We start from the raw sequence: 60,731 nt of genomic DNA on the forward strand, positions 1-60,731 counted from the left end.
TCACATCTGACTACAGATAGTTGATTTGTAATTTAACAGCTCTTTGTGTTTATTAATGTTTCTTCAATCTTTTTTAAGCACTTCATGGAAAAACAGTTTAAAATAAATAATGTTTTTGCTAATTGCCTCTTCAGATACGATCCTGCAGTGAAACAGTCATTTACATTAATTAAACATTTCTTCAGTTACTGATAAACATCAAACCAGTGAACTCATCATCTGGCTCAGCTCGTCTGAAAACCGGAACATCTGGGTCACATTTTGTGTTTTGGTTAAAAAAAAATAAACCACCTTTCAGAACCGAACACTGAAGCTGAGAGTTCTGGTCCAGAAGAACCCGGTGTGGTACTGTTACCGGTCCTGTCGATGTAAACATCTTAAATCTGCGTTAATTTAACTCTTACCTGTCAAAACGCTCATCCGTCACTCAGCTCATTGTCAAATCCGTTGCCATGGTTTCCCGTTTCCCGCTCACATATTCATTCCGTCCTCGTGCGGCGGATCGATCCGGTACCGACGGTCTCGTGCGGGAGCGGCGGGGATGTGTGTGTGTGTGTGTGTGTGCTCCAACCGCCACCCCGCGCGCCCCCGCCCCTCGCCGTGAAGCGGCCGCGTGCTGCTGCTGTTGCTGACGTAGACGCCACGTGACGTGTCAGTCCTGATGTGGAGATGATGGCTGAGCAGAGGGGGCAGGTGAGGGGGCGTGGCCAGGGGGTCAATCCCGCGTAAGTAATCGAGTAACAGTTACTATGACATCACTGTGAAAATACTCTGTGTACCAATAGACTGTAATCTGAAGAGTAACTAGTAACTACAGCTGACACACATGTAGTGGAGTAAAAGTACAATATTTGCCTCTGGAGTACAAGTACACTCAAGTAAAGTACAAATACTTTAAGTTAATGTAGTGTTGTAAAAAGTCATACTCTATATGGTGTTAAAATATTACTTTGAAGTTAAAGTCTCCCATATGAAGAGTACTCGAGTACAAGTCTTAAAGTATCTGACATTAAATGTACTTAAGTATCAAAAGAACAAGTAAAAGTAAATGTTACATATGTTAACATGTATTTTTATGATGATCAGAATCAGGGTTTTTTAAATATATTCATGTTTTTTATCCAATTTCCATAATAATTGTTTTAATTTACTTTGGCTGTGATGCAGCATGTAATCTGTAAAGTAACTAAAGTTATCAGATACATGTAGTGGAGTAAAAAGTACAATGTGTGTCTCCTCCATGGAGAGAGGAAGTATAAAGTGGCAGGAAATGGAAATACTCAAGTACAAGTACCTCAAAACTGTATTTACAGTACAGTACTTGAGTAAATGTACTTAGTTACATGTCACCACTTCATCAGGTGAAAACTGCCTTATAAGAGTTGCAGTGCTGACTCGTGACCACTGGAGGGCGCCAACAGCCTGTAGAGAGTTTGACAGCTGTGTGCTCATGTACAGTGATGGAATGTAACTGAGTACATTTACTCAAGTACTGTACTTAAGTTCAAATTTTAAGGCAGCCTTCTTGTATTTTACTTGAGTATTTCCATTTTCTGTTACTTCAAACTTCCACTTGTCTACAGTTTAGAGGTAAATATTGTACTTTTTACTCCACTACATGTATTTGATTAGTTTAGGTACTAGTAACTTTACAGATTACATGCTGCATCAGAGCCAAAGTAGGATTTTTTTAATTAATTGATTTATATATCATTTACTTGTACTTTTGATACTTAAGTACATTTAACATCATATACTACTTTTACTCGAGTACTCTTCATATGGGAGACTTTAACTTTTACCAGTCATATTTTAACAGCATAACTTTGTTTGTTTTACAACAATAATAGTCCTGCTACTATTACTTATCAGTGATGTAATGTAACTAACTACATTTACTTAAATACAATTTTGACCTACTTGTACTTTACTTGAGTATTTACATTTTCTGTTACTTTATACTTCCTCCTACTTTAAACATTGTACTTTTTACTCCACTAACATGTATTTGATTAATTTAGTTACTAGTTACTTTACAGATTACATGCTGCATCAGAGCCAGGGGAGTGTATTTTATGAGTAAATGTATTTTATCATCAGATAAAACTCTGATCATCAGTCACATGTAGGTTTGTATTATGTACTCGTACTCGAGATACTCGATTACATTTCCTGTCAGACACTTGTTGATGATGTTGTCATGTGAGAATAGAGCTGCTGTTACCATGGCAACACGACCTTGAACAAACTCATGGGTCCACTTGTTGCCTGGCAACAGCAGCCTGTTGATGAGGGGAGCAGGAAGTGCTCAGTGATGATGAAGGTGATGAAGCTGAGGGACAGACTGACGCCATGTTGTTTGTTTGTTTGCTTGTTTGTTTATTGACTCCATGCACAACGAGGGAACATTAACGTGCACAGCCATGTGTGCTACTCAGAGTCAGCTCACACCGAGCTGCTGTGTTCATCTGTACACTGCAGACACCAGGACACGTATCCCACAATGCATCTGTGTGCCGGTCATAGAAAAGTGACATCATTGCACATCGACGGCCGTAGAAATGTGGCTCCTCTACAAATATACACACTCTGATAGAAACAAGGCCGAGCATAGAAAAATAGAGATATGATACAAACATAGAAATGTGACATAAAAAGATCTGAGTCAACAGAAGCACGACATTCTGACGTCACCACGCACGTTCGTCACTGTCACGTCCTCATGCAGAAAGTCTGAAACATTATTTTACATCCTTCAGGTTGACGGACTGCTCCTTTAAAGTCCACAGCTGCTCACGTGACCGCAGACAGCCAATCAGAGTCCAGAGCGGCTGCTCTTCATCTCCGCCTCCTCTTCCTCAGCTCCCACCGCACCGTCGCTGCGCATGCGCCCTGAGAGGAGCCACGGCGGGACTTTAAAGTCCTCTCTAAACACCTTCAGTGTGACGTCACATTAAACGTCTCTCCGACGTTTCCGGTTGACGGTTCAAATCCTGAACTTAACTGGTCTCCACAGCAGCCTCAGCGGCCAATCAGCGCCGCCGCTCACACGCCGGGCGCGTTCAGGGCCAGAGAGTAGGCGGCCATCATCTGTGCGCGCAGCTGCTGCTTCACGTGCACGCGCCCGTGCCTCTTCCTCTCGTCGCTGCGCGCGAAGCGCTTCCCACACACATCGCAGGAGAAGGGCTTCTCCCCGGTGTGCGTGCGCGTGTGCGTGGTCAGGTGGTCGCTGCGGCTGAAGCTGCGCGCGCAGATGGTGCACTGGAAGGGCTTCTGTCCCGTGTGGATGCGCACGTGCCTGTTGAGCTCGTCGGAGCGCGAGAAGCGGCGCTCGCAGCCCTGCACGCTGCACGGGAACGGCTTCAGCTTCGGCCCGCTCCTCGCGGGAGCTCTCCTGCCCCCGCGAGACACCTTAGGAGCGCCTGTCGCGTGCACGTTGCTGATGTTGACTATCGGGAACGCGCCCTGCAGGAGGGAGGAGAGCAGGTGCGCGTCCAGGGTGGAGGGGAGGGTGGAGGGGGGGAAGAGAGGGCTGCTCCCGCTCTGCACGAGCTCCGTCTTCACTACCGGCCTGCTGATGACGTAGCTGCCGGGGTCTCCCCCGGTGCCCGGGGCCGCCAGGCTCTTCAGCCAGTCCTCCAGCCCCAGGGGCTCCTGCTTCACCTCACAGCCGGCCTTCAGCTCGCTCTGGCCGGCCTCGGAGCTCAGCAGAGAGTCGATGAACTCCGCCACATCCACCTGTTGCTCCAGAGCGGACAGCGGGAGGAGAGAGTCGGCGCTGGCCAGGAACAGAGCATCGTTCCCGGCCACTGAAGAGTGTCCACACCCGCTGCCGCAGCTGGAGCTCACAAACTCGCTCTTCACCACCACCGGCTGACACACCGCGGCGGGAGGCAGCTGCTGGGCCGCGGCCAGAGGAGGAGGGAGGCTGGAGTCAGCAGCCGGAGCGAAGAGCGGGGCTGAGGTGGAGGCTGCAGCCGGGGAGGGCGCTGCAGGGGCCGGGCTGGACTCCCGCAGGGAGCCGGTGTCGCCCTGCTGCTCCATCTCGGTGCAGATCCCGACGATCTCCGTGATCATGTTGAGGATCGCGTCCGCGGTGCTGCTGAGCCCCGCGGCGGCGGCAGGGACCGGCTCCGGCTCGGTGAAGAAGCTGCCGGTGTAGCCGAGTGAGGGAGAGAGCGTGTCCGAGGAGCAGTCACTGAAGTCGGAGAAGAAGTCTGAGTCAGAGGCGTCAGTGCCCGGAGAGAAGACTGAGGAGGAGGAGGAGGAGGAGGAGGAGGTGTTATTGTTGTTGCATAATGCCTCAGCTGCACTCACACAGTCAACATGATCCAGTTATCAGTGATAATCAGTGTATTTACACATGAATCAATAAACAGTATCGATCAGCTGTTCTTGTTGTTGTTCTTACCTTGACAGAAAGGTGATCCTACGTCACTGTCGGCTCCGTCGCTGGGGCTCGAGCCCACACTGTCCACCCAGGCGCTGCACGCGTCCTCAAACTCAGACATGAAGCTGTCGTCGCGCTCCAGAAGCATTGCGTGAAGTGTTGCGGGTGTTTCGGGGATTCCCCTCGCGCTGTCAGGTTATAGTCCCGTTATTAATCCGTGAGCTCGCGCTGCGGTCCGTTAGTCCGCTCGGTGATGCTGTGGATGCTGGGCTCCCTCCGCGCGCTGCCCGTTTTATACTCTCCGTCTCCTAGGTAACTCCCGGCCCGGCCTTATTGGTCTGCACCGGCGCGAGGGATTCCCCCCGCCGCGAGCTTCGTAGCAGCCCAAACATGGGCTGCATCCGGCTGTGACGGCGGGTATCCCCATACCATAAAAGGACAGGCGGGAGAGCGACGTCGAGCCGAGAGGAGAGCGGGGTTTCCTTCACTGCGGCAACCGAGAGATTATACAACCAGCCCGGGTTCACACAGGACGGAGAGCTGCGCTGCTCCAGATCCCATTCACAAAAACACCAACTTTACTCCTCTTCATCACCGCTCGGCAGGTTTTAACGTACATCTACAAGTCGAGATATTTTCTGAAACTTTAGATGCCGATCTACAATTCGGCAAAAATAACAACACACATATTAACACATATAATAATACAGCTAACCTGCCATGGCAGAGGGCTGGCCTCTGTGAAAGCCTGTCTGAAACACTCATAGGGCCTGAAAACGATCAGATCTGCATGTTTTTGTGCATTAACACCTGTTTGATTCGAGGTTTTGTCTTCATCAAATGTTGCTTTTGCAGGATGAAAGACGAGACTGTCATGGCTGACTTACACAACAGCAGATCGGTCCTCACACTGAGCTCATGAGCCTCAGCGTGGACCCGCTGTGGTCCTGCTCTGATGGTTTCTGTGCAGAAACAGACGCCGAGGCTCGTGTTTGTGTCGCACTCTCAGCTTCAGCACCACGGACAGCGCTGCAGTGCTGCAGAGAGGGCGAGAGACATAAGGAGAGAGCAGAGACACAGAGAGAGAGAGATTATTACATGTTACTGGCCCACATGTGACATCCTGCACATCAATGTTCAGCTGCTGTCGCCATGGAGACGGGAGATGTTATATAAAAAGGAGCAGAAATAGACGCTGCTCGTTTCTTCAGCTTTTACATGTGTAACCGTCTGTTTGGACACAGAAAGTAACCGAGTACATTTACTCAGACAGGCTCCTGTGCTGAAGTACGAATGTTTGGATAATAGAGTTTCCTGCTTCGTTTGACTGCACAGTGTGATGATACACACTAATGAAACATCAGCGCTCACACAGTCTGTCTTCCTCCAGGAAAAGGACGGGAACATTTCTATTATACACTAAATCAAACTTCCCAAACTGAAGATGACGCCGCCCCATTCGGAAAATCTTCTGCGGCGCCACTCAAACTTTTAATCTCGACTGTGTTCCCGTCATTGACACGATGTACATGATCAAGATGTGTGGAATAAATGTGTCCTCCTGGCAGGACAACAAGAACACAGACCAGCAACTCGTAATGTAACTACCATGTTTTATCAGCACTGATTACTTTTTAACTTTAAACATTTAATGTCGATTTCAAAGTCAAACTCTCGGCCCACGCTTTGGGAATCACTGGACTGGACGATTGAATAAATCACATTTTGTCTCGTGTTGTGTTCGCAGCAGCAGAGCCAACGATAAGTTACCAGTTTACTCTCACTTGTAATGTGTTCCCAGTGGTAGAGGAGGTAGAATATACAATATAATTAATAGAATATAAGAATAGAGCACTTTACTCAGGATCAGTCAGACGTCTGCACGGAGCCCAAAAGACAATGAACGACCACCCAGCTGCAGTCTGTTCACCCGCTGCCACGTGGCAGGAGATCCAGACTGCAGCTCCGCTCCTCGACTGTCAGACTCCTGAACACATCCTCTACACACACCATGAGAAACATCTTTTCTTTTGTAGCATAAAGGGACTAAAACTTGCATTTCCTTGTACAACCCTGTGTTGTAAAATGACAAATACATTCGGTCACCATCCCAAAGCGTCAGTTATTGAAGTGGGAGACCCAAAAATCACATTTTCTTACAAATGGGACCTTTAAGTATCAAAAGTACAAGAAAAACTAAACTGATTCATATATTTCCATGTGTGTACATACTGTATACTACGGGTCGACTGATTATCGTCCTGGCCAATTTTTAGTTCAGATATTCAGTATTTCTAACTTCGACACAAAACCGTGAAAAAGATCAGTATTTGATACCACAGAGGGAAATCACCACAGCACTGAGGACATGAAATATAATGAACAGAATAAGGCTTGTGGACGGTGTCACAGCAGCATCTAACTTTATTTACTGGTGGAGGATTAAATATCATCAGGTCTGCAGGTGTTTGGTCACAGACTGACCTGAAGTTGACCTGATGGTGGCGCTACATGAAAAGTCATCAGTTATTTCAGCTGCATCAATATTTCCATCCACAGAGCAAAAGCAACATGTTGAAGGTTATCAGTCGATAACAGCTGAAAGATGACGCTGATTTAAAAACTCCACACAAACAAATAAACAACAAGAAGAAACACAAGACTTCAGAGGTTTTCCTCTTAACTTCAAGACACAAGTGTTCTTGAGCAGCATCTAGTGGCCGGTGGAGGAACTGCAGCTTCTAGTCTGTCAGCATTAACAGTTGTTTATTCATATTTTGCTCGGCCTGGACGAGGACATCATCCTCAGCGGCCAAGTTCAGGTGCTTCTGACGCACCCGGACGGACAGAAATAACCATGTGACCAATCAGACGACCGGGCTGTCGACGTGACGACCGAGAGCCCTCGCACATGAGCGTGAGCGAGGACCATCAGGACGCAAGGATGATGGAAGTATGTGAGCGTGCGAGGTAAGAGACACTGTTGCCATGGCGCCGAGCTGCCTTCTGTTCCCTCCACCTGTTAGAAACCACACACACACACACACACACACACACACACACACACACACACACACACGCACACACACAGCTACTTTAGTGTGTGTGTCGTCAGGATCTGTGGCCTTCAGTGTCTGTCGTCTCCAGACTGACTCACTGGCGGTCAGCTGTTTACAGGAGTCCTGCAGCTCGTCAGACTCGTTGATGCATCAGAGCCGAAAATATCCTCTTTTCTATTGCACACATTCTTCTCTGTCAAACCCTGCTGCCTACGTTACCCACAATGCACCTGCAGACAGCTCGATGCTGGCAGCAGAGGTCTGCTCAGATCACTTCTTCTGACTCCTCACCAACACATTTGTTTCAGTCACTCGAGGCAGTTTGTCAGACTGACAGACGCTCCAGGATGTTTAGCTGAAGAACATCAGTGGAAGATCTTCACAACATCTGGAGACACGCTGAGGATGAGTGAAGTTAATGTCAAACACACAAAATCCTCTGATGTCCACTAGATGCTGCTCAAGAGCACCGACTTTAATGAAAACTTCTTCAAACTAAATGTTTGTGGACTATGAAAGTTGGAGGAGACATCAACATGGAGGGAGGAGATGATGACTTGATGAACTGTTCCTTTAAGCAGAAGGGAGCTGATGACCCTGATGATGTCACAGTGATGTCATTGAGGGGTCGTCTCTGATCCTGGAGACCGACAGAGAAACACTCAGCGTCAGGGCGGCCGTCTCCTTTAAGGTTGCCATGGCAGCCGGTGACATGCAGCCTGATAACATCAAGGCTGGTCGACCAAGATAAACACACACACACACGGTCAGGGTGAGGACACACACACACACCAGCAGTAACAACACACACACACCTGACCTCCGACCTCTCCAAGGCCTCCGTGTGTCTGAGGGATTAAAACCAGGCGGCTCGGCCTCCGTCTGCACTTCACCAGCACCATGTTCACTCACCTCCTCTCCTCTCTGCCTGCCCTGCTCTCTCCTCTCCCTCCAGCCTTCCTCCTCCTCCTCTTCATCGTCGCAGCAGTCGTCTTCTTCCTGATCAAACCCCGGTCCGGTCCTGGATCCAGACCTCGGTCCTCCATCCCCTGCCTGCCCCGGCTCCCGGTCCTGGGCAGCCTGCCCTGGCTGGGAGGAGGCCTCCCTCCTCACCTCCTCTTCAGCCAGCTGGCCCACAGGTGAGAACCGAGCCTCCTCCAGGGTTTCATGGTTCTGATCCTGGAGGAGGAGGAGAGCGGACGGGAAGCTCCTGAAGGTCCGATCATGTGCCCGAGCTCGTTAATGTTAGAGGTCCAAACTGTTTGTAACAACTCAACATTACTTGTTTTTATTTGAGGAACTTGTAAATGATTTGAAAAACTTCTTTATGTCTACAAGAACTTTTTATGGTTCAGAAGAACTTAAATGTTTTGAAAAACTTGTGATGGTTTTGAAGAAGTTGTTAATGTCTGGAAGAACTTTTTATTAATTTGATTTTGTTTTTGTTTGTTTTCTTGAGGAACTTTTTAATATTTGAAATAACTTCTCAGTGTTTAGAAAAACTCGTTAATGTTGTAAATACTTGTCCTAAAGAAGTAAAGGACTAAGAATCAGAAGTATTCTTGTAGTTTCTGTCTGATGACGTCTTTTACTTGCTTCCTGTACGAACAACGTAAATGCTGCTGTTAAACAGTGAGTGCATGGTTCATCTGTCTGAGCTGGACCCTGCTGTGTCTCAGGTACGGGCCTCTGTTCGCTCTGTTCCTCGGGCCTCACTACACTGTGGTGATTAACGACCATCAACACGCCAGAGAGGTCCTCCTGCAGAGGGGGCGGGACTTCGCTGGACGGCCGAGCATGGTGAGATACTGAGCGTCTTCTCTGGCAGCACCATGTCTCTGTGAGGAGAAACTGTATGTGACCACGTTTATCTGCAGGTGACGACCGACCTGCTGACCAGAGGAGGTAAAGACATCGCCTTTTCAGACTACTCTCCTCTCTGGAAGTCGCACCGCCGCCTCGTCCACAACTCCTTCACTCTGTTCGGAGAGGGAAGCAGCCGACTGCAGGACATCGGTACTGATCCAATCAATCACACCAACACCAGACAAACCAACACTTGTAACTGGTCACACTCACAGGTGCTGGTTCTGGTTCTGGTCCTTCACGCTCCTCAGATTACTGAACCTATTTACAGTTATTGATGAACAAATATACATAAATACGCAGCACAGCTCTTGAACCTGCGTCAGAGTGACTGAAGCATCAAAGACGTAAACACAGAGTCCACCTCTCCTCATCCAGCTGTTCTGCCCTGTCGGATCAGAACCGCCAAACTAAAACAATTAATGTGAAACATTTATCATCCAGTACATCAGAGCTGACAGCTGATAGAGGAAAATATATCTGTGTGGACAAGTTATTGATTCAAGCTCATGAATTATAAAATCTAGACGGTTGAAGACGACATTGATCCACAGTATTAATACCTCTGAATAATTAACACGACAGACTGAACGACCTGTCTGGAGACGCTGTATCGTCTACAGTGATATGAAATATGATTGAAGCAGATGATTAATGATGACTTGCAAACCACTAATGTCTAGTTTCCCTTCATTTAGACTTTAAAGGCAGATAAAACAGATTAAAGGTGGAAATTAAGTCAAAAAATCTAAATGTACAACTTGATTAAGTGTTGATAAAACCTCTCAACACCTTCAGCAGATCATTAATGGATCACTTACCCTTAAATTTAACTTAGCTTTGGTTTTTACCTTTTTGTAATGAATGGACAGATTCATGGAGAACACCTGGATCTGATGGTGGGCTGTGTTTTGTTTTTTAAATTAGGGAGTTTAAATGTTGTTTTAATGGATTCTTGTTTCATAGAGATATGAAACCTGAACTTAGGAGTCAGTGTGTGTGTGTGTGTGTGTGCGTGTGTGTGTGTGTGTGCTTACCTGAGCAGGTTGAAGCTCGTTTTCATCCTGGACTTTATATTTTCACCTGAGTTCAGACAGGAAGTGTCAGTTTTCTTTTCTGACTGTGAACAAACTTTAACACAGGCTGTTCTTTCAGCAGCTGAGCACAGGCCGCCATTTTGAGTCGAATCTCCGGCTGGGGGCGGGGCTTAAACTGCAAGGTGAACTGGTGGGCGTGTCCAACCGAAACAGTTTTTTATTTCCACTTAAAAAAAACAAAAAACTTTATGTATAAAAAACGAACAGTAACTTTAATAAAAACATGTTCAACTGCAGAGAAAAGTTTGAAAACGTTGCAGGTTGATGTGAATGTTTTTATGTGAACTAAATGATTTCTGTTACAGGAGGATCTTCTTGAAGTGACACATGAAATATAAATTAAATGACGTCACATTAACATTAACCTGATGACCACCAATTATTATCATCATCATAAACTATAAATATATATATATATTTACAGAACAAAAGGACAAAAAATAGCTTAAATTATGGATTTATTTAGTTGTTAAAGAAACTACAGTCTTTGCAATATATATTATTATACTTATTATCAAATCATCATTCATTTCCATGTAAACAGTTCATTTACATACATACAAAAAACAAATAAATTGCTTGATTATTTATTTTGCGACAAAATTTGTTTCTAGAATTACACTTTTTCAGAAATATTAAAAAACAATTGAAAACACTTTTTTTTTTTAAACAACTAATTAAATAAATTGTCTGATTTTATTAAGACATTATAAAGAGGTGAAGGTTGAATACAAAATAGAATAAATAAAAAGAAATGTAACACTTAATACAATCACACTGTAGCAGACATGAAATGTAACCAAGTACATTTACAAATTCAAAGTATTCGTACTTGTATTTCCAATAATAATTCTACTCTAGAGGCAAATATTGTACTTTTAATTCCACTACAGCAGTCTGACAGCTTTAGTTACTCACAGTGATGCAATGTAATCAAGTACTTTCACTCAAGTACTGTATCTCAGTACAGTTTTGAGGTACATCATATGTATATAATTTACTTTTACTGTACTTTTGATATTTAAGTACAGTTAATATCAATTAGTTTAAGACCTTTACTCGAGTACTCTTCATATGAGAGACTTTCACTCTTACCAAAGTAATATTTTGACATCACATCTTACTTAAAAGTAATAATAATAATAATAATAATAATAATAATAATAAGATGTGAAACACTTTGCAGACCATGAAGCTGAATGAATTACGTTCACTGAAGTTAAATAAAGACTCTCTCTTCAGTTCTGTCCTCGGTGGACAGTCTGTGCGTCGAGCTGCTGTCCGCTGGTGGGCGTGGCTTCGACCCATCTCCCGCGGTGACCTGGGCCGTCACCAACGTCGTGTGCATGCTGGTGTTCAGTGCCACCTATCGCCACGGTGATGCCGAGCTGCAGGAGGTGATGCGTTACAATGACGGCATCGTGCAGACGATTACCCGAGGAGGACTGGTGGACATTTACCCCTGGATGAAGGTACAACTACCCTGAACCTCATCTGAAGCCTCCACACAAGATGTCCTCACTGTCTAAAATATCTCTACGGTTGATCTACCCTCAGGTGTTTCCTAACAAGTGTCTCAGTGAACTGAAGGAGTGTATCACCGTTAGAGATCGACTGCTGTCACACAAACTGGAGGAGCACAAGGTAACGAAGGAGCAGAGGTGAACTTGTCTGGTGTTCATTCTTTCAGACCTTCAGGAGAAATAAACACCTGGAGTCACATCAGATTCTGTAATCCTGCTGACAAACAGACCAACAAACTATCACAAAACGTGATTATGCACATCTTAAATCAAAGTCTGGACTTTAATAAACCCAGAACCGGTACGATAAGTTCCTCACAGAAATCTGTACCTCTTCTGTGATCCAGGCATCGCTGAGTGATGGTGACCCCCGTGACCTCCTTGATGCCTTGCTCAAGGGCCAGATGGACAGGGGGCGGGGTCAAAAGTCTTCTGGGTCGGAGGATGAGAAGATAACAGACGATCATGTCCTGATGACAGCAGCCGAGGCCTTTGGAGCCGGAGTGGAGACGACGTCCACCACGTTGCTGTGGATCCTGGCCTACCTGCTGCACCACCCGGAGGTGAAGTCGTGACCAATCTGCTCTTTTTTTATTTTTTAACATTAAAATCATATTTCTTGTTTCTAAACGATCATGGTGACGTGTTGGTGGTCACTGTGCCCCGCCCCCCTGCAGGTGCAGGAGCGCGTGCAGAAGGAGCTGGACGAGCAGGTGGGCAGCGAGCGGCAGGTGTGTGTGTCCGACCGCGGCCGGCTGCCGTACCTGGACTGTGTCATCAACGAGGGCATGAGGATCCGACCGGTCAGCCCGGTGCTGATCCCGCACACCGCCATGACCGACAGCAGGTAGACCATATACTCAATTTGCTGATTAACTAGCAGCTGTTTTGGTAATCAACTAGTTGTTTTGTTGTTGTCATGTTTGTGATTATCTGTTGGACTATTGGTAGGATAAAACAACAATTATAGACAAAACGATGAATCAATACATATTCATCTACATATTTCCAAATCCCCTCTCTTGCAGTGTTGGAGGTCACTCTGTCGGTCGTGGGACTCGTGTTCTGGTCAACATGTGGTCGATTCACCACGACCCCCGACACTGGGACAAACCCGACCTGTTCAACCCAGGTAAAACACAACCACCTTGTGAGAAATGTCTAACTTTCATTGGAGCACCCGAACACACCACTTCCATGTTTTCCCGCCTTCGCAGACCGTTTCCTTGACGACCAGGGCCGGCGGGTCACACCCTCCTGCTTCCTGCCATTCGGGGCGGGACCTCGAGTCTGCGTTGGCGAATCGTTGGCCAGGCTGGAGCTGTTTCTCTTCTTGTCCTCTCTGCTTCAGCGAATGAGTTTCAGGCTGCCGGACGGGGCCGCTCCGCCAAACCTGCAGGGGCGGCTGGGTGTGGTCTTACAGCCATTACCTTATAAGGTCATTGTCACTCCGAGGGCGGGGTGGGAGGGCAGCGCAAAATGAAACATAGCAAAGTTCAATGAAAAGCGTTATGAACATTAAACTGAGATTTTTGTTGTCTTGCAAAAATCTTTTAAAATTAAATTCCTCTTATGAAAATTAAATAAAGAAATGAATAATCTCCTCTCTTGTTTGTCACAACAATGATTAATATTTGTAACTTGCAATGTTAGCTAGCAGCGCTAAATAGCAGCCTTTCCCAAACAAATAAAGAAAACATAGTTCTTCGTAGCTATAAATATATTTAAAATGACCATGAAAACAAATAAGAAGCTTCGTTTTGCAAGAATTCCTTTCAGTGAAGGTAAAATATGTAGCTAACCGTGACGCGGATAGTTAAAGAAAGTTAGCTAAAAATCTTTTGGATTCAGCATAGAAAATGTAAGGGAAAAACAGATCATTATTAAAGGTTTTTGCAAAAAGCTAATGCTAGGCTGACCCATGGCTCCACTGCTCCAACTTCATCCTTATGTGGCTTCATGCTAATGCTATGCTAGCTTATTGTGTAAAATGAATAAAAGATGATAAACTTCATGTTATTGTTCTTTTTTTTCCTAAATTGAAATAATAATAAACACTCTTTATTAAAAATGAATTACGATTGTTTTGACAAAAAATTGAAGTGTAGTTTTTTAAATCAATAAATAATGTTTAATCTCCTGTTATAGTGTTTTGTTTTCATTATGAGCATCAGGTCTGTTTTATGAACGGAGACAGACGGGAGGTAGATTTGACAGTTTTTATTCAGTATATCTTCACACACTTTTAGAACAGGCTGGTTTAGTTAGGTCACACACATACATCCACACATACACACCCACTATTAATTTAGTCATACTAATAATTAGCATTGTTATCATCATAATATTAAGGGACTTTAAAGACTAATCTCTTCTCTGCTTCCTCCGACTCCTCCGACAGAAACCTCATGCAAACAGGAAGCAGAGAAGAGATGAAAACATTCTTTAGACGGAGGGAGGGGCTCCTACGATAGAAGCAACATACGGACGTTTTAGTAAATTAAATTACTTTGTCAAACACCACAGGTGAAGCTGGTCAAAGAGCCAAAATGGAAAACATTTAATGAGGCCAAAATCCAGCGGTGTCTAAAACTTTGACCTGTCAGTTTGAAACTCTTCTATCAGAGAGGACTATTTTTTTTAATGCTTTCGTCCACAGAAATTTGATGAAAATCTTGCCCTGGTTAACTCAACGGATTTTCAACAAAATGAGATAAAGACAGGGTTTCCAAACATTACACAAGCCCTGACGTCAGCCTCATGTTCAGGGAGATCGTCCAAGCTTTTATCAATCGTTGGGCCAAAGACTTTACCTCCAAAAACCCTCACAGCACCAGGAGTACCGACGTCTCAAGTTTCTGGAATTGAACCCTCAACCCTGCCAGCGCTGTACTCATGATCATTCCTGAATGATTGGATAACTGGTCAAACAAGATACTAACTTGTCAAACAAGATATTAACTTGTTGAACAAGATACCAACTTGTCAAACAAGATATTAACTTGCCGAACAAGATACTAAATCAACGTAAAAATTCCATGAGTTCTTTCTCTGATAACAAGTGTTTTCAATCTGGTTTTACTTAAAAACTACCAAAACAACACCAAGATGGCCACCATTCATGTCGACCCTTCAACAGTGTCAACACTCTCCTGGTTCTGTGAGGAAAGTTGGATAAAATCCTCAATGAAAAGGCAAATGTCACACTAAAACCAGCTGTTTCCCTACACAAGGCTGACCTCAGAGCTGCAGAGCCTTTGGGAGCCTGAGCTACAGACAAATTTAAGACAACAATTTTCCAGTCATTCTGGTTGAAAGTCCACACCCACACAGAGCGAGAACAGCTCTATCTAATGCTAAGTAGTAACAGTTGTCAAGTAGAAATGGCACTCTGTAACCATGGAGATATATAACCTTATTAGTTCAGGTAAACAAAAAACACCACCAACCACAACATCAACGGCTTGGTATCACCCTTGAGCTTTCTCCAGGAGGTCCTTCAGCCTCTATAAGCCTCAGTCCACAGGCACGAATCTGGCCTGGGTTCCATCTAACAAACTTCTTTCTGAGACAAATCAAAGACGCCATCGAAGAATCTGCTTTAGCTCTACGAAGTCCACATCTAATCAAAACCAGATTCCTTTATCTGTGAATTTATCCACAGAGGTTTAAAAAACAGAAGATTGGATCATTTGTATCCATCCACATGTGAATCCAATCTTGTGTATGTGGTTTCCAAACTGACTTACGGCAGTCCAGAAAACATCCAGCTGTCAGTCTGAGTTTGACATAGAAACTGTCCGCTCTGTTGCTGCCTCTGCGGTCAAGTTTCACGTCCTTTCCGTGGCAGGACATTGCTTTTGTCGTGATGAGGTCCAACATAGCTTTGTCCATCACGGGTATCCATGTGGGTACCTTTGTCCGCAAAGTCATACCCATCGTTCTTTGCAACAAATGGGTAGTGAAGTACATGAAGTCCGTGTTGTAATGCAGCATGGACACAGGGTTTAAAGATCAGTCAACCAGACTCAGGGTCTGTCCATCGAAGAAGGCTGAGTTGATGATGTTCGTGACAGATGACCAGTTCTCTACTCAAAGCATCACTTTCCTCCAACATAATATTGCCTCAAACTCCCGTGTCTTTAAAATATCACATTTAAACATTTCCACTTAGAAGAATTCTGGTTCTGGTACAACTTGATGTCACTACACACTCTTCGTCTCATTGGTTAAAACGTCAGACTTGACTCTCTGTTGTCTTTTCCAACACACTCTGGTGTCACACATTTGTGAGACTTTCTAATGTTCTTTGTGGGAGCAGGTGTTTGAAAGACACTCGAACCGATTCATAAATCAATTTTTTGGTCAATCATATTAACTTTTCGAACAAGACATTAACTTGATGATGACAAGTTCTCATCGACATGTTTCTCCACTGACACACTTAAAAAGTATTGCAAATGTGTGATGGCAAACCTCTGTGAAGTGTGTTGGAAATTAATTGTCTCTTCAACACTGCACCAGAACTTACATTCACTGCTGTTGTTGGGTAAAAATGTCAAATCTCCATCAAGAAAAACCCTTGCTGATGCATTTTGAGTTTGTCCAGAAAGCCTTTCATTGGTTGAAAGGGCGTAGAAATTGCCGAACCAGCATGGTCCAAATTAAAACATGACACAGCGCCACCTAAACTGGAGTAACTTAAGTTTTTACCCAACAACGACAATGCATTTCTTTGCATCAACACTTTTTTGGGGGGTATTTACACACAGACTTTTGCTGATGAAAAATATTGCTCTTCACTAATGTCAGATTTTAAGTTGATTTGAAATCCACCAGCATGGATTTATTATTGACAAAATATACTCTACCTTTATGTATTTCTGTCACAAAATATCAATATCAAGGCTGTCTATCAATCTGACTGTACGAAACATCGATAAGTTACAACGATGGCCTCAAAATAAACTTAAATAACTTGTTCTCTGATTCTTTAACATGATTGAGGTGGTTGTCATTTTAAGACCTTGAAATATCTTGACTTTTTTGGTGACTTTTGTAGGATGACGTACGTATAGTCCATCAATTCTTAAGTTCAGAATGATAAAATAAAACGAAGGGAGAAATGCAGTGTGTGAAAGGAAACATTTCAGAGTTCGGACGAGGACTGAATGTTAATTGTGTGGTGTCTACGACGTATTGTTGTATCTGACCTCAAATTGAGAGAAAGAGTCAAAGAAGGGAATGATGACGTGTTCCCGTCTCTGTTCTGTTTGCTGCTTTGTTTCCGTCTAAAAGTGCCCATTGTTTATTTCTGTTTATGCAAAAGCTTTTTTTTTCTGTTGAAAGGCTGACGCACAGAAAACCGACTGATCCATCAACACTGAAACCTTCCATACAGGATCAAGTTGCCATGAAGACATCAAACCTGAAAAACTGTCTCTCCCATTTCATAGACAACCCACCTTATTCCGCTCTCCTGACAGACTTCTTCATCAAAATGTCCCCACTAATGAATGAATCAGTCTTGCCTCTGTCAGTCAGAGTGAATCATCCTCCCACATTAGTCTCTGTTCGTCTCCAAAACAGCCAATTTGTCCCCGGCACGTTTCCAAATCTTCGTCATCACCCAGGACGACCAGGGTGTCTTCAGCTAAATGTTCAACTATTTAAAGTTGTTGTTCTGTTGTTGGTGAAAATGTCAGCGCTGTCAGGGGTGTAGTAATGACGGAAAGGGGAAGATTCCTATGTTTGCGAGGGTTAGCGTCATTGCTCAAGATGGTTGGTTGCATGGATGGACTGTGGAGGGACATACAGCATTATATCCATTAAATTAATGTTGAATTACCTTAAACGGTGTTTAAGTTGATGTGATGCATTTTTGTTTTGCTATATCAGAGTATTCAGAGACTCCAGGTTGAAATCATAACTTGGAAGTTAATGTAAATGTTATCTACATGTTGATAAACTGATAGTTACCCTAAATATGACATAAAAGCTGCGTTAGCTGTGTAGACACCTAACTGCATTTGCATTGGTCAACAGAACAACAACAGTGAATGTTTATATGGCCAAATTGTTTCTTATTTTGACTGGGAGCTCATCATGTCCGCACTGACTTTGTGTTCAGAAAATGCAGCTTGTTAGCTAATTAGCCATAGCATCTGTTTAGCCCACCACCACTGTACAATTGTTAAAATCTGATTGGAATAATAGCAAACAGACAGTAGCAAGTGGAAGCTAGCATTTGCACCTATTAAATGGCTAAATAAGGCCATGTCTACATGATAACAGTCTTGCTAAAATCTGAAAGGTTTTCCTTTTAAAAAAGTTTCACGTTCAGACGACAATGTTTTGAAGACAATCCCCAATTTACAATTTCAATCATCTTTTGGTGGCAATAACCAGCTGAGAAAAATAGCAGTGTACAAGGGAAAGACACCTAAGAATCATTATACTACGAGGAAGGATAGATACAAACAATGCAGGTTTCAAGGAGTCCTCCCACATTTAGGCGAGAATGGCCAAAGCTGAAGCCGCAGTGGCAAAGATTTCTTGACTGAGGCACCAGTTCACATTATTTTGGGGACGCAAGCTAAAACTTAGACAGTTTACTGTGTCACGTCAACCTCTGCAAAAAAATTTACCTTGTTAGATGATTCACTCCGACTGAGAACATTACTGCACAGACACATTACAACAAGTTACAACTCTCTAGTGAGACATGATGGTGGATTGCATTCTTTGTGTAAACTTCTATTGGGATTTAAATGGGAAGCAGATGTCCTAACAAGCTGACAACAGTTCTGTCGTGTAGTAGTTGTTCAATTTTATCAACCATGGATGCAATCTGAGGAAATGTCTCTTAAAAAAACACCAGTACTCACCAAGCAGAAACTTCTAGACCCGGTTGCCTAAAATTCCAACTGACAGTTATAGAGACGATGTTGCAATGAGCTCATGATTCCTGTCTAATCTCGCCCTATTAAATGTCTAATATCTATGCTGGTCTGACTATCAGATGCTGAACACATTTAACAAATGTGACGTAACTCATCTATAGTCACAATCATCTGTGTACAAAACCTCCCCGGTTAAAGAACAATCTCAAAAAACAGTTTTAAGGGTGGATGCCATCATTAACTTCCTATTCACCCTTTGTCTGGGTAATAAATGGTTTGATCCACCACATTCTGTCAATCACACTGTCTCCATGACAATGACCACTTTGCCACCGTCCTCAGACGTTGGCGTAGTGGTGGAGGTGGGGTTACAAAGTGTAAGAGCTTCCCCTGTGGTTATCTGACCTCTGGCAGGACAGTCCACACTGTCATGAAGGCCAGTGTTTACACCTCCTTTCTTATCCTCCTTCCTGTCCTCTTCCTCCTCTTCCTCCTCCTCTTCCTCCTCATCCTCCACCCGACACCTGCACACCTCAATCCCAGAGTCACCGGTAAGTCGTCGATGTCTATACTGGCTCTCATCAGCTCCCATGTCCTCATCTTCATCGTCATCATTGTCCTCCTCCTCCTGCTCGTCCTCGCCATCCTCCCAGCTGGGAGGTACTGGCTCAAAAATATCCACGCAGGGCGAGAAGAGAGTCTGTTTTGGGGGGGACTGAGTTGCACGTGGCGAGGGGGAGAGAGAGGAAGCGTGGCCAGAGGAAGATCCACCTTTGTTGGACTGGTGCAGAGCAGTGAGAGGGTCCAGGAGTAGAGCTGGGGCTGGGAGGGAGATAGATGACAGGACTGGAGGGGAGGGAATGGAGGGAGGAGAGGAAATGGAAGCGGGTGAGAGGGCAGAAGGAGACTGGGAAAGAGTGAAAGAAGATTCAGACTCTATGGTTATGGCTGGGCAGAAGGAAGAGGAAGATGAGGCTGCAGGTGTGGGGAAGGTGAGCACTGGGGGAGGGGTGGACAGTGGAGCTGATCTAGAACCGGAACTAAAACCAGCATGGACATTTGAAGGTAAGGGACTGGTAAGGTCTGACTCTGATGATTGATACACCACCAGAAAAGGACCTGAATCGGCTGGTACTGCAGTAGCCCCCGGGTGTTGGGGCAAGCCTGACCCTGGACTGGTTGGACTCTGACCTGATCCTGGTGAGAGTTCTGGGATCTGGCAATACGGTATTGTCGTTGAAGTAGGTGCTGCATCTGTGGCTAAGGTAAGGATTGGGTGTGTAGGTTTTAGAGTAAGAATGGGGTCAGGTGCACAGTCTGGGACGATAGTGGCTGTAGATTGTGGACTTGGCACTAGGGTAAGGTTTGAAGGTACTGGGTTAGGAGTTTGGGTAAGGGGTGTGGGTATTAGTTCTGGATCTTGAGTAAAGTTTGTAGATATTGCATTTTTATCTTGGGTAAGGTTTGTAGTTACTGGGTCTGGCACGAGGGTAAGGTTTGAGGGTATGTTGTCTGGATCTTGGGTAAGGTTAGTAGGAGCTGCATCTGGAGATTGGGTAAGGTTTGTAGCTACTTGGATTAAGGCTTGGATATGGGTTGAAGGTGCTAGGGTTGAAGCTTGGGTATGGTTTGAAGGTACTGGGGTTGAAGCTTGGGTATGGTTTGATGGTTCTGGAGTTGAAGCTTGGGTATGGTTTGAAGGTTCTGGGGTTGAAGCTTGGGTATGGTTTAAAGGTGCCGGGATTGGCACAAGGCTAGGATTAGGGTACGGGGTGGCAAGACCATCGGAGCCTGTTATCAGGGCCAAAGTTCTTCCAACATTTGGGGATGATATTAAGGTTGGGCTACCAGGAACATTGGCTGTATCAAAAGTTCTTGTAAGATCAAGGGTTTCGGTGGCTGTAGGGCTATCAGAATTGCTAGCAGCGGGGGTAGAAGGGCCTGACATTGAGATGATTTTCGGGGCAGGGGTAGTTTCGGGGCTGTCAGCTGGGCCCTCTATCCTTATTACTTGGATGGAGGGAAGGGTTGTATCAACAAGACTTGGACTGGGGAGTGAACTTGGGCTACAGCTGCTGACTATTGGGGTACAGGATGCTAGGTCGAGCATTTGCTTTACGGGAGATGTAGTTACAACAGGAAGAACCACCTCAGAACCAGGAGAGAGCAGAGGGTGAGGGGAGACCGCTCTGGTAACCACCTGGTTGGGAACCAATGAGTCCGTGGCAATGGATTCCTGTGCGCCAGCAGCATCTTCATCACCGATGTCAATGGCCACTGTGGCAAGCATCCTCTCAGAAACAAAACTTGCCCCATTTACCTCCAAACGGGATGCCGCAGCAGCGATGGTCTCCATGGTGACATCGAGAGTGAGGGGCGCAGCCTCGCTGGGAGTGGTGGCGTGGCTTGTGTCAGTCTCATACGTGACAGGTGCTGATAGGGAGGAGCTACATGGTGAAGAGGGGCAGCAGGAGTCACAGGAGCAACTGGAGCTACAGGAAAGATATGCACTTGTTATTCATCCCAAGTATAAAACATGAGCAGACATTTTTGTTTGTAGTGCATTTCATCCCAAAAAGCACTCATAGTCACTTTACCAGTAGTCTCAGTCGTACTACCCGTAATTATATCAATAGTATGAGCAGAACTAGAAGCAGCAGCAGTGAAAGTTGCTATCTAGCTGATACGAGTACTCCCAATCGTAGGGTTATCATTCTTCACAGCAGTATTACTTGTATACCCAGGATTCCTAAAAATGCATTCAGGGTATTCCCAGCAGTGTTACCAGCATCCCAGTAATGTCATTAGTATTTCCTGAACTCCTAACATTACTTGCAGTACTGTGGCTTCCTTCCCTGTGGTGTTGTGAGTAGTTGCAGTAGCACCCCCACCTGTAGTGTCAGCAGCATTGTTACCTGTTGTCTGAGCTGAGGGAGGACGGACCATCGCTGAGCGGCCGGTGCAGCAGCGGGCCGTGCTGCGTGAGCAGGTGGGGGTCTGCAGCTCGGGGGGGCTGTGGGTAGCGTGGGGTGGTGAACACTGAGCTGTAGGGTGGAGGAGGGGTGGAGGGTTGAGCCGCTACCTCCTCATAGGATGGCAGCTTCAGAGACGCCAGGAAACCTAGAAACACAATATTGATTAGAGCAAAGCAGCTGCTACTTGCTAGTTCAGAAACTCTGCAATAACTAATTTTTCAAACTAACTTTGACATATTCATGTTTGAAGTAAATACGGCAAAAACTGTTGAATTTAAAGACAGATATATCCGTTGGCCGATATTGTTCTTGCACAGATACGAGATATTGTTATCAGCGTATACGTTGTCGAATATACACCGTTTTTTCCTATTATAATACAGAAAAATATATGCTTGGGGTAATTTTTAATAATTAAATTCCTGGTGAAGTGTACTGTTTCAGTGCACTGATGTCATTTTGGACAATCAAGTTTATTCCTGTGTCTGTAACATAATGTTTGTCACAGGTGTTTGATACCCAAATTTGAGGGATTGTTGCACACAATGTGTATATCAGCCGATATATATCGATATTTGCAGTTGTTACTCCCTAGAATCCATATAAGCAAGTTAATTTCCACATCTAGCAGTTATGGAGCAACATTATTATTAATTTGGGGTTGAGTTTGTTTTTTATTTTTTGATGTATTTGTTTATTTGACAGGGACTGTGCACAGCTACTTAGCTGTACCATCGTTAGCTACACACTAATTTACATCCGTAGTCCCTGAGCCAGAGAGAGATAACCTCTTTGTAAAGATAATTATCACTATAACGTAAAAAATAGTTTTCTGCTCAACTACATTTATTGGATATATTTAGTTACTTTGCAGATTTAGATTATACAGTGTGAATTTCCACATATCAGTCTTTCCCTGAAAAAAAAAAAACACAGTTACAAGACAATAAATTCACTATCAACAACAAGCTTTCAAAACATTAAAACACTACAAGTGTTGTCTCCAGCAGCTCCTGAGGGAAATATCTGTCTGTTTAGCTGCTCAACGCTCCACTGAGTTCACCAGCTGGTCTCTAACTGTGTCAGTCTGCTTTTTGCTGCTCAGCAGCTAGTGTACAGTCGCTTTTTACAGTTGTTCTCTGAAAACGACCATTGAGAGCGTTGAATGAACCAGAACAGTAAAGTTGTGTTAGGACACATAAACAATGAGTTGAAACTCACTATAAAGCTCCGTGAAGCTGAGAGGAGCTGCAGAATTCATCCATTACACTGTCACACTATCATTTTATTCACTGGTATTTAAAAACATCCATCATAACCAATTTATTCCCCTTTAAGACTGAAGCTGAGCTGTATATTTCAACTGGCTGTATTATGAGGACATTTTTTTTTTATCTGTGCACAAGTAGAATCTATTCCAGGAGGCAAAACATCGTGAATCCAGTGAATGATGATTTGAGAAAAACAGAGATAAAAATGGTAAATGAATCAGTTCAGCTGCAGTCATCTTCAGCAAAAAAACAACAACAACAATTAGTGCATCAAAGGAGAACAACTGCAGGACACGCTCTACAAGCTCGACCTCTGAAAATCAGCAGAATTCCCCTTTAAGACAAACGGCTGTGGCCTCCGAGCTGTAAATTTCCACTCAGTCGCCACGGCGACACATTAGAAGAAAAGCGGCATGTCACTTGACAGCCGAGCGTCAGTCACACAAACAGCAACACAAAACAAGAACTGACTTCATTGTCTTGATGTTGAGAGCTTAAAAGAAAGACAGACAGACAGACAGACAGACAGACAGGTGTCTTACTGAGGTCCAGCATGGAGGACGGGTAGGAGTTGGCTCCATGGTAGGCCAGCAGGCTGATCTCTCTCTGTCTCTGCTGCTGCTGAACTCTCAGTTTGGCTCGACGGTGTCGGTACGCACAGCAGCAGCTGAACAGGATGAGGACGGTCCACAGCAGCCAGAACCCTGAACACAACAACACAGAGCTTTTAAGACAAAACCACGACTCCAGCTGGACCTCGTCCTCCTCTTTAATCCAAATTAAAATGTCTAAACAAGTGAGTCCTGAGCCGCTCATTTTACTGACGTATAGCATCTGTGTATCATGCCGCTGTAGGCCACGCTGCTTTATAGAAATTTAACCACGTGGACCACAAAGACTGAGACTGGTCTGCTTGGTAGAATTGCATTGTCTCCTCCTGTGCTAATAACAGGAATTGCGACCTGTAGCGTCCCCTTAAGCTGCATATTGTTGCATAAATAAAGCTGATAAATGATGTAACATGAACTATCAAGTTGTCTGGATGAAAGTCAGAGCTCTTGTTAACAGGAAACTGTACTTACACCAGAGTTCGTAGTAGTAGGTGCAGCAGCCCGTCTCTCCGCAGCAGTGTCCCGTCTCACACAGGTATCCTCCGTTAGCGTTGGCTCCAGGGCAGTACCGCGGTCTCCCCAGCAGGGGCAGGCTGCCACCGGAGTGGTACTCCATCACACCCCTGCTCTGCCTGGACCTAGCCCCGCGCCACCGCTACCTGCTCACCGCTAGCCACTTGCAGCTAACGAGCTGTTAGCCGCCAAACACGTAACTATGGTCAGACTCCAGCTACATCTTCAGGTGATTTATTTTCTAACTTAAGTTTATTTGTAAAGCGGGCGGGTGTTTGATTTAGACTTTCTGAGCTAGCTGCTAATTACAAGTAGCTTCAAACTAGTCTACATCTTCAGAGGAAGATTTCACGGTGAAGCCGCAGCTAGCCTCAAAGACTCAGCATCGATTACATGAGGGCCGTGTGATGAATCTGAAGCACGGCGCCTCGAGAAGCTCCTGCGACACTCAAGCTAACGTGCTAAAGTTATCGTGTACAGGTTTGTTAGCACCAAAATGTATCGATGTTGGTTCAAAGCACTCTGATGTTTCAGGCACGACTCGTAACACCGACTACTGCAACTCAATACTTCGAGCGCTGCGGCTGAAGTCGTGTACCGGCTGGTGGAGCGAGACAGGATGACGGCCAATAGGAGGTCCTGAACTGGAGAGAGAGAAAAGACAATAGTTTATTGACACACACACACACACACACACACACACACACACACACACACACAGCTGAAATGTCCACTACTACAGGCCTGTTTGATATTCATCACTGCACCAGCTCAAACCAGCAGCCGACACAAAGCTCCCTCTCTCCAGACCACACACACACACACACACACACAGACACACACACACACACTGGCCCACTAACCTAAAAGAGCAGGTTTGGATATTTCTCAGTCTTAAAACGACTCTCACATGCTCAGATGTAGATTTGGACGTTTGACCACGACAGACGTCCAACAACTACACAAAGACTTCACAGCTGCACCTGATTGGACGACGGCCTGTTTGGAAACTTTGATTTATTTTACCAAACGTTTCACTGAAACGAGTTTCTGCAGATATTTGAGCCACTCAGCTGCTCAGTCTGTTTTTACTTTAACTCGACAACAGCTGACTGAACGCAGACCGCCGTCAGCAGGTTGAGATGACGAGTTAAACGAAGCCGTTATCACAAGGAAACAAAAGGTTGTAATGATCCACTCGTGTAATTCTTATCAAGTCATTTTCTCATGATTAATTATCTCACAGAGGAAGTAATATGATCGACCCATCATGCTGTGGTTCTGATATAGACCTGGTTATAAACATTATATTACTGGGTTGTTTTTCATGTGAGCTGAGGAACAATTAAACAAGTTTGGGTCGGTCAGCATCAGTTTTTGACGAGTTGGGAATGAAACTAAGAAAAAAATCAATGTTTCTTACAAACTGGACCTTCAATCCTCAAACATCTCTTTAAGGTTCTGTCCAACAGTCCAAAACACAAACAGAACTGTCAGGACTGTCAGAACGACAAAGAGAAGCAGAAAATCCTCAAATTTAAGAAGCTGGACCCAGACGATGTTGGAGACGTGTTTGCTTGAAAATCGATCAAAATAGTTTCTTTCCATCATCTAATCGATCAATCGACTAATGATTTCAGATCAACACACACACACACACACACACACACACACACACACACACACACACACACACACTGCAGCAGAGTTCAGCTGGGTTCACAGTGAAGTGTTCTGGTCGGTTCTGAGAGTCTTACTGGGCCACGCTGCAGCTCGACACCCTGCAGTGTTCAACACTCAGTACTGTAAATAAAGATAATTACATCCGTCTGTCATCATCAATATTTACAGGCTTCGTCTCGATACACAATATTTATCTAAAACCAACCAAACAATATGTTTGACCCAATAACTCAATACTAATAAATCAATAAATCAATACTGTGACTGTTGACAAAACATGAACACAATGAGATTTAAGATCGATAATCCTCAGTAATGTGGACGTCACAGCTACACAATCAATTTATATTCATACCAATATTTCAACTACAGCCTGTAGTCCAACAACAACATGTTGACCGTTATCAGTTATTACTTCATCTTTAAAACTCTTTTCTGAAATATATTCAGTTAAAACAAAAACAGCCCGTTTAATTCTTAGTCACCGTCTTCAGTTACTGTTTGATTTATTAATTATCATTATTTATTAATTATCAAGAAACATATTTATCGGATTTCTTTGAACTTATTAGCATCATTAGCATCATTAGCATCATTAGCAGAAGAGTTAACGTGTGATTTATGTTCTAGGAGCAGCGACTGTAAGTAAAACACAGGATCAATAAAGAGATATTGATACTCTGATGTATCGATGACTGTCGGTACTTGAACCATCAGAACCGAGTCAGTACTGAAGAGGTCCAGAGACAGAAAGCTCTGGTCAGGTCACATGATGACACCAGGACAATATGATACTGATCCACGACCCGGATCTGATTCTATGGGCTCTTTAACGGGGCCCCTCAGCGAGTCTGGGCCCTGACACACACACACACACACACACACACACACACACACACAGGACAGTAAACCAGATGTGTACACACATGTATCAGTGCAGACTGCAGTGTTGTGTGTACTGACCGCAGTATTGTGTGTATTTATACACACAGTGTGTACCGGGGGCTGACCGGGCTGTAGACGGACCCTCCAGCCGCCGCCAACGCTCCCCCGGCGGGCAGCAGATAAACAAAAACAACGTACCGCTCCATCCATCCGTCCGTCCTCCTCGCTGTCACTCTGCGGGCCTCGCTGCGGTCGTCGTCGGCGTGTTGATCGTCGGCGTGTCGGTGCTCGGTACCGCCGGGGCCTCCTCTCTCTGGTTCTCCGGTTCCCCGCCTCCTCGCTCTCCCTCCTCGGTGCGACCCTCCGCCAGCCCCGCCGCCATCAGCGCCAGCGGCACGTCAAGCCCGCGTGCGACCAGGCGACTCACTTCCGCCTGGTCGCCCGGGGTTGTTTCAAAATAAAAGCCGTTCGACCTGAAGTACGACGGCCACTGATTTCCATATTAAATCTTACATATACATTTATATTTCATAACGGACTAATTATGTTTTAATTATAGAATGTTTTCATCCAATAATTTAATTTAATTTAATGTAATTTAATATTTTTTATTGTTATATTATTTTGTGGAAACGGACAAGGATTAAACATGATTTTATTTGGTTACAATTTTATTCTATTTTCTTATTTCAACAGCACTTTACACTACTTTTTTTATACATTTTGAGGTCATTATTGTGGTAATTTGGAAGTAATTTCAAAGAAACTCAATATTATTAAATCATGTTTTTGACACATTTTGTGATAACTGGGATGATGACAAAACATTGCTTTGTTACTAAAACATACTTAATTAACATTTACAGACCTGAAGTGAAGCGTTTACCTTATTACAACTGTTATCTTATATTCTGTATTTAGCTCAGAGACGCTTCACTGCTCTGTGGTTCATACAATGAAACTAAAGACTTTAATCTTACAACATATAATTAAAATGTATTTCTAACGTACAGTATGTTTTTGGACACCATATAGGCTACTGTAAATACTTGTGTTTATAATTTGAATATCATATGATTACATGATCATGATTATTTTCTTAATTGATTGATTAGTTGGTCCATGAAGAAGAATATAGATCAGTGTGTGTTCAGCACAGATTTCATAAATGCGTCGCAGACTTTTATTTTGTAAAGAAGAACGCGAGCCTGTCTCAAACCGGAAGTTCCGTGTGTGCTCGTGCCTTTGAAAGCCCGCCATCACAGCGGCCGTTAACTCAACAGACTGATCAGCTGTTTTAATCACTTTGATCTGCTCCGACTGATGATGACGTGTGGTGACGAAACACTTGTGGTATCAGGATGAACATATCGATGAGGTCAGGATCGATGTGAGCCCGCGCGGGGATCTGATCAGCGCTGGTGATGAATCGTAGTATTGATAATGATGAAAAAACACAGAACATCATGGATTCTCATGGCGGACGCACTGGCGTCTGATTGGCCCGAGGTGATGGACTGCGGGCCAATCAGAGAGCGCGATGCGGGAGGCTGCCGCTCCTAGCAACAAGAGAGTTGAGACTTTTTATTTATTTATTTATTTATTAAAACAGGTGTCACCTTTAACACAGGTGGAGTCTGGCTCACATGTTTATATTTATATCTGACACTGTTTCCATCAGGAGGTTTAAACATGTTATTATTATTATAAAATGTCATTTATCATAAAGAGGAACATGTGATTGTTCAGCTGCAGGTGTTTAACATCATGAGATGTGACTTTTTAATCATTAATGTATTTTATTTTCTTACTTTTTATGGTTTATTATCTTTTTTAATAAAGTGCTGTAGCCTGCTTGGCAGACATCTTGTTTATTATTCTCAATAATATGGAGTTTAAATATTACTTTGGTGAATGTTAAAGTCACACAGACAGAGTATTTAATGGTGTATAAGATTTGTTTTTAATCTGACTGTTCATCAAATAAATGTAAAAAAAAGTGCTGATTCAGCTCTGACGCAGCATGTAATCTGTAAAGTAACTAGTAACTTAAACAGTGTTTTCAATAAATGTAGTGGAGTAAAAAGTATCTGCAGAACATGGAAATACTCAAGTAAAGTACAAATACCTGTAAACTGTACTGTAGTGCAGTACTGAAAACTAAACGCTGGCAGAGGTAATAATCCTGCTGGAGTCATGTCGCCCTCTGGTGGTTGTTTACGAGAACATCAGTGATTAACTCTGATTGGCTGACAGGAATCTTCATCTGATATCTGAGCTTGATTAAAACAAATGTTTTAATGGCAAATCAAAATACTGAGAATCAAAAGTTATAACTAAGAGACATGAAGTTAAATTATGAGATTAAATGTGACGATTATGAGACAAAACATCAGGATTGTTAAAGAATGAAGTCGACATGATGAGATTAGTTACTAGTATGATGAGTATTAGTTAGTTACTGTGAGATACAACCCTGAATTATGGTGCATCTACATGAACGTCCTGCATGATCACATCAGATCAATAATCAACGATTGACCAACAGACCGATCAGACATATTGATCAGCCATCAGAGGAGTCGGATCAGTGGAGCTGCTTCTGTTCCTGATGTCCACTGTTTAATCTTTGATCTGAATTCTCCCTGCAAAGGAGACAGAGGACAGTTAGACAGAGACAAGCAACCAACCAGAGACAAGCAGGCAACCAGAGACAAGCAACCAACCAGAGACAAGCAGCCAACCAGAGACAAGCAACCAACCAGAGACAAACAGCCAACCAGAGACAAGCAGCCAACCAGAGACAAGCAGCCAACCACAGACAAGCAGCAAACCAGAGACAAGCAACCAACCAGAGACAAGCAGCCAACCAGAGACAAGCAGCCAACTAGAGACAAGCAGCCAACCAGAGACAAGCAACCAACCAGAGACAAGCAGCCAACCAGAGACAAGCAGCCAACCACAGACAAGCAGCAAACCAGAGACAAGCAGCCAACAAGAGACAAGCAACCAACCAGAGACAAGCAGCCAACCAGAGACAAGCAGCCAACCAGAGACAGACACACAGTCCTCTGTTCTGTATCTTCATACTGACCTTTGACTTTGAGCTTCACTGTTTTCTCTCTCAGGATGTTTTTGTCCTTGTTGATGACTACACACCAGTATGTTCCTGTGTCTGCCTCTTTGGGGTCTTTCAGGATCAGACTGAGGTCTCCAGTCTTCAGCAGGTCTTTCTTCATCTCTGTTCGTTCTTGGAAAACCTGGTCCTGGTCTTCAGGTTGGTTAGATTTCTTCTGATACAGGAGGGCTGTCCTGATTAAGGATTCATAGGGTCTCCACTCCACTGTAGCGTCCTCAGGCAGGTCAGGTGTTGTTCTGAAGGGCAGCTGGACAGACTCCTCCCCCTCCTCCACCTCCACCTGACAGGCTGAGAGGACAACAAAGCACAACATCAGCTGTACAGACAGCAGCAGGAACTGTGATGGTAACAGGACCTCACTGTCTCATCCATTTCTTAGGATATGACAGTACTGACCTCTGACCTGTATCTACAGTACTGACCTGTATCTACAGTACTGACCTCTGACCTGTATCTACAGTACTGACCTCTGACCTGCAGCTCCACTTGTTTCTTCATCAGGATGTGTTCCTCACTGTTGTAGACGGTGCAGGTGTAGATGTCTCTGTCTCTGTCTGTGAGGTATTTCAGGGTCAGACTGAGGTCTCCAGTTTTCAGCAGGTTTCTCTTCATCTCTGTTCGACCTCTGTAATATACGTGATGTTCTTCAGGCTGGTCAGAGCCGTTCTGATACACATGGACCTTCCATTCATCTCTGTCCCTCCACTCCACTTTAGCGTCTTCAGGCAGGTGAACTGTGGTTTTGCAGGGCAGCTGGACAGACTCCGCCCATGAATCCACCTCCACCTGGTCGACTGAGAGGACAACAAACCACAACATCAGCTGTACAGTAGAGCCCGACCGATAAAGGATTTTTAAGGCTGATACCGATACAAATATTTGGTGATTTAAAAATCCGATATTCCGATATATCGGCCGATAAATATATATATATACAGTACAGACCAAAAGTTTGGACACACCTTCTCATTCAAAGAGTTTTCTTTATTTTCATGACTATGAAAATTGTAGATTCACACTGAAGGCATCAAAACTATGAATTAACACGTGGAATTATATACTTAACAAAAAAGTGTGAAACAACTGAAAATATGTCTTATATTCTAGGTTCTTCAAAGTAGCCACCTTTTGCTTTGATTACTGCTTCACACACTCTTGGCATTCTCTTGATGAGCTTCAAGAGGTAGTCACCTGAAATGGTCTTCCAACAGTCTTGAAGGAGTTCCCAGAGATGCTTAGCACTTGTTGGCCCTTTTGCCTTCACTCTGCGGTCCAGCTCACCCCAAACCATCTCGATTGGGTTCAGGTCCGGTGACTGTGGAGGCCAGGTCATCTGGCGCAGCACCCCATCACTCTCCTTCTTGGTCAAATAGCCCTTACACAGCCTGGAGGTGTGTTTGGGGTCATTGTCCTGTTGAAAAATAAATGATGGTCCAACTAAACGCAAACCGGATGGAATAGCATGCCGCTGCAAGATGCTGTGGTAGCCATGCTGGTTCAGTATGCCTTCAATTTTGAATAAATCCCCAACAGTGTCACCAGCAAAGCACCCCCACACCATCACACCTCCTCCTCCATGCTTCACGGTGGGAACCAGGCATGTAGAGTCCATCCGTTCACCTTTTCTGCGTCGCACAAAGACACGGTGGTTGGAACCAAAGATCTCAAATTTGGACTCATCAGACCAAAGCACAGATTTCCACTGGTCTAATGTCCATTCCTTGTGTTCTTTAGCCCAAACAAGTCTCTTCTGCTTGTTGCCTGTCCTTAGCAGTGGTTTCCTAGCAGCTATTCTACCATGAAGGCCTGATTCACACAGTCTCCTCTTAACAGTTGTTCTAGAGATGTGTCTGCTGCTAGAACTCTGTGTGGCATTGACCTGGTCTCTAATCTGAGCTGCTGTTAACCTGCGATTTCTGAGGCTGGTGACTCGGATGAACTTATCCTCCGCAGCAGAGGTGACTCTTGGTCTTCCTTTCCTGGGGCGGTCCTCATGTGAGCCAGTTTCTTTGTAGCGCTTGATGGTTTTTGCGACTGCACTTGGGGACACTTTCAAAGTTTTCCCAATTTTTCGGACTGACTGACCTTCATTTCTTAAAGTAATGATGGCCACTCGTTTTTCTTTACTTAGCTGCTTTTTTCTTGCCATAATACAAATTCTAACAGTCTATTCAGTAGGACTATCAGCTGTGTATCCACCTGACTTCTGCACAACACAACTGATGGTCCCAACCCCATTTATAAGGCAAGAAATCCCACTTATTAAACCTGACAGGGCACACCTGTGAAGTGAAAACCATTTCAGGTGACTACCTCTTGAAGCTCATCAAGAGAATGCAGAGTGTGTGCAAAGCAGTAATCAGAGCATAAGGTGGCTACTTTGAAGAAACTAGAATATAAGGCGTATTTTCAGTTGTTTTACACTTTTTTGTTAAGTACATATTTCCACATGTGTTAATTCATAGTTTTGATGCCTTCAGTGTGAATCTACAATGTCAATAGTCATGAAAAGAAAGGAAACTCATTGAATGAGAAGGTGTGTCCAAACTTTTGGTCTGTACTGTAAATATAAAAATAATAATCCAGAAACGCGTAACAAAACATATACAGATTTCCGTAACATTAGTTATTTGTAGTTGTTTATGAGTCCTCACTGAAATAATATGATAATGCAGTTTAAAATTTTGTTTTATTGTCACAACAGAACAGAGGAACATCAAAATTACCAGCTAAGTCAGTTTCACTCTCGGCTCACCTAACAGCAGCAAAACTGGACATGGTAGACGCATATTTTGTAAAAGTTAAGAGAACTGATGGGGATGTTCTTTTAATTGTTAATCAAGCAGTGTATTTCTCGTGACAATTGCCAACTTGAACACACTTCACCAATGATCTCAGTCGTGGATAACTGGTTCGCTCTGCCCGACTCTGGCTGAATCAGCTGGTTGTAGGTTTGTGGCGTTCTAAACACGAGTGTTGCCAACAGGGACGTTGTAGAGTGTCCTCTGGTGGAAAAACTACGCAACACTCATAACATGGTTGAAGGGTGTTTCGTCCGTTCTTATTTTATTTTTTAAATATTTATTTATTGGCCATTATGAATGCTGATACCGATAGTTTGGAAAATAATATTGGCCGATATATCAGTCGGGCTCTACTGTCCAGACAGCAGCAGGAACTGTGATGGTAATAGGACCTCACTGTCTCATCTTCTCTTATAATCCCAGACCTCACTGTCTCATCCTTCTCTTAGGATATTACAGTACTGACCTGTATCTACAGTACTGACCTTTGACCTGCAGCAGCACTTGTTTCTTCATCAGGATGTGTTCCTCCCTGTAGACGGTGCAGGTGTAGGTGTCTGTGCCTGTGGGGTATTTCAGGGTCAGACTGAGGTCTCCAGTTTTCAGCACGTTTCTCTTCATCTCTGTTCGACCTCTGTAAACAATGTGCTGTTCTTCAGGCTGGTCAGAGCCGTTCTGATACACATGGACCTTCCTGTTGTCTCTGTCCCTCCACTCCACTTTAGCGTCTTCAGGCAGGTGAACTCTGGTTTTGCAGGGCAGCTGGACAGACTCCGCCCCTGAATCCACCTTCACCTGGTAGTCTGAGAGGACAACAAACCACAACATCAGCTGTACAGACAGCAGCAAGAACTGTGATGGTAACAGGACCTCACTGTCTCATCCTTCTCTTATAATCCCAGACCTCACTGTCTCATCCTTCTCTTGTAATCCCAGACCTCACTGTTGACAGTTGTTGAGTCTGTCTCAACAGTCAGGGAGCTACCAGAGTAAAGATGCTGCCCATGTGCATGATGGGTAGTGTAGTAGTAGTGACATACCTGACATGAAATAGTGCCTAAAATGTAGTAAAAGAGCTCCAGAAACAAGAAGTCCAACAACCAGGAGAACCAGGAGAGCTGTGGCCCAGGATGGGAATCGTCCTGTGGGAACCAGAAACATAAAGAACATGACCTCTGACCTCTGACCTGTATCTATAGTAGGTTTTAGGGTTAGTTGCTGACCTTTGACCTGCAGCTGTATGCTCGTCACTCTCAGTTCTCTCTGTCTCCCCCAGCTGACCCCTCTGACGGTGCAGGTGTAGGAGCCGCTGTCAGAGAGGTGGAGGTCTGTCAGATGGAGGCTGAGGTCTCCAGTTTCCAGAGCGTCAGTCTTCATGGATGTTCGGCCGCTATAAAGCTGGTTTTGGTCTTTAAGTTGGTCACCTTCCTGCTGACGCTGGTGGACGGTTGAAGGATCCAGATCGTAGCGGCTCCACACCACTGAGGGCTCGTCCAGTTCATCCGTGGGAAAGTCACAGGGCAGCAGGACAAACGGGTCCCCCTCATACAGCTCCACAGCTGAGGCATGCTGGGAAACTGTGAGGTCACACAGACAGAGAGGGTCAATGACAGCAGCCTTATTTCATGTGATGAGTGAATGTGGTCCTCTGCAGTGTGTGCAGCCTGTAAACTGTGCTGCTGAAGCTCAACTCAGACTCTGTGTGAATGAAGGCCAACATCTACATCCACATGTGACGCTGCTGTCAGCAAAGCATCATCATCACGTCTGTTAACAGAAGCCATCAGAGTGTGAGCGAGCTGCAGGGATCTAATCCTGAAGACCAGAAGTGAGGACAGTGTGACTATGTGTGTACCCGGGGTGATAAATTCCCTCACTCACGGGGTATCTACTTCTCAACTCTCGCGGTATTATTCCCAACTTTTGCGGTATTATGCCCAAATCTCGCGGGATGGTCATCTGGTTCACCTGGGCCAATCAGCGTTGACGTTGGCGGTGACGTCACGGGGTCATGTGGGTCGGCGCGACCAACCACGTTTTAGTATTGAGCCGCTGTGGTTCAGTCTCAGAGAGAGAGCAGTGGGGAAGCTGCATGAGAGACGAGCTACAGGTTGGTTCAAACTATGTTTCGCCTGTTTATTTTAATCATGAGCAGCGCTTAAATAATGTGTGTTGACTTATAGGAGCCCTTACCGTGTCGCAACTGTCGTGCCGGGACCGCGGCGGCCGAATGTATGTGTGGTACGCAGAGGGGGGGTAGGGGGCTCCTTGTAGCCCGGAAAAGAACTGTCACCCCACTCGCTCAGCCACTGCCCACCACACACACACACCTTCCCCTTCACAGCGAACCAAGCATTTGGGAGGGTTTTGCATCGCTGACTCACATTTGTCTGTTTATGAATCTGATTCTGAATCTCGATTATCTGATTGTGCATATGCAAATGGTTGAAAGAAGGTTAACTTATCTTAATTGTCTGTCCTTAGCCAGATCTGTCGTTTTACTGTATATAATCGCACTTTTATTGTTGTGGGTTGTCATTTCACTATTTTGCTAAAAATACATGGTACCATCTACCAGCAAAACTCAGTCTCTGTCTGCTCCCTCCTTTGGTCGTACTTCAGCCTTCTGGTCACTAACCTATTGTTGTATTTTACTGTTACACATTATCTTTACAATGCTAAGTAGTCCATTAATACTGTGTATATGAGCCTTAGTGTTAAATTAGTGTGACACAGGTGCTACATAATTTGTGGCGAGCTAGCCAGGAGGGAGTACAGAGCTGAGTAAATCATAATAATAGATTTGATTTTCATTGCAAATATGGACATTTTGGACGAATTCCAAATGCTGTTTTGATCAAATATCGATGACACAGATGATGAAGTGGTTACATTTTTGAAGCAGTATGGCAAGGCCGCTAGCATCGCAGTTATAACTGAGCCTGGCGTTTTCCAGGACACGATTGTTGTTGAATTCGAGTAGGGTAACGTTTTGGTCGAATTTTGCCACACACGTACATTTGCCAGACCGAAAAAGTGACTTATGATATTCAAGAACTTTCCGCTATTTGCGCTGATTTTTTCGGAGAGTTAAAAACAAAGAAGTATGTGGGCGAACTGACACTCACAGGACAGGACTACGCTGAAGTCCTGAAGGGGTTAATGTCTCTACTGGGCCAGTCTGTCACCGAGCAATGTCCCCAGAAATGAAGACTTGTCCAGATCTCAATGAGGAAGCGGGGGCGCCTGCCCCGAGTACAGCTACCTCTGTACCGTTGCCCAATGCTGCCATCTCCAGTTCACGTCAAGGCACTACAGCTATGGCACAAAATTCAAGGGATGAGGTGCCACAAATCCCTCCAACCTTCAATGCCCAGGGCGTAGCAAGGTCTTCATTTTCTCCAATGTCTCTGCCTGACCTTAATCCACCAGAAATACAACAGTATGTTGTCGAACACATTGGGAAAAGTGATGACAATGCAATCCACCTGTCTACATTGAGTCTCCGGTCATTTTCGTGTCGCGTCCCAAGACCACAGCATGAATCTGATTATGACGCCTGGTGATCTGAGGATGAGCTCTTGTTGAAAGATCCTGCCGTTTCAGACCTGCAACGCTCCAGGAAGATACTGGAAAGTTTGTTCCCACCACCAGCGGATATGGTAAGGCATCTCAAGCCAGAGACGCCACCAATGACTTACCTGCAGATTCTTGACTCCGCGTACGGAACGGTACAAGATGATACGCCAAGTTTATGGAGCTGTTCCAGGATGCTGGTGAAAATCCCTCTGCATACTTGCAACATCTGCAGGTTGCGCTAAACTTGGCCGTGAAGAGGGGAGTAGTCTGGGCCACCGAACTGGATCGACACCTGTTATATCAATTTTGTCATGGCTGCTGGGACAACACGCTTATATCAGAACTCCAGCTCAAGCAGCGCAAGTCTCATCCCCCATCTTTTGCTGAGTTGTTGCTATTGCTCAGGACAGAGGAAGATCGAGGGGCTGCAAAGGTTTAGCGTATGAAGCAGCACCTCGGCTCAAAAGCTAGAGCCGGGGTGCATGCCCAATACGTCTCTGCAACCCCAGAAGAGGATAAAGTGGACGCACTGACTACCATCACTCAGCAGCTCACCCAGCAGCTTGCCCACATCCAAGAGCAGCTGGTGTCCCTTACCGCTCAGTCCAATCGAAAGCAGTCCACTTCATCCAACCCCACTCGCGTCAGCCGACTCAGTGAAAGCATGAAATCCAGCAAAGCTACATCCCGTCCCTCTCACAAGACCCAGCCATCTGGACTAAAGCCAGGTTATTGTTATAATTGTGGAGAAGATGGACACATAAGACCCAATTGTGACAATGATCCAAACCCCTCGCTTGTGGCTATGAAAAAGAAACAGTTCGCAGAGAAACAGAGGAAGTGGTCAAGATCAAGCTCTCGCGACGTCTCGTCTTTAAACTAGATCGGGTTCCTGTTGAGGGGCAAACAGGAACTGCTGAGGACCAAGCAAATGCCAGTGAAGTGGATGGACCAGTCACATTCCTCTCCCACCGAGGCTGTTCGCCTGCCAAGAGGGTTAATTGGGTCCAAGTGCACTGGCCAGGTGAGCATAGCTGGTCAAAATTTTTCATGATTGCTGGATACCGGATCACAGGTAACGACAATACCCATCTCCATCTACAATCAACGTTTCTCACACCATCCTGTCAAGCCACTGTGCGACTTGCTACAAGTAGAGGGTGCTGCTGGGCAAGAAGTACCATATTTGGGCTATACTGAAACGACGATTACATTCTCAAAAGAGTTCATTGGTGCGGATATGGATGTGTGTACCCTGGTCCTAGTGGTTCCAGACGTCAGGCCAGGATTCCATTCCCAAGTCCTGATTGGGATGAACACACTGGAGCCACTTTATGAGCAACACCTGGGAGGTGAGTGTGCCAGCTACAGACCATCCTGGCATGGCTACAGCGCTGTCCTCAATTTGTTACAGCTGCGGCATCAGCAGACCCAAGGGGCCCACAATGGAGCGGTGAGACTGGCAAGTAAATCTCCACTTAAAGTTCCAGCAGGCTGCACCATGGTCATTAAGGGTTCTGTCCGTGGAAATCTACCATCAGCTGGCAAGTGTGCCCTCATCGAACAGCCATCCACTCCACTGCCCGGAGGTTTGTGTGTAAGGAATTGTCTTGTTGCCCTGCCCAGTCACGCACCACACCTTCCCATCGTGATCACTAATGAGTCTGACCAGAACATCACACTTCAGCCATTGAGCATCATTACTCTCTGCATCGCCCCAGATTCTGACTCACAATGTCTCCACTACCAATGCACAGAACACAGAAGGAAGCAATCTGGAGTTTGATTTTGGAAATTCCTCAATTCCCCCGGATTGGAAGGAACGAGTCATCTCCAAGCTCGATGTGTCATCCTCTTTTGACCCTTTTCTTCACTCCTGACACAATCCAGCTAATTTTGCAAATGACAAAATGAGAAACCACCGACACCGCCATCGCCAATGCTGTCACCAGCTCGACCAGAAGGAGAGGTGTGCGCTGGTTGTGCACAGGCCTGAAAAAGAGGCCTTCTACCACCTGCACCGAGTGTAACAGGTGCATTTATAGAGAGCATCAGGTCACATGCTGCAGGACCTGCTGCTGGAAATGACACACACACACTCAATCAATTTATCTGTTTATCTCAAACACACATACACAAACACACCCTCTCTCAATCCACTTATCTGTTTATCTCAAACACACACACACACACACACACACACACACACACGCGTCACATATTCAAAGCCTGGATATTTCTGTTTCATATTTTATGTTCTGTTGTGTTTGTGATGAGAATTTTGTACTTCATGCTTTCTTTATGACTTGTTTTGTGTTGTTTTATGACCTATATTTAAGGTACTGAGTAATCACTGAAGGTAAACACTCTCTTCTCTGCAGGAGGGCATGAATGAGCAGCTGTCAGAGTGAAAACACACCCACAGAGACAGATATAAGCTAAGCCTTGCTCTTCTGATATTGAGTCTTCACTTAGTAACTGACCTGCGTGTTGCTCTGTGAATGCTCCTCTTGTACAAGACTAAACCCTGTTTGAACTCTGAGCCGACTCTGATCTCCTTCCTCCAGTTCTAAATTAACACTGTTCTCTTTTGTTATTGAAGTTTTCAAAGTTGTTGCAGTTTACACAATAAATGTTCACATTGATGAATCAGATGTTGATTTAAAAATTATTTCACACACACACAAAACAACTCTTGGTACCCCTGGTAGTCACATGGCTCCATAATATAACTGGCAAAAATACAAGACTTTCATGAATCAGCCTACAATGGGAAAATGGTTGAATCTGGTGGAATACAGTAAAAATGTCAGATATCACTACTTTTCTTCAAAATGAAATGCTGACATTAGATGATGCATGGTTTTATACTGTAATGGCAGTGAGATTAAAAAATGTGGTTTGAATGGAAGACAATGAGGCATTTTTGCCACAAAGGTGTCCGGAGGGTAGTAAATTTGAGGAGGACACAAGGGTTAAAGACACGACGGTGGACTGAGGTGATGATCAGATCAGAGGGAGGAAGGTTATCTTACCGTGCACGAGGATCACAAACACCACAAACATCTTCATCTTCCTGTCACAACTACAACCAGCACAAAGTCCTCTTTAATGAGCTTCACTTCAGAGACACATGGAGGACATCAGCTCACAGCCAGTCATCACTGTCCTCCTGCTGACCGTCCACTGACACCAGGACAGAACTTCACTTTCACTTTGAGCTGTTTCCAGTGAAGCAGCTGCTGAATGCTGCTTCCTGTGACGCTTCCTGTGAGGCCCACCAGGGATTTGTTTTTTTTTATTGAACAATAATTGCACACAACATATTGGCATGGTACATTGCAATACAGAATACACAAGGCACATAAAGGCAAAAATAATGACATAGTTCTTTATGGGCAACAGAAATGAGGTCTTGATTTCATGCATCTATTTTTATGAATACAAAATCAAATCAAATCAAATCAAATTTTATTTGTATAGCCCAAATTCACAAATCACAGTTTGCCTCAGAGGGCTTTACAATCTGTACAGAGACGACACCCTCTGTCCTTCGACCCTCGATTTGAGTGAGGAAAAACTTGCCCCAAAAAAAAGCCCTTTTAACAGGGAAAAAAATGCAGAAGAAACCTCAGGGAGAGCCACAGAGGAGGGATCCCTCTCCCAGGACGGACAGACGTGCAATAGATGTCGCATGTACAGAGCAGATCAACGAGATCACAATGTATTCAATTATAAGCGATGGTTGACAGGAGTGAAAGTACATAAAGATGTATTACAGCAATAATGATGAAATGCACATGGAAATGTGATTACTAGTGATAACAGTAGTAGTGATTAATGGTAAGGATGGTATGTAGTAATGCAGTACGATAATAGTAGTGTAACGTATGTAACAGAGATGTGACTAATATTAGCATCAGTAGTGTGGGTGTTAGGCAGGGTCATGGCAGTAGGCGCATCCACGATCAGGCAGGGCCATAGCAGTAGGCGCATCCACGATCAGGCAGGGCCATAGCAGTGGGCGCATCCACGATCAGGCAGGGCCATAGCAGTGGGCGCATCCACGATCAGGCAGGGCCATAGCAGTGGGCGCATCCACGATCCACGACCCGGGCGCGGCCAGGATCCAAGGGAGCCTGTAGGACTAGAAAGCACAAGGACTCCGGGGAAGAAGTAAGTCAGTGACATGCAGAGATGGGGCATGTATACAGGCATAATGTATACAGATGGAGAGGAGAGGAGAGGGGAGGAGAGAGAAGCTCAGTGTGTCATTGTCCCCCGGACTAGGCCTATAGCAGCATAACTAAGAGCTCGTCCAGGACAGGCCTGGGCCTGTCCTGGACCAGCCCTAACTATAAGCTCTATCGAAGAGGAAGGTCTTAAGTCTACTCTTAAAGGTAGAGAGGGTGTCCGCCTCCCGGACCAAAACAGGAAGATGGTTCCACAGAAGAGGAGCTTGATAGCTGAAGGCTCTGGCTCCCATTCTACTTTTGGAGACTTTAGGAACTACAAGTAATCCTGCGTTCTGGGAGCGTAATGCTCTAGTTGGGTGATAGGGTAGTATGAGCTCCTGGAGATATGATGGTGCCTGACCATTAACAGCTTTGTAAGTGAGGAGAAGGATTTTAAACTCTATTCTTGATTTTACAGGGAGCCAGTGCAGAGAGGCCAATACAGGAGTAATATGATCTCTTTTCTTAGTTCCTGTCAGTACACGTGCTGCAGCATTCTGGACCAGCTGGAGACTCTTTAGAGACTTGTTAGGGCAGCCTGATAATAGAGAATTACAGTAGTCCAGTCTGGAAGTAACAAATGCATGGACTAGCTTTTCTGCGTCTTTTTGAGACAGGATGGGCCTGATTTTTGCAATGTTACGTAGATGAAAAAATGCAGACCTTGAAATTTGTTTTATGTGGGAGTTGAAGGACATATCTTGATCAAAGATAACTCCCAGATTCCTGACGGTGGTGCTGGAGGCCAAGTTAATGCCATCCAAACTCGCTATATCATTAGATAATGCATCTCTAAGGTGTTTAGGACCAAGTACTATAACTTCGGTTTTATCTGAGTTTAACAGCAGAAAATTGCAGGTCATCCAGGTCTTAATGTCCTTGAGACATGCATGGAGTTTAGTAAGCTGATTAGTTTCATTTGGCTTTACTGATAGGTATAACTGTGTATCATCTGCATAACAATGAAAGTTTACGGAGTGTTTCCGAATTATATTTCCTAGAGGGAGCATATATAAGGTGAATAGTATGGGTCCAAGCACGGAGCCTTGAGGAACACCATGACTAACCTTGGTATACAGGGATGACTCATCGTTAACATGTACAAACTGAAATCGATCCGATAAATAGGACTTAAACCAGTTTAATGCGGGTCCTTTAATGCCAATTAAGTGTTCCAGTCTCTGTAGTAGAATGTGATGATCAATGGTATCAAATGCAGCACTAAGATCTAGTAAGACCAGGACAGAGACAAGTCCTTTGTCAGAAGCGATTAGGAGGTCATTTGTAACTTTCACCAGTGCAGTCTCTGTGCTATGATGTGCTCTAAAACCTGATTGAAAATCCTCATATAAACTATTTTTATGAAGAAAGTCACATAGCTGGTTGGCGACTGCTTTCTCAAGGATCTTGGAGAGGAAAGGGAGGTTGGATATAGGTCTATAGTTGGCTAAAGCTTCTGGATCAAGATTAGGCTTTTTAAGGAGCGGTCTAATTACAGCTAGTTTAAAGGATTGTGGTACGTATCCTGTTAATAGAGACAGGTTGATCATTTCTAGTAAAGATGTGCTAATTAAAGGTAAAGTTTCTTTCAGCAACCTAGTTGGGATGGGGTCTAGGAGACAAGTTGTTGGTCTAGATGAAGAAACCATCGAAGTTAGTTGGTGGAGGTCGATGGGAGAGAAGCAGTCTAAATATAAGTCAGAATTTACAACTGTTTCTGAGGTTCCTGTGTTTAAAGATACAATAGTGCCATTTGAGGGCAAGCGATGATGGATTTTGTCTCTAATAGTTAAAATTTTATCATTAAAGAAGCTCATGAAGTCATTACTACTGAGCGTTGTAGGAATACATGGTTCAGTAGAGCTGTGACTTTCTGTCAGCCTGGCTACAGTGCTGAAAAGAAACCTGGTGTTGTTTTTGTTTTCCTCTATTAATGACGAGTAATAGCTTGCTCTGGCATTGCAGAGGGCCTTCCTATATATTTTAAGGCTATCTTTCCAGGCTAAGCGGGATTGTACAAAATGTACCGAGAATGATGAAAGTGTTGATGCCAGGTCACGGGACGCCTCTTTCACAGATGTACCATACAAAACATTTCCTTTTGTCTTCCCAGAAGGTTTTTAACACATTTACAGTCATAAAATAAATGTTCAGTTGTTTCAGTGTCTTCGTCACAGAATGAGCAGTTGTTGTGGTCTAAATTAAAACGAGTCCTTATAAATTCAGAAGAGGGGTATACTCTGTTAAGGTATTAAAGTGAACTTCCCTCACTTTTGGAGAATTGGGAAACTTAAAGAAGTTTCAACTTCTCTTTTAGAGAAAAACTGTAGAGCTGATATTCTGTTTGAATGGATTCAGTTCTTTAACCAAGGTACGTCAGATTGTGACATTAGGTAGTTTAAGATCAGTGATGTTGTGACCATTGACCAAAAGTGAAGGAAGTGTTGGGTTCACATTACTGGTACACAAATTATAAGACATCACAACAATAGACTGAGGGATTGCTTTGATGAGATTATTATACTGCCTTCTGTCATTCAGGTGATATTTAGAGCAGAGAGTCTCAAAGGGGACAATGTTTCTGGTGTTATCCAAGAGGTGCAGCACTGACAACACTCCTGTCTCTAGACAATTTTGATAAAAAAAAAGATTTATTCCTCGATAAAATGTATCTGCTATTCCATAATGAGGTGTTGTGAGGACTAAAATTGTGCTTGTAGATAATTTTCTAGTGATGTAAAACCTGTTGATGACATACATTAACATTTACAGACCTGAAGTGAAGCGTGACCCAGTGAGCAAAGAGTGGTCTAGATCACGTTTTTTAGACATCATTTATGGACATCCAAGACGTCAAAAAGACGTCCTCTGTGGAGCCAGAATGAACGTTTTTCATACATCTTTTCTGGACATTGTATAGACGTTTACATATCGTTTATCGACTAATTCTGGCTGTCAGTGGACGTCCAGATCATGGCCTGGCCATGTCAATAGTCAGGCCATAATCTAGACATCCACTGACATCCAGAATTAGTTGAGAATAGACGTTCATACTGGCTATGATCTGGACGTCCACTGACAGAATTAGTCGATAAACGATATATAAACATCTATACAACGTCCAGAAAAGACGTGTAAAAAACTTTCATTCTGGCTCCCCAGAGGACGTCTTTTAAATCAAATCAAATCAAATCAAATTTTATTTGTATAGCCCAAATTCACAAATCACAGTTTGCCTCAGAGGGCTTTACAATCTGTACAGAGACGACACCCTCTGTCCTTCGACCCTCGATTCGAGTGAGGAAAAACTTGCCCCAAAAAAAGGCCCTTTTAACAGGGAAAAAATGCGGAAGAAACCTCAGGGAGAGCCACAGAGGAGGGATCCCTCTCCCAGGACGGACAGACGTGCAATAGATGTCGCATGTACAGAGCAGATCAACGAGATCACAATGTATCCAATTATAAGCGATGGTTGACAGGAGTGAAAGTACACAAAGATGTATTACAGCAATAATGATGAAATGCACATGGAAATGTGATTACTAGTGATAACAGTAGTAATGATCAATGGCAAGGATGGTATGTAGCAATGCAGTACGATAATAGTAGTGGAACGTATGTAACAGAGATGTGACTAATATTAGCGACAGTAGTGGTGGGTGTCAGGCAGGGCCATGGCAGTAGGTGCATCCACGATCAGGCAGGGCCATAGCAGTAGGCGCATCCACGATCAGGCAGGGCCATAGCAGTGGGCGCATCCACGATCCACGACCCGGGCGCGGCCAGGATCCAAGGGAGCCTGTAGGACTAGAAAGCACAAGGACTCCGGGGAAGAAGCAAGTCAGTGACATGCAGAGATGGGGCATGTATACAGGCATAATGTATACAGATGGAGAGGAGAGGAGAGGGGAGGAGAGAGAAGCTCAGTGTGTCATTGTCCCCCGGACTAGGCCTATAGCAGCATAACTAAGAGCTGGTCCAGGACAGGCCTGGGCCTGTCCTGGACCAGCCCTAACTATAAGCTCTATCGAAGAGGAAGGTCTTAAGTCTACTCTTAAAGGTAGAGAGGGTGTCCGCCTCCCGGACCAAAACAGGAAGATGGTTCCACAGAAGAGGAGCTTGATAACTGAAGGCTCTGGCTCCCATTCTACTTTTGGAGACTGTAGGAACTACAAGTAATCCTGCGTTCTGGGAGCGTAATGCTCTAGTTGGGTGATAGGGTAATATGAGCTCCTGGAGATATGATGGTGCCTGACCATTAACAGCTTTGTAAGTGAGGAGAAGGATTTTAAACTCTATTCTTGATTTTACAGGGAGCCAGTGCAGAGAGGCCAGTACAGGAGTAATATGATCTCTTTTCTTAGTTCCTGTCAGTACACGTGCTGCAGCATTCTGGACCAGCTGGAGACTCTTTAGAGACTTGTTAGGGCAGCCTGATAATAGAGAATTACAATAGTCCAGTCTGGAAGTAACAAATGCATGGACTAGCTTTTCTGCGTCTTTTTGAGACAGGATGGGCCTGATTTTTGCAATGTTACGTAGATGAAAAAATGCAGACCTTGAAATTTGTTTTATGTGGGAGTTGAAGGACATATCTTGATCAAAGATAACTCCCAGATTCCTGACGGTGGTGCTGGAGGCCAAGTTAGTGCCATCCAAACTCGCTATATCATTAGATAATGCATCTCTAAGGTGTTTAGGACCAAGTACTATAACTTCGGTTTTATCTGAGTTTAACAGCAGAAAATTGCAGGTCATCCAGGTCTTGATGTCCTTGAGACATGCATGGAGTTTAGTAAGCTGATTAGTTTCATTTGGCTTTATTGATAGGTATAACTGTGTATCATCTGCATAACAATGAAAGTTTATGGAGTGTTTCCGAATTATATTTCCTAGAGGGAGCATATATAAGGTGAATAGTATGGGTCCAAGCACGGAGCCTTGAGGAACACCATGACTAACCTTGGTATACAGGGATGACTCATCATTAACATGTACAAACTGAAATCGATCCGATAAATAGGACTTAAACCAGTTTAATGCGGGTCCTTTAATGCCAATTAAGTGTTCCAGTCTCTGTAGTAGAATGTGATGATCAATGGTATCAAATGCAGCACTAAGATCTAGTAAGACCAGGACAGAGACAAGTCCTTTGTCAGAAGCGATTAGGAGGTCATTTGTAACTTTCACCAGTGCCGTCTCTGTGCTATGATGTGCTCTAAAACCTGATTGAAAATCCTCATATAAACTATTTTTATGAAGAAAGTCACATAGCTGGTTGGCGACTGCTTTCTCAAGGATCTTGGAGAGGAAAGGGAGGTTGGATATAGGTCTATAGTTGGCTAAAGTTTCTGGATCAAGATTAGGCTTTTTAAGGAGCGGTCTAATTACAGCTAGTTTAAAGGATTGTGGTACGTATCCTGTTAATAGAGACAGGTTGATCATTTCTAGTAAAGATGTGCTAATTAAAGGTAAAGTTTCTTTCAGCAGCCTAGTTGGGATGGGGTCTAGGAGACAAGTTGTTGGTCTAGATGAAGAAACCATCGAAGTTAGTTGGTGGAGGTCGATGGGAGGGAAGCAGTCTAAATATAAGTCAGAATTTAGAACTGTTTCTGAGGTTCCTGTGTTTAAAGATACAATAGTGCCAGTTGAGGGCAAGCGATGATGGATTTTGTCTCTAATAGTTAAAATCTTATCATTGAAGAAGCTCATGAAGTCATTACCACTGAGCGTTGTAGGAATACATGGTTCAGTAGAGCTGTGACTTTCTGTCAGCCTGGCTACAGTGCTGAAAAGAAACCTGGTGTTGTTTTTGTTTTCCTCTATTAATGACGAGTAATAGCTTGCTCTGGCATTGCGGAGGGCCTTCCTATATATTTTAAGGCTATCTTTCCAGGCTAAGCGGGATTCTTCCAAGTTGGTGGAACGCCATTTCCTTTCAAATTTCCGTGATGTTTGCTTCAATTTGCGGGTATCCGAGTTATACCAGGGTGCTAACCTCCTGTGCTTTATAGGTTTCCTTTTCAGGGGGGCAATAGAGTCCAGTGTTGTTCGCAATGAGCCTGCAGTGCTATCAACAAGATGATCGATTTGTGAGGAACTGAGGTTAGTGGAGGAGTCCTCTATTATATTGAGACATGGCATTGAGTTTAGTGCCAGCGGTATAATTTCCTTAAATTTAGCTACAGCACTATCAGATAGACATCTAGTGAAGGAGTTTTTGCCTAATGGTGTGTAGTCCAGTAATAGAACTTCAAAAGTTATTAAGTGATGGTCTGATAAAAGAGGATTCTGTGGAGAAACTGTTAGATTTTCAATCTCGATACCATAAGCTAGAACAAGGTCAAGGGTGTGGTCAAAACAGTGAGTTGGTTTATGTACACACTGAGAGAAGCCAATAGATTCTAATAATGAGATAAATGCAGTACTAAGGCTATCATTAACGACATCCACATGAATATTAAAATCACCTACAATAATTACTTTATCTGATTTGAGGACTAGACTTGATAAAAACTCAGAGAATTCAGATAAAAATTCTGAGTAAGGACCAGGTGCTCGATACACTACAACAAATAGAACTGGCTGTAAAGTTTTCCACGTTGGATGTGAAAGACTCAGAACAAGGCTTTCAAATGAGTTATAATTTAATTTAGGTTTAGGAATGATTGACAGACTTAAGTCATAAATAGCTGCAACACCACCTCCTCGGCCGGAGCCTCGAGGAATGTGAGTATTAATATGACTAGGGGGAGTGGATTCATTCAGGCTGACATATTCTTCAGGATGCAGCCAAGTTTCAGTAAGACAGAATAAATCAATATTACAATCTGAAATTAAGTCATTTACTAGTACAGCTTTCGATGACAGGGATCTGATATTTAGGAGTCCGCATTTAATTCTCTTGTCTTGTTTTGAGATTGCAGAGTTGCTGTTAATTTTTATTAGATTTTCATGCACAACTCCTCTTCTGTGGACTTTTGATTTGATTAATTTAATTAATTTAGGTGGTCGGGGGGCAGACACAGTCTCAATGAAGTTTTGGGTGTGCAACTGATCTAATGGAAGCTCAGAGAAGCGTGTAAGACTGCAGCTCTGCCTCCTGGTCTCAACTCTGGGTTGTCAGGCTGGTTGTTGGCTAATGAAATGGGTTAAATTTCTAGAGATGAGAGCCGCTCCGTCCAAAGTGGGATGGATGCCGTCTCTCCTAATGAGACCAGGTTTTCCCCAGAAAGTCCGCCAATTATCAACAAAGCCCACATCGTTTGCTGGACACCACCTCGACAGCCAGCGGTTGAATGATGACATGCGGCTGAACATGTCATCACTGGTTAGGTTTGGCAGGGGCCCAGAGAAAACTACGGAGTCCGACATTGTTTTGGCGTAGTTACACACCGACTCAACATTAATCTTAGTGACTTCCGACTGGCGTCGCCGGCAGTCATTACCGCCGACATGTATTATGATCTTACTATATTTACGTTTAGCTTTAGCCAGCAGTTTCAGGTTTGATTCGATGTCGCCCGCTCTGGCCCCTGGGATGCATTTCACTATGGTCGCTGGTGCCGCTAACTTCACGTTTCGTACTATGGAGCTGCCAATAACCAGAGTTTGTTTCTCAGCGGGTGTGTCGCTGAGTGGGGAAAATTTGTTTGAAACGTGAAGCGGCTGGTGGTGTAACGTGGGCTTTGGTTTGGTATTATGCTTCCTTCGTTCAGTCACCCAGCCGCCCTGCTGTCCCGGCTGCTCGGGAGTTGCCGAGGGACGGCTAGCTGAAGCTACAGTTGCTCGGTCCGCACTAGCTAAGTGGCTAACTGCAGCAGTTACAGTCGGAGTTTCCATGCTGCGGAGCCGAGCCTCCAACTCACTGAGCCTCGCCTCCAACGCTACAAATAAACTACACTTAATACATGTACCAGTATCACTAAGGGAGGCAGAGGTGTAACTGAACATCTGGCACACTGAGCAAGAGAAAAGAGGAGAGCGAGAGGGAGAGAGAGAAGCCATCGCTAGCTGATAGTGGCTAAGCTAGGACACGATAGATTAGCCAGCAGAGCTAAGAGAGCTACAAACAGCAGCAAGCCCGGCGACCAAGCTATAAACACAGAGTATTGTTGAATGCCTTAGTGGACCAGCAAGTGCCCGATCACAAGCGGGATCTCGGTCGCTGCAGAAAGGAATACAACAATAATCTGCTTGGACGAGCCGGAGCAGCACAGTTACGCTATCAGTCAGTAACACAACAACAGGAAATGACGCAATGACGCAACACGCTTACCGTAGTACGTAGACAGTCCTTTTAGACATCTTGGATGTCCATAAATGACGTCTAAAAGACTTGATCTAGACCACTCTTTGCTCACTGGGTCAAGTCTCAAGTAAATATACTAAAGTATATTCAGCACTTTTCAGATTATTTGTTTGTATATAAGAGATATTTTTAATCTGATTGTTGATAAAATAAATGAATTTTAAAAAGTGCTGATTCAGCTCTGACGCAGCATGTAATCTGTAAAGTAATTAGTAACAAACAGTGTTTTCAATTAATGTAGTGGAGTAAAAAGTAGATATCTGCAGAACATGGAAATACTCGAGTAAAGTGCAAATACCTCTAAACTGTACTGTAGTGCAGTACTGAAAACTAAACGCTGGCAGAGGTAATAATCCTGCTGGAGTCATGTCGCCCTCTGGTGGTTGTTTACAAGAACATCAGTGATGAACTCTGATTGGCTGACAGGAATCTTCATCTGATATCTGAGCTTGATTAAAACAAATGTTTTAATGGCAAATCAAAATACTGAGAATCAAAAGTTATAACTAAGAGACATGAAGTTAAATTATGAGATTAAATGTGACGATTATGAGACAAAACATCAGGATTGTTAAAGAATGAAGTCGACATGATGAGATTAAGTTACTGTGAGATACAAAGTCTGAATTATGGTGTGTGAGTCTGTGTGCACGAAGGTGTGTGAGTCTGTGTGCATGAAGGTGTGTGAGTCTGTGTGCATGAAGGTGTGTGAGTCTGTGTGCATGAAGGTGTGTGAGTCTGAAGGTGTGTGAGTCTGTGTGCATGAAGGTGTGTGAGTCTGTGTACATGAAGGTGTGTGAGTCTGTGTGCATGAAGGTGTGTGAGTCTGTGTGCATGAAGGTGTGTGAGTCCCTTGTAGAGAAGTGAACAAACAGCAGATGAACAACATCAGTCGTCTCTTGTGTTGTTTAATAAAGTGTTAAATATAAAACAGAGAATCACAGAGTGGATCTGTTGCAGCTGAACGGTCGGCGCTCTGCACACCAGGGCGTTCTGGGTGAGTCTGACAAAGAGCTGCAGAGAAAGTCTCAGTTTATAGAAAACTATGATGAGACACAAACTGAGGTTCAGGTTTAAGATGCGCTGCTTTGAACAGAAGGTAAAGATGATATGTGAGGTTAAAGCAGGCGGCCACAGGTCCTCACAGTCTGAACTGGACCTGTTTCTATCTGGAGACACTCTGTGAAGGTCAGGAGACATTTAGTCACTACAGAGACATGCTGTCTGTACATCTGAGGGGGTATTTACACTTTACTGTCACAGTTCAAAGGATCTAAACCACATGTTTCAGTCCAAACAACATGTGACATCACTCTGACATCACTCTGACATCACTGATCAATAGTCATCAATAGTGAGTGTGTAGACTGTGAGAGTCAGCAGGAGGAGTCAGAGTGAAGAAGAAGCTGACGAAGCGTCCTCCTGTCTTCATCCGTCGTCCATCAGCTCCTTCACCTCCATTTTGTCTCTGATCCAAAGTCACATCAGATCAATAATCAAAGATTGACCAACAAACCGATCAGACAGATTGATCAGCCATCAGAGGAGTCGGATCAGTGGAGCTGCTTCTGTTCCTGATGTCTCTCCCTGCAGAGGAGACAGAGGACAGTTAGACAGAGACAAGCAGCTAACCAGAGACAAGCAGCCAACCAGAGACAAGCAGCCAACCAGAGACAAGCAGCCAACCAGAGACAAGCAACCAGAGACAAGCAGCCAACCAGAGACAAGCAGCCAACCAGAGACAACCAACCAGAGACAAGCAGCCAACTAGAGACAAGCAGCCAACCAGAGACAAGCAACCAGAGACAAGCAGCCAACCAGAGACAAGCAACCAACCAGAGACAAGCAACCAACCAGAGACAACCAACCAGAGACAAGCAACCAACCAGAGACAACCAACCAGAGACAAGCAGCCAACTAGAGACAAGCAGCCAACCAGAGACAAGCAACCAACCAGAGACAACCAACCAGAGACAAGCAGCCAACCAGAGACAAGCAACCAACCAGAGACAAGCAACCAACCAGAGACAACCAACCAGAGACAAGCAACCAACCAGAGACAACCAACCAGAGACAAGCAGCCAACTAGAGACAAGCAGCCAACCAGAGACAAGCAACCAACCAGAGACAAGCAGCCAACCAGAGACAAGCAGCCAACCAGAGACAAGCAACCAACCAGAGACAAGCAACCAACTAGAGACAAGCAGCCAACTAGAGACAAGCAGCCAACCAGAGACAAGCAACCAACCAGAGACAAGCAGCCAACCAGAGACAAGCAGCCAACCAGAGACAGACATCCAGAGACAACCAACCAGAGACAGACACACAGTCCTCTGTTCTGTATCTTCATACTGACCTTTGACTTTGAGCTTCACTGTTTTCACTCTCAGGATGTCCTTGTTGATGACTCCACACCTGTATGTTCCTGTGTCTGTCTCTTTGGGGTGTTTCAGGGTCAGACTGAGGTCTCCAGTCTTCAGCAGGTCTTTCTTCATCTCTGTTCGGTCTTTGTAATCCTGGTGCTGTTTCTCAGGCTGGTCAGATCCGTTCTGATACAGGTGGACTGTCTTGGTGTTGAAGAGTTCATAGCGTCTCCACTCCACTGTAGCGTCCTCAGGCAGGTCAGGTGTTGTTCTGAAGGGCAGCTGGACAGACTCCTCCCCCTCCTCCACCTCCACCTGACAGGCTGAGAGGACAACAAAGCACAACATCAGCTGTACAGACAGCAGCAGCAGTTTGAATAACTTTATTGACTGATTACAAAGTAGGAGAGAAAGCTGAAGGACAGAACCAGGTGAGACCAGCAGGTAACAGGGGACAGACATACAGGAAGTAAAACCAGGTGTTCAAGGTGTTGGACATGATCAGAGTCCTGATGGTGTTGTGATGTTTTGTCCCTGTGGTCTTCACAGTAATGTCTCCTCTCAGTGTTGAACTGCTGTTTGTTGCTTCTCTTTGTCACTTTCACATTTCTGGACGTCAAATTGAACATTTTCTTTGATCGAGTTCTTCAACAGGAAGTGAAGATTTGTTGAATCTGCTGAGAACTGATCATCAATCAATAACTGATACAAACTATTAAAGCTGCATTTCTTTGTTCTCAGTGATGAAAAGATTTGTTGTTTCTTTCAGCTCGTTCCTTCAACTTTCTTCTGGATCAAATAAAAACATCACATTCAGATCAATACTGTCAACTCTGATTGGAAATCAATCAGCTGATTGATGTCAGTCTGACCTCTGACCTGTATCTACAGTACTGACCTGTATCTACAGTACTGACCTCTGACCTGTATCTACAGTACTGACCTCTGACCTGTATCTACAGTACTGACCTGTATCTACAGTACTGACCTCTGACCTGCAGCTTCACTTGTTTCTTCATCAGGATGTGTCCCTCCCTGTTGTAGACGGTGCAGGTGAAGGTGTCTCTGTCTCTGTCTGTGGGGTATTTCAGGGTCAGACTGAGGTCTCCAGTTTTCAGCAGGTTTCTCTTCATCTCTGTTCGACCTCTGTAAACAATGTGCTGTTGTTCAGGCTGGTCAGAGCCGTTCTGATACACATGGACCTTCCTGTTGTTACTGTTCCTCCACTCCACTTTAGCGTCTTCAGGCAGGTGAACTGTGGTTTTGCAGGGCAGCTGGACAGACTCCGCCCCTGAATCCACCTCCACCTGGTAGACTGAGAGGACAACAAACCACAACATCAGCTGTACAGACAGCAGCAGCAGTTTGAATAACTTTATTGACTGATTACAAAGTAGTAGAGAAAGCTGAAGGACAGAACCAGGTGAGACCAGCAGGTAACAGGGGACAGACATACAGGAAGTAAAACCAGGTGTTCAAGGTGTTGGACATGATCAGAGTCCTGATGGTGTTGTGATGTTTTGTCCCTGTGGTCTTCACAGTAATGTCTCCTCTCAGTGTTGAACTGCTGTTTGTTGCTTCTCTTTGTCACTTTCACATTTCTGGACGTCAAATTTAACATTTTCTTTGATCGAGTTCTTCAACAGGAAGTGAAGATTTGTTGAATCTGCTGAGAACTGATCATCAATCAATAACTGATACAAACTATTAACGCTGCATTTCTTTGTTCTCAGTGATGAAAAGATTTGTTGTTTCTTTCAGCTCGTTCCTTCAACTTTCTTCTGGATCAAATAAAAACATCACATTCAGATCAATACTGTCAACTCTGATTGGAAATCAATCAGCTGATTGATGTCAGTCTGACCTCTGACCTGTATCTACAGTACTGACCTGTATCTACAGTACTGGCCTCTGACCTGTATCTGCAGTACTGACCTGTATCTACAGTACTGACCTGTATCTACAGTACTGACCTCTGACCTGTATCTACAGTACTGACCTGTATCTACAGTACTGACCTGTATCTACAGTACTGACCTCTGACCTGCAGCTTCACTTGTTTCTTCATCAGGATGTGTCCCTCCCTGTTGTAGACGGTGCAGGTGAAGGTGTCTCTGTCTCTGTCTGTGGGGTATTTCAGGGTCAGACTGAGGTCTCCAGTTTTCAGCAGGTTTCTCTTCATCTCTGTTCGACCTCTGTAAACAATGTTCTGTTGTTCAGGCTGGTCAGAGCCGTTCTGATACACATGGACCTTCCTGTCGTTACTGTTCCTCCACTCCACTTTAACGTCTTCAGGCAGGTGAACTGTGGTTTTGCAGGGCAGCTGGACAGACTCCGCCCCTGAATCCACCTCCACCTGGTAGACTGAGAGGACAACAAACCACAACATCAGCTGTACAGACAGCAGCAGGAACTGTGATGGTAACAGGACCTCACTGTCTCATCCTTCTCTTATAATCCCAGACCTCACCGTCTCATCCTTCTCTTATAATCCCAGACCTCACCGTCTCATCCTTCTCTTATAATCCCAGACCTCACTGTCTCATCCTTCCCTTATAATCCCAGACCTCACTGTCTCATCCTTCTCTTATAATCCCAGACTGTCTCATCCTTCTCTTATAATCCCAGACTATCTCATCCTTCTCTTATAATCCCAGACCTCACTGTTTCATCCTTCTCTAATAATCCCAGACCTCACTGTCTCATCCTTCTTTTATAATTCCAGACCTCACTGTCTCATCCTCCTATAATAATCCCAGACCTCACTGTCTCATCCTTCTCTTAGGATATTACAGTACTGACCTTTGACCTCCAGCTCCACTTGTTTCTTCATCAGGATGTGTTCCTCCCTGTTGTAGACGGTGCAGGTGAAGGTGTCTGTGTCTTTGTATGTGGGGTATTTCAGGGTCAGACTGAGGTCTCCAGGTTTCAGCAGGTTTCTCTTCATCTCTGTTCGACCTCTGTAATCTCTGTCCTGTTGTTCAGGCTGGTCAGAGCCGTTCTGATACACATGGACCTTCCAATCATCTCTGTCCCTCCACTCCACTTTAGCGTGTTTAGGCAGGAGAACTGTGGTTTTGCAGGGCAGCTGGACAGACTCCGCCCCTGAATCCACCTCCACCTGGTAGACTGAGAGGACAACAAACCACAACATCAGCTGTACAGACAGCAGCAGCAACTGTGATGGTAACAGGACCTCACTGTCTCATCCTTCTCTTATAATCCCAGACCTCACTGTCTCATCCTTCTCTTATAATCCCAGACCTCACCGTCTCATCCTTCTCTTATAATCCCAGACGTCACTGTTGACAGTCTGTCTCAACAGTCAGGGAGCCACCAGAGTAAAGATGCTGCCCATGTGCATGATGGGTAGTGTAGTAGTAGTGACATACCTGACATGAAATAGTGCCTAAAATGTAGTAAAAGAGCTCCAGAAACAAGAAGTCCAACAACCAGGAGAACCAGGAGAGCTGTGGCCCAGGATGGGAATCGTCCTGTGGGAACCAGAAATATAAAGAACATGACCTCTGACCTCTGACCTGTATCTACAGTAGGTTTTAGGGTTAGTTGCTGACCTTTGACCTGCAGCTGTACGTCCGTCACTCTCTGTTCTCTCTTCATCCCCCAGCTGACCCATCTGACGGTGCAGGTGTAGGAGCCGCTGTCAGAGAGGTGGAGGTCTGTCAGGTTGAGGCTGAGGTCTCCAGTTTCCAGAGCGTCAGTCTTCATGGATGTTCGGCCGCTGTAAAGCTGGTTTTGGTCTTTAAGTCGGTCACCTTCCTGCTGACGCTGGTGGACGGTTGAAGGATCCAGATCGTAGCGGCTCCACACCACTGAGGGCTCGTTCAGTTCAAAAGTCTGAGACTTACAGGGCAGCAGGACAAACGGGTCCCCCTCCTTCACCTCCACAGCTGAGGCATGCTGGGAAACTGTGAGGTCACACAGACAGAGAGGGTCAATGACAGCAGCCTTATTTCATGTGATGAGTGAATGTGGTCCTCTGCAGTGTGTGCAGCCTGTAAACTGTGCTGCTGAAGCTCAACTCAGACTCTGTGTGAATGAAGGCCAACATCTACATCCACATGTGACGCTGCTGTCAGCAAAGCATCATCAACACGTCTGTTAAGTTCAGGCGCAGTCTAGTTTGATCATATTTATTATTTAGGATGAATTTTGGGGGCTGCTAACACTTGAAGGTTGCACCAGCTGAATTAAAATCATCATTATTAATAACGGTGCATACACTGCCCACTGCTGGTTACATGCACAGTAGCAGCTTCACTTTTCATGACTCAAACTTTATTGGGTTTTAATTTTTACAACAAACAAAGGCAAAATTGAGATACACAACTGTATGTGTTGATAATGAAATATCAGAGTGAGGACAATAAAATAAAATAATAAGGAAAATAATAATAATAATATAAAATTATATTTAACAGAAGAAAATACATATATACAATATTTAAAAAAAACGTCCATGACAAGGAAAATTAGTCCATGCACGACATGTTAAGCAGTCTATCCAGGAAACTACCAAAACACTGCTGCGTGTCCATTCATTGTCCAATGTGAGGTTGAGGTCTTCCAGTAAACAGATCCCTGTATTCACCCAGACCACCTCCATTTCCGTGACAGCCCCCCAAGAACAGACCACAGTGATCAGAGTGTGCACACATACCTTTTAGCTACCATGTAAAGAATATAATCTTACGAACATTCCCCATTTCTCATTACATTTATCAGTGTCGTTTATTATACTATATTATATTCTTTCAGAAGCTGCTACTTTGCCTAGCTCTGTAAGCCAGTCTTGAAACAGCGGGCCTTCTGCATCGTTCCACTTCCTCATTATCATGTGTTTGCCAATCATTATACTCTTCTGAATCCAATTGGTTAGGGGTTTTACAATATGGGCCGTGGGCTTGGGGTTGCCTAATATGTAAAGACTGGGGCAAAACTCAAAATCCACTCTTATGACCTCTGTGATATTCTCATGAACCCTTTTCCAAAATGTCTGAATCTTTGGACATGACCACAGGGCATGTGCTAGGGTACCCAGCTCCCCTTCACACCTCCAACAGTCTGGTGTTTCCTTTATACCTAGCATGAATAGCCTACTTGGGTGAAGGATTTTAAATTGAATCAATCTTATTTTGATATCCCTGGAGACTTGTTTAGTGACTCCAATAATTGTATCCCAATCGTTTTCTTCAATTGTTATGTTCAGGTCCCTCTCCCATAAGGCTTTCAGAGCTGTGTTGGACGGGTAACCAGTATGGTTCATAAGCAGAGAGTAATAATGGGAAGCCCCATGTCCAATCCCTGCGATCAAAATCTCTTTAATGAGGTCCATGCCCTGAGGTGGTGTGTGTGTAGAGCCAAAAGTAGTAATAAGGAGGTGTCTCAGCTGAAGATATCTCCAAAATTGATTGTTGGCTCGCTTGAATTGTTCAACAAGAACAAATGGCTGAAGGACACCATCTTTATAAAGATCACCCAGAGTATGTACCCCCTTAATCACCCACTCCCTCCATATAGGTGGTGGTTTACTAATAAAGAGTTTGGGGTTGTCCCACAGACCAGAGGAAAAGCTTAGAAAGGGGTTGATTTTAAATATACGAGACACTTTTTTCCATAGTCCCTGAAAATGAGAGATAACAGAATTGGATCGAGCATTCGGAGGCATTCTTGCTGATAAGAATAGCAATGGAGGTAGGGAAATGCACATTGACTGCTCTACTGCGTACCAAGGTGGTGCTCTTTCTGGAGGTAATGCCCAGTGCACCAAGTGCTTCAGGTTGAATGCATAACAATAAAACCATAGATTTGAGAGTCCCAGGCCACGTTTCATTACCGGCTTCTGCAATTTACGCAGATGTATTCTTGGTCTTTTACCATTGAAAAAAATCTTGTTACAAAGTGCATCAAACTGTTTGAAGTATTTTACAGGAATATTCAGTGGCAGAGACTGAAGTAGACAATTGACTCTGGCAGAGCAGTTCATCTTTATAATATTAACACTTCCCCATAATGAGAGATAAAGTGGAGACCATCTTTCTAAATCTGTGCTATTTTTTTCTAGTGGAGTGGTTTAAAATTACATTGCACTATTTTGTGTAATTGCTTAGGAATAATATTCCCAGATACTTAATTCCCTTATGGGGCCACTGGAACGATCCGGCTTGAAATAATGTTTTTGGGCAATACGTCATCAAGGGGAGAGCCTCAGACTTCGTCCAATTCACTCTATAACCTGAGAAGCTAGAGAAAGATTTTATAATTTTGATATATATAACAGTTTCACCCACTTTCGAAACGTCTGCCCAAAGCCATAAATCTCCAGCACTTGAAAAAGGTATTGCCACTCTACGCAATCAAATGCTTTTCCAGCATCGAGTGAGGCTGCGGTAGGTGTATTGTTGTTCCTAACCACCCACATAACATTAATCAGACGTCGAATGTTACCTGAGGCAAATCTATTACGTATAACCCCGACCTGATCTGCATGTATTGGCGTAGTTATAACACTACTGAGATGATTTGCAAGGATTTTGGAAAGTATTTTAGTGTCTATTGATATTAAAGAAATTGGGCGATAGCTTTTACGATCTGTGGGCTCTTTGCTTTCTTTAAGATTAGAGATATTAGAGCCTGAGACAAAGTGGGGGGTAACACTCCTCTTTCAAAAGCTTCATTATGCATTTGTAACAATAGTGGAGTGAGCTTATCCGAAAAGCACTTAAAAAATTCTGCCGTCAGCCCGTTGGGTCCTGGTGATCTAACAGACCGCATCGTTCGAATGACTTCCTTTATTTCTTCGGCCATGATTGCAGCGTCAAGCATCTAACGATGATCTTTATTCAAAGCCGGGAGGTCTGACCCCACCAAAAATGAAGGAATGTCCTCCTTTTGGCAAGACGATGTGGTGGTGTACATTTCCATGTAAAAATTTCTAAACGCCTCATTTATGTCTGACGTTTCCCGGCTTTATCCCCAGACTTGAAATACCTTTTCTTGTTCTAAAAAGTCCAAACTCGACCTTCTGTGATATTATCTGATTATATTCATATTTAAGCTGCGTGACTGTCTTTAAGTTGTGTGGGGAATAGATCTGCTTTAATTTGTCTTCTGCTTCTCCCACTTTCCTCTCCAAGTCTGCAAGCTTCCTTGCGTTTTGTTTTTTCTTGTGTGATGAGAATTGAATAACATGTCCCCTTATAAAGCTTTCAAGGCCTCCCAGACTGTGCCTACTGATGAGACAGAAGCAATATTTGTTTCAGTGTATAACTCTATTTGTGTTTTCAGCATTGCCTTAAAGGCATCATCTTGCAAGAGGGAGGAGTTGAATCTCCATCTTGAGGATTTTGTTGTTTATTCACTAAAGTGATCACACCGCTGCTCTGGCTCGTTCCGGGACTACAAAAAACATATCCCACCCATCCTTGACGCAATTTTTTGCCGTCCTTCAGAGACGTATGGCATTCCTGCAAAAAAACAACATCATATCTGATTGATTTCAAACTGAAAAGAACCTTATTCCACGTAGCTGGGCTTCCTAAACCATTGACACTCCAGGTGGCTAGGCGCAAGTTTTTATTGTCATGAACAGACATCGTAGCTTTGCATGGAAATGTATAACTGTGGTAGTGAGGAGGTTCCATGTCTTGTTTTCGCATGTCATGAACGTACAAACGTGAAAACGCAAAGGGAACAAAAACAATAATAGTAATAATTACAGATTAAACGGAGGTACATAACCATGTATAAACTGCACAAACCCTGAACACTATAAACCTTTACCAGTCCGTAACTGTCAGTAAAGCAACTCTGACAAAACCAAGTCCATCAGTTTCAGTTTGTTGAAGACGTCTCATGTCTCATCTAAGATGCTTCTTCACTTCTAACTAACTGGAGGAGCTGCAGGGTTTAAAACTCTGTGTGGGACAATAATAATGGTATAATGTAACATTTTAACGTTACATCTGCCAGATAATTAAGTAGCATTACATCACCACATGTTGTAGAGGACACTTTGACCACCTGATGTCACTGTTGATGTTTCACACCAGCTGCAGATTTAAGTTATGTACTGGTGGTTATCACCTGATCACAACACTTTGTCCTCCTTATGTTCCCTTGTGTTGGTGTTTGGTAGCTAACGTTGGCTAGTTTTAGCCGTTAGCCTCTTTGCTAATGTGTAGAGACAACACAGTGATGAACACCGCCTGAAGAAAAGTGCTTTCACTGATATTTGACACAACAGTATTTTGGTTCAAGTGTCGGGACTCTGTTAAACTCTAACAAATGACTTTATGGTCACAGCAGGGTTGTGTTAGACCTTCATAACAAAAACTCTGACGTGTTTCAGCGATCTGAACTTTGCCCTTCCATGACAGTAAACCAGCCACATTATAATACTTTGGCACTGATTGGTCCCATCTTCCCTACGAGAAGCTGACAGACAGGAAGCTTCACCAACAGGAAGTGATTTGATTAACAAACGACAGACGAATGTGTCATGAAGCGCTCCCGCCCTCACAGTTTTTAATATTTTGTTCAGTTTGGACCGGAGTAGAAGAACCTGACGTCTCTGTGGTGCGATCCAACATGACACACCTTCAGTACCAAACTAATAAATGAGTTTCTATGGATCATTTGTGTGGACTTTGCCCCGTACAGCTGCTGCAACAGGCCATATAACTGAGGACAGTGTGACTGCACAGTCTTCTACACTCAACACAAATATAAACACAACACTTTGGTTTTTGCTCCATTTTTCATGAGTTTAACTCAAAGATTTAAGACTTTATGATGCACACAAGAATTATTTCTCTCAGCAGCAGTTTGTTAAAATGTGTTAGTGAGCTCGTCTTCTCTGCCAAGATAATCCACCCACCTGACAGGTGTGGCATATCAAGGTGCTGATCAAACAGCAGGGTTATTACACAGGTGGTCTTTGGACTGGTCACAATAAAAGGCCAATCTGAAATGTGCAGTCTGATCCCCTTCAGTTCACGGGAACAGCTCTGGAGGACATTCCTGCAGCCAACATGCCACTTTCATTGTGTTGTGAGATGAAACTGCACATCTTAGAGCGACCTTTGATTGTGAGCAGTCCAAACAACACAAACCGACATTAAAGACATGACGTTGGACTGGGGTGATGATCAGATCAGAGGGAGGAAGGTTATCTTACCGTGCACGAGGATCACAAACACCACAAACATCTTCATCTTCCTGTCACAACTACAACAAACACAAAGTCCTCTTTAATGAAGTCTCACGTCAGCTACGGTACAAAACCAGACGGACTGTGAAAGACTCAGCTGTCGATCTCACGGAAGTCCAGGTGGGCGTCACAGGGAGCAAAGTCCAACAGGTGATTTACCGGCTGCGGTCAAATCAACCGTAAAGAACCCGCTCTGAAGAGCCGCTGGTTCTGAATCCGGATCAGCCTTCAGTCTCACAACCAGACCCATGAAACATACGGTACTGTTAGAGTATTTATTCCCGGTAATGAAC

General features: G+C 44.2%; 6 protein-coding genes across 10 annotated transcripts in view; 1 reads left to right on the forward strand and 5 right to left on the reverse strand.

The window, feature by feature from the left end:
* The window catches only part of LOC311251096 (F-box only protein 41-like), an 8,651-nt gene extending 7,964 nt beyond the window's left edge, over positions 1 to 687 (reverse strand). For 3 of the 4 annotated variants that reach the window (XM_084343381.1, XM_084343383.1, XM_084343380.1), the window contains exon 1: positions 405 to 687. The gene's annotated coding sequence lies outside the window, so the exon portion shown is untranslated. Of the gene's footprint in view, positions 1 to 291; positions 364 to 404 lie in introns of those variants that run through there. The other variant, XM_084343382.1, reaches the window with a different exon arrangement.
* A 1,667-nt stretch (positions 688 to 2,354) lies between these two features.
* On the reverse strand, positions 2,355 to 4,990 carry LOC311251098 (uncharacterized protein). Its single transcript, XM_084343385.1, has 2 exons — positions 4,412 to 4,990; positions 2,355 to 4,250 (listed from the first exon to the last, which is right to left on the reverse strand). The coding sequence occupies exons 1-2, from the start codon at positions 4,536 to 4,538 to the stop codon at positions 3,046 to 3,048; spliced, it is 1,332 nt and encodes a 443-aa protein (XP_084199511.1). The 5' UTR covers positions 4,539 to 4,990; the 3' UTR covers positions 2,355 to 3,045.
* Positions 4,991 to 8,215: 3,225 nt separating this feature from the next.
* cyp17a2 (cytochrome P450, family 17, subfamily A, polypeptide 2) lies at positions 8,216 to 14,069 on the forward strand. Its single transcript, XM_084343384.1, has 9 exons — positions 8,216 to 8,588; positions 9,129 to 9,249; positions 9,327 to 9,465; positions 11,655 to 11,884; positions 11,970 to 12,056; positions 12,283 to 12,498; positions 12,613 to 12,782; positions 12,964 to 13,067; positions 13,153 to 14,069. Exons 1-9 carry the CDS (start codon positions 8,350 to 8,352, stop codon positions 13,416 to 13,418), a joined length of 1,572 nt encoding a protein of 523 aa, XP_084199510.1. The 5' UTR covers positions 8,216 to 8,349; the 3' UTR covers positions 13,419 to 14,069.
* Positions 14,070 to 14,140: 71 nt separating this feature from the next.
* On the reverse strand, positions 14,141 to 27,173 carry LOC311251095 (uncharacterized protein). Of its 2 annotated transcripts, none has more exons than XM_084343378.1 (5): positions 26,974 to 27,173; positions 24,166 to 24,851; positions 23,626 to 23,787; positions 21,753 to 21,957; positions 14,141 to 21,329 (listed from the first exon to the last, which is right to left on the reverse strand). In XM_084343378.1, the coding sequence occupies exons 2-5, from the start codon at positions 24,308 to 24,310 to the stop codon at positions 19,136 to 19,138; spliced, it is 2,706 nt and encodes a 901-aa protein (XP_084199504.1). In that variant the 5' UTR covers positions 24,311 to 24,851; positions 26,974 to 27,173; the 3' UTR covers positions 14,141 to 19,135. The 2 variants fall into 2 exon arrangements, with proteins under 2 accessions (XP_084199504.1, XP_084199505.1); XM_084343379.1 differs by lacking the exon at positions 26,974 to 27,173 and adding an exon at positions 26,854 to 26,950.
* Positions 27,174 to 28,400: 1,227 nt separating this feature from the next.
* On the reverse strand, positions 28,401 to 39,461 carry LOC311252142 (uncharacterized protein). Its single transcript, XM_084345032.1, has 7 exons — positions 39,333 to 39,461; positions 33,942 to 34,295; positions 33,759 to 33,860; positions 33,204 to 33,521; positions 30,382 to 30,708; positions 29,870 to 30,202; positions 28,401 to 29,420 (listed from the first exon to the last, which is right to left on the reverse strand). Exons 1-7 carry the CDS (start codon positions 39,367 to 39,369, stop codon positions 29,398 to 29,400), a joined length of 1,494 nt encoding a protein of 497 aa, XP_084201158.1. The 5' UTR covers positions 39,370 to 39,461; the 3' UTR covers positions 28,401 to 29,397.
* A 10,274-nt stretch (positions 39,462 to 49,735) lies between these two features.
* LOC311251797 (uncharacterized protein) lies at positions 49,736 to 60,474 on the reverse strand. Its single transcript, XM_084344440.1, has 8 exons — positions 60,406 to 60,474; positions 54,782 to 55,135; positions 54,599 to 54,700; positions 54,009 to 54,335; positions 53,244 to 53,570; positions 52,195 to 52,521; positions 51,200 to 51,529; positions 49,736 to 50,430 (listed from the first exon to the last, which is right to left on the reverse strand). The coding sequence occupies exons 1-8, from the start codon at positions 60,440 to 60,442 to the stop codon at positions 50,363 to 50,365; spliced, it is 1,872 nt and encodes a 623-aa protein (XP_084200566.1). The 5' UTR covers positions 60,443 to 60,474; the 3' UTR covers positions 49,736 to 50,362.
* Positions 60,475 to 60,731: the final 257 nt, after the last annotated feature.

The sequence above is a fragment of the Pagrus pagrus genome, assembly GCF_965226575.1.
Source record: "Pagrus pagrus genome assembly, chromosome: 22".
Lineage (NCBI taxonomy): Eukaryota > Metazoa > Chordata > Actinopteri > Spariformes > Sparidae > Pagrus > Pagrus pagrus.

Bases quoted from the DNA above. Each gene is read 5' to 3' on its own strand.
- LOC311251098 (XM_084343385.1), bottom strand. From the start codon at position 4,538: ATGCTTCTGGAGCGCGACGACAGCTTCATGTCTGAGTTTGAGGACGCG. The intron at 4,251-4,411 runs GTAAGAACAACA...CCTCCTCCTCAG, and splicing joins AGGATCACCTTTCTGTCAAG to TCTTCTCTCCGGGCACTGAC.
- cyp17a2 (XM_084343384.1), top strand. From the start codon at position 8,350: ATGTTCACTCACCTCCTCTCCTCTCTGCCTGCCCTGCTCTCTCCTCTC. The intron at 12,783-12,963 runs GTAGACCATATA...CCTCTCTTGCAG, and splicing joins ACCGCCATGACCGACAGCAG to TGTTGGAGGTCACTCTGTCG. The intron at 13,068-13,152 runs GTAAAACACAAC...CCGCCTTCGCAG, and splicing joins ACCCGACCTGTTCAACCCAG to ACCGTTTCCTTGACGACCAG.
- LOC311251095 (XM_084343378.1), bottom strand. From the start codon at position 24,310: ATGGAGTACCACTCCGGTGGCAGCCTGCCCCTGCTGGGGAGACCGCGG. The intron at 21,958-23,625 runs GTAAGACACCTG...TTGTGTTTCTAG, and splicing joins GTCCTCCATGCTGGACCTCA to GTTTCCTGGCGTCTCTGAAG. The intron at 21,330-21,752 runs GTAACAATGCTG...TCTTTCCTGTAG, and splicing joins TCCCTCAGCTCAGACAACAG to CTCCAGTTGCTCCTGTGACT.
- LOC311252142 (XM_084345032.1), bottom strand. From the start codon at position 39,369: ATGAAGATGTTTGTGGTGTTTGTGATCCTCGTGCACG. The intron at 33,861-33,941 runs GTCAGCAACTAA...TGGTTCCCACAG, and splicing joins CATACAGCTGCAGGTCAAAG to GACGATTCCCATCCTGGGCC. The intron at 29,421-29,869 runs GTCAGTATGAAG...TCTCCTTTGCAG, and splicing joins AGTGAAGCTCAAAGTCAAAG to GGAGAATTCAGATCAAAGAT.
- LOC311251797 (XM_084344440.1), bottom strand. From the start codon at position 60,442: ATGAAGATGTTTGTGGTGTTTGTGATCCTCGTGCACG. The intron at 54,336-54,598 runs GTATGTCACTAC...TTGTCCTCTCAG, and splicing joins TAGGCACTATTTCATGTCAG to TCTACCAGGTGGAGGTGGAT. The intron at 51,530-52,194 runs GTCAGTACTGTA...TTGTCCTCTCAG, and splicing joins AGTGAAGCTGCAGGTCAGAG to CCTGTCAGGTGGAGGTGGAG.